The sequence below is a fragment of the Chiloscyllium punctatum genome, chromosome 20, assembly GCF_047496795.1.
Source record: "Chiloscyllium punctatum isolate Juve2018m chromosome 20, sChiPun1.3, whole genome shotgun sequence".
Classification (NCBI taxonomy): Eukaryota; Metazoa; Chordata; class Chondrichthyes; order Orectolobiformes; family Hemiscylliidae; genus Chiloscyllium; species Chiloscyllium punctatum.
The window spans coordinates 36,158,955-36,231,043 of NC_092758.1; the positions used below are offsets into that span (position 1 = coordinate 36,158,955).

Consider the following 72,089-nt stretch of genomic DNA (forward strand, 5'->3'; position numbering starts at 1 on the left):
CACTCTACTCCAATCAGAATGGATGTCAAAGGTGATGAGTTACAGTTAATTCAGTCTGAGTTGCTATGGCAACATGTACATTACAATCTGGACCTATGGATAATGATGGCTGAAGCTCTAATATTCATTCCATCACATGGCTGACTCGGAACCACGATCATCCACCATTGGTTTATGTTGGAAGGTTTTGCAGATTGACACTTCACCTGTTTGGCTACATTCTTGGCCAACAAGTCCTACAGTGAAACTTTGTCAGTTAAGGAGTGGGTGTAATTGCAAGAGAAAATTTGAACTGAGAGGTAAAGAGGAGGGAAGATATGAAGGCATGGATTGAGTCAGTGTGCATTAATAATATAGTCAATGCGCTGACCCACAAAATACTGTGGAGATTTATTGGTGGAAATGTTGCTTAAAGGGAAAATCCAGAAAGTATGAGAGAGTGATGTACTACTCCTGCCTGCCTTCAATGAATTTTCACATCTTTCTGTCTTAAATCAATCCCAGATGTGAGGGTATCAGTATCTAGAGTAGAGTGGTGCTGAAAAAGCACAGCAGGTCAGGTAGCATCCGAGGAGCAGGAAAATTGACGTTTCGGGCAAAAGCCCTTCATCAGGAATGGAGGGTATCAGTGCCTGCTCTCTGCAGGTAATGTTACTAACAACACTGTCCAGTTCTGAGAAGGATTCTATGATAGCCCATGGATATGTTCTTAAAAAGCTGGTTGCATTTCTTCCATTTGCTGCCCCGAGCGTTGTGCCCAGAGGACCTGCTGGCACCAAGGAGCTCCTGATGGTACCACTCTGTTGCTGCAGGCAAGAGACGTGGCTAAATAATTTTATGCAAATTACTTACTTCGCCTTTTCGACATGGTGGTGAGGAGGGTCCTTGTTAGTACTGCATGATTCTGCACTCAAATTATTCAAAAAGGATTAAATTATTTTGCCCCAGGAAACTTATATTGGGAAAAAAGGACCTTCACACCATTACAGCATAACTTCAGTCCATCACATGCCAAGTGGCAAAATTATTTTTTCAAGTTTGCAAAAAGAGAGATATGAACTTCCAATATGTTGCATGATAGGTACTCCTGTGACAATCCACACAGTTCTCTTACTGTCTAATTTTAAATATAACTCATTGAAAACAAAACACCACAACAAATAGGTAAAAGACAGATGTGCCACCACAGTCCAACAATTTAATAAACAAGTGACATACTCCATTTTATCATAACTTTTGACAACCATTTTGTGGTGATTAGCTGTAATGTAAACAAAATACAGTTTTGTAGCACCATGTGTTTTCATTGAGTTACTCGGTGCACATCAATGTACCACAACAGAGTTACAAAATGTACCTCCCATCTCTCTCAGTTGAGATTTAAAAATGTCCAAACTGGCAATGTTGGACTCCGAGCAATACTTTTTTGTACTTTTTCTGATGCAAATTAAAACCTACAAAATATATACTAAATTACAATGAATTCTAGTCACTTTCTGATAACAGTGCATAATCCGTTTTCAAGCCAAATGTCAGTGCCATTGTAAAATTAAGAAACAAATGCTAAGTAAAAGATTCCTTTGAATTGCTCGCCCTTTGCCATTTTAATAACTTTACTAAAAAAAGTGGGGTGCATCACAACGTCAAGGAATTCTTCATGTGGAGTTGACATCTTTAGTTAGCCTCCAGCTTTGCCATCTCCTGGACATAAATCCCTATACTTTCACTATCAAAAAGAACAAAGTAGACAGTTTTGATTGAGGATGACATTGTAGAAACAAAGTAGCTGGAAATGGCTTTCAGGATCAGCTGTGCTGCACTCTGCTTGGGAAACCCATTTCTGTAAAAGAAATGAAAAACTGGTTAGCACTGTACTATTTGTATAAATATGTGTACATGGAATGTCATTGGGCATTCGACACACTGAGCCCCTTCCTTGTGCAAGACACAATTTGCCTCATTCACAAAACCCACAGGAATGAATCAACTATGATAAAGCTCTATTTTAAAACTCTCGACATTTTTCTGAGCAATCAGACAAATTTCAAAGGTCTTAATTCAACATCATAGTCCATACTGGTCATCTCACAATTGCTATATGCAGATGTAAGTAAATCATTGTGAGATGAAAATTACTTGATACAAATATGGGCATACAGTCAGACGAACAATTACACCAAAGTTTTCTGAAGATATAAAATTTGAAGAGAAGTTTAAAGCAAGGTTGAGGACAGAGGAGGTCACAGACAGTTTAGTGGAGTGGTCAGTAAACAGCATATGTAGCACGATTCAACACAGGGACAGTGATCTTTGGGGAAAAGACAAATATGGAAGCACTCTAAAAAAGCAAAGGAGAGAGCTGGGGACATGAAACTGATCTACACCAAGAGTACAAATTGACTATGTAGTGTTATAAAGATGTATTATTCAAAATATTGATTTATCATATCATCGGCTGAAGATACACCTGCACTTTTTGAAAGGACAATTTTCAAAGCAAAGGACACTACCCTAGAGCAGTTAAAATGTTGCATTTCTGAAGGACATAAACCACTGAATAGATATAGAGAGCAGGTAGTACGAGAAAGAGGTCACATGACTCAGTTCTTGGGTATTAAAAAAATGCTAGATTTTTAATTAAGCCAGAGAGACTACCACAGGACAGTGGGGTGACATTAAAACTGAGCTGCTTTGTGCTTTGAAATCCATCTATCATTAACACAAATTGAGAGTTTACAAAGGACAATCTTGAATGAATACCATCGTCTCCAAGAGAATAACTACTTCAAAATGGCTACTCCCTTAAGAAACTCCAGTCCAAGCAGCTACTGTGGAAAGGAGGCTCCCAGCTGTAAACAAGCCTCTGGAATATCTGCAAATAGATTTCTTTCTGACTTGACTTGATGTTTGGTCAAGTTATGAGATCTGATACTTTGCAGTTTGTACGGTTGTGGGGGGAGGTGTGGTGGGGTTTGTATGCATGTTGTTTTGTATGAGTGGACAGTCGGACATTTTTGCACATATTGAAACTTCTGTTATTATTTTCTGCATCATTGCCTGAGTGGCTTTTTGAAATAAAACTGACACTTTACTTGTTAGCTTAATGAACCTGGCTGGCTTATTTCTTACATCAAGTAGTACACATCCAGAAATATTTATTTACTGGATTGTCAATATTCACTTCTCTTTTAAATTCAAACTATGTTGCTTTGAATTCAACAGCAATGTTGCCTGTAACTTCTTTTCCACTCCACGGACCGAACAGGCCAGCAGCTTCTATGAGCAGAAACCAATGTAATTGGTATGCACTGTATGCAGAACTTCCCAGAGCTATGTGGTCAAGTAGTTTCGAGGAAGTATTGCTCAGCACAGGGAGAGAAAAACAGGAATTTGTTTGCATTTCCAAATTTGGTCATAAAAGTAATGAAATGGCAGCCAATTTTTCACCATCTCCTTTTACAAGATTTCAAATGGAAAATAAAAACTGTAGCAATAAACAATAGGCCGCTGAATCGTTACAGACCAGTTTATGCTGCTGGCATGGGTTGAATTTCACCTTCAAGGTATGGAGCTGAGTGCAGAAAATGAGAGATTTAAGGGTATAGATATGTAAATATTTCAAAAAGATGGAGACAAGAAGCAGAGAAAGCCATAAAAAATATGCAAGTGGAACTCTAGGCTTTATACGTAGTGCTGCCAAATAGAAAATAAGGAAGTGATGTTTAATTTGTACAATACACTTGTCTGAGTAGTTTCAAAGTATTGTGTAGATTTCTGACCAAACCACAACACCAAGGTATTAGGAACAAGGAGATGTAAACGTTTGAAAAATTGGGCCCGATTTATTAGAGTAGAAATAGGTAAGGGAGATGTGATGGTCTGAAGACTATTAAAGTGTCATGAAAAATATCTTTGTGAAAGAGGTGTCATGACGGAACTCATCCACGTTTCTAATAATCGTTAAAGAACAAATGGACAACTAGAAGAATTATTTAAACCCAGTGGGGCATTTTATCAAGAGTGGCCTTCTGATACAGAGTCTCATGTGGTGGTGGTGAATATGGACAGTAGAGAATCAGCTGCCCACTTTGCATACCCACCCAATCAATAGAAAAGAAAAAGACTGTATGAAATGTTTACCTGGGATACAATATTAATTAATATCATATGTTAATGGCTTATTCTGTTGAGAGTGTTTACTCAGTCCAAGAAATTTGCATTAACCATTCAGTCAAGAGATATTTGACTCAAATAAATGAGTCTATTGTTGATTCAGAAACAACTAGACACATGCAGATTTGCATTTCCTATTATATTAATAACAAATAAATATGCATCTCAACAGTATTTGAATTCTCATGATAAACACCAACATTAACAAAGCATTTTTGTACAGTAAATCAACAGCATTTCAGCAACTTGAAGTAATGCCTCTTTTTAAACAGTATCCCTTTGTAGGATGAAGCAATATTTCATACCTGCCACTACCAATTGAAGGGAAGGCAATGGATTTCAGCTTCTTCTCATCTGCCAATGCCAGACAGTTCTTCACTGTTTTCTCCAGAAGCTCCTCACACTTGTCTGATCCCCAACCAGGGCTGTTGCAATGGATAACAAACTTGGCTGGCAGTCCATGACCTGAGCTTAGCACAGCTAGCAAACAAGACAATGGAATGTATTTAATCAGAGGTAGCATACTTTGAATCAAATCAGCACATCCTCTTTCTCAGTCTGACCTGCCCTGGTAGAAGAGCATAAGATCAAGGAAAGAAAGGTTGTAGGGACCAATCCAAGTGTATAGAATCAGATTGGTGATCTTCAAGTACCAGAAGATCTCTGATACTATCCCTACATGCTTGGAGTTAACTGATTTCTGTCAGGCAGCAGTGAGGATATACCAAATAGCTTCAGTGCCTTCAAAGGAAGCATAACAATTTGGAGAAGCTTGAAATCCCTTACTACTATCATACATCCATGTCAGAAAACAGGATGAGGATGAGTAAGGGTAGGACTTGGCTCAGCCAGTGGTCAAAATATTTGCCAACTTCACCATCTTGACTTGCACATGACAAAAAGTCACTTAGACGGTTTCTCTTTACAAAGTGGCATTGGTGTACTCCTGCCTGAATTAGTAACATGAAGAAAGTTGAAATGAGGGACCCCTCCCACCAAAACAAAGTACATAAATGCAAACTAAATCAAAATAATGTATGTGAATATTGAACTTTTATACTAAAGGAGAAAAAGTGCAAAATGATGTGAATTATTTATCACCAATCCATTAAATCATCATAAACTCTGAATGATTGAAAAAAAAATTATTGTTTTCGGAACAAAAGAGTAAAAATCAATGTGTGATATCCTAGGAAAGTTGACTATGTATGCATCACTGTGATCCCCACAACACTGAGAACTCAATCCCAACATCTCCTTGCAGTATCAATGGCTAGGAAGAACAGAGAATTGGAGATGCTATCATGGGCTGCTCTTGCATATTCTCAGCAGTTAGCTCAGACATGCATGGCCCCATACAAGCCCAGAAACATTCAGCTTTGTTTCTTGACACTGTAAAATCCTATTCAGCTTTCATTGCCCTCAAAAAAATATTGCCATCAGTCATAGATAAATCAAGGTTATACTTTGCCTTGACAATCTCAGTGGTCTCAATAGCTCACGTGTAATTCAGAATAATACCAAAAGTATGGATTTGATTCCTGCTTCAGCTAAGGACCTGCCCTTTGCCCTGTCCCTGAGAGTGCAAGACAATAGCAAACCACAACTCCCAAAAAGTGCCAAGTGGTCAGCTTGAGACAATCAGTAGATAATGAGCCAAGGACCTGCATTTGAGCAAAGCAAACAAACTACACCATAGTGGTGCATTTCTTATACATAATGAAACTTGATTCTATGCACTCTTTTAAATTATAAAGAAGTGTACTTGCTCTGTAAAGAGTATCAATTGATTATACCTCCCGCTGTATCCAAGGGACCATTCTTCTTACGCAGCTCATTTACAGCCTCTGTAAACTCCTTGCCACCCTTCTTCTCCAAAGCACTTCCTAAAAGTGAAAATTAAAATTTATAATTATGGTATTAGAGTAGAAACAGAACAGAATAGACTGTGGTTGTGCACTGTAAGCATTTTAATGTTTTGGAATCAAAGCATGCACTAGAATTTGTCAGTCCAGTTAAGGGTATGTCACAGAGATTTAATTTAAACAGATTTATCCATAAACATATTCTATCAGGCATTGAGGGACATCAAGTTCCTACGTAGAGCCGGTAGCAGTTAATGCAAAATAAATATTAAAATTAATGCAACACATCACATCATTGCACGTCTGTAGAAAATAAAATGCCAGTATACCATTTTTAAAAACCTGAACAAAGTTAAAAGGCTCACTCTTTGGTGATTAACCATCTGATCAGCATTAATTCATTCATTTGGAATCCTCACTTCTGAGCACCTCTTGAATTGAGAGATTAATTCTCAAGATTTGCCCATAATAGGATCTTGTACATTTTCATTCCTTTACATAGGACTTTTATTCACATTAAGTTGCAACTTATCAGTCACTACCTATTTGTGTAGATAACTATCCCCAAGTAGTTAGTTTTGTCAGAGTTCAAACAAAACTGAAAATAACTTCAAATTTCAGGTGGATACTGAAATATTTGAAGTAAAAATTCCTTTAAAATCATGCAGCAAAGGATAGTTGCAATGTGCAGATTTTAAAAAAAATAAGCAACTTTATTTTTTTGTAAAAGCTGTTTCCACCGAGTGGAACTGCAGAGGATACTCTACACCATACCAAAGCTGTGCTACTCCTTTAAAAGGCTCAATTTCAAAGGTCCACATTGAGAAATGCTGTATGAGCTGGCAAGTCAAATCCACACTGCTGTCCACAATGTTGTCTGTAAATCAGGTCATTACGTTGTGTGAGCTGCTTCTCATGAAGAAGGTCACAGCCACCATCTGCATTAAGTGTAGGAAGTTTTAGGGCCGACTTGGTCTTGTGTTTTCGAGGAAAACCACTTTCACACGTATCTAGAAGATTCTTCTACTTAACAATAAATAGTTAATTGTGTCTTCACAACTTTCACAGATCAATGTCACAGGTATTGTTATAAAGAAATTGAGGAGGACCAGATGTTAGGTCTTACTCCTTTGGGATTCTGAGCTGTTCTACCTACAAGCCCACATGACACCATCATAGTGGACAGTGTTTTTGGCACTGCTCAGTATTAATCCTTTAGTCCTACATATAACTTACATGCAACACCTACCTCCAACCATGTTTTCACTATTAATATCATGTAATTGCATATATAATTACATTTACCACATTTTTATTCTCTCCGACCCAAGCCTCTGCCTTTACAGATTCAGGTGATCTGAAGGTTTCTCTATTGTCTGGGAAAGTATTCACTTCAACTTGGAAGTCAAATAGATTGCTGGATGGAAGACCATTGCCTTTGATTCCATTCCTGGTAGCCTAAGGTACATAAATCCCTTTAAACTGAAGAGCCTTTAATCTCTTGGATTTCCTATGCAGAGGATATCTTTCCTGTTGAAACAGGCAAATTCTTTTCTCTGATATGTTGAAAGATTGGACATCCATTGACACTTTTCAGTCGTGGTTCTCCAGATGAAATTAGAAGAGTTTATTGTCATGAAGTAGAAATAGCTTTTTACATGTCAGCAATGAGTTATATCCATATGATAGACAGTGTGGCAGCGACAAGATGTCAGGTCTCACTCCTTGAAAATTGTCAGTTGTTTAGCCCAGAAGTCCATATGACATTGTCATAGTACTTTTCGTACTCTTCATATTAACCCTTGCAAATCTATATAAAAGAAGTAATGTTTAAACTTATTACTGGGAGGATAAAACAGTCACTCTGGATTAGGTGGCCATTTAGAAAATTGAACTGTTTCCATTTTCATTAAGAGGAAATGGAATTACATCTGTAACATGCACCGACCTTCAAAAGCATTTTTGTTTTCTCCAGCCCAGGTTGGAAATTACCTCCCAAACCTCTTACAGCACCAACTTTGTCACCTTTTCTATAATTCAGTTCAAAGAAGGCAAGTCCATATTAGGAAATGTTCTGGACTGCAATGTAAATGCATGCATTGTAAATATAAAAAAAAGTAGAGTGAAGCCAAAGTGAACACATGCTCCGAAGGAAATCATGTTGGGAAATAGTGGGGATCCAGAGGAGTTGAACTAGTACTTTACATTTGTCTTCAAAGTAATAACATTCTAAAATTAGGAAATAACCAAAGGACAAAAGGAGCAGATGAACTAAATACAATAACTATGACGAGAGAAAAAGTGTTAGGGAAATTAAATGGCACTAAAGCCAGATAGGTCCTCCGGACCCGATGGGGTGCACCCTACGATATTAATGAAAATAGCTACAATTATTATGCTGGATGCAATGGTAGTACTCTGTCAGGAATTCTTAGACACTGGAAAGGTCTCACAGGATTGGAAAACTGTCAATATAATACTTGTATTTAAAAATGGGAGATAAAAAGCACAGGTAATCATGGACCAGTTAGTTTCATATCTGTTTACAGGAAAATGTTAGATCTAATGTAAAGAATTTATAGGAGACCTTTCAGAAATACATAATACGATCAAAGAAAGTGAGCATGGCCTCACAAAGGGAAGGAGTGAATGTAATATACTTGTATTTTCAGAAGGTTTTCTCATAAGGTACCTCACATCTGCCAACTCAATAAGAGACCATGGCAAAGCAAGTAGTTGATAACATGGATAGGGGGTTGGCTAACTAACAGAAGACAGAGAGTTGGGATAAGGAGGACATTTTCTGGATGGAAACCAGTCTGCCACAAGGATTAGTGTTGAGATCACGGTTCTTTACAAAGCAAATTAATGACTTGGATTTGGGAAATTAATGGACAAAAGTTTGCAGATGACATAAACATAGATGGGAAAGCAAGTCGTGAGAGTGTCACAAAGTATCGGAAGAGGGACACAGACTATGCAATTCAGCAAAAACTTGGCAGATGGAATACAACATGAGAAATGTGAAGTCATCGACTTTGGCAGGAAAAATGAAAATTACTTAAATGAAGAAAGACTGCAGACCAAGCAGATTTTGGAGACCTTGTGCATGAATCACAAAAACCTACCATCCAAGTTCAGCAGCTACTAGGAAAGGCAAATGGAATGTTGGCGATTACTTCAAAGGGAATGCAATACACAAGTAGGGAGGTATTTGCTTTTAGAAATGACAGGTCGGGACAACATTAAGATTCAAATTGATAAATGTGGATGAAGAAAGTATCAAGGTACTGTTCAGGGAAAATCACATTTAACTAACTTCGTTGAGGTTTATGATAAGTTAACAAAGAGGAATAATAAGAGTTTTTAAAATTCTTTAATGGGATGTGAGCAAGCTTGGAAAACAAGCACTTATTTATCCTAATTGTCCCTGAAGGTGGTGAACCACCTTCTTGACTGTTGTGGCCCTTCTGGCGGAGGAACACCAAGTGTTATCGGAAATAGATGTCCGGAATTTTGACCTGATGAATGTCAAAAAACAATGATATGGTTCCAACTCAGGATAGCACATGGCATGGTGGCCAACTTCCAAATGGTGGTGTTCCTATGCATCTGCTGCCCTTGTCCTAATAGGTATTGAGCCCACTGTAGAAGAGACTTTGTTGAGTTACTGCAGTCTGTCTTGCATATTGTACAGTGTGTGTCAATGGTGGAGGGAATTAATGTTCAAGGCAATGGATGGGATGTTGATCAAGCAAGTTGCTTTATCTTTGATGGTGTTTATATTCTTGAGTGTTATTTGAGATGCAGTCATTCAAGCAGGTTGAGTGTATTCCATTACACACTTGGCTTGTATCTTGTCAGTGGTGGACAGGCTTTTGGAAGCCTGGAGGAGAGTTTCTTTTCCCAGAGCTCATATCCTCTGATCTTCTCTTGTAGTCAGAGTATTGACACGGCTAGACCAGTTAAGTTTTTGTTCAAACTCCTAGGATGTTGCTCATGGACTGAACGTACAGTACAGCCATGGTAATTCAAACCTCCGTTGTTTAGCAGTAAGGTAAGCAAAGAGAAATCCTCTCTCTGGGACATCAAACTATGAAAACTGTGTGGAACATAAGGGGCTAAGAAAACATCAGAATCATATTAATCAACTTTAACATTCTAAGGCAATTGAGGCCAATTTAGCACAACATAAAAATATAACTACTGTTTAAATTCTAACTCTTTCATTATAATACATCTCAATATTAGATGTACGTTTCATAAGTAGCAGCCAGAACAAATTTAAAGTTGCTGCTTTCTAACCTGCTGGTACAAAATTTTTAAACTTAGACAAAGAAAAAGAAAATTCATCAAATTTGAAAACAAGGATTTGTTTTCACATTTTCAACTATGACCCCTCTCCAGTAAATGGATAATCTTACTGATGATTACACAGACTGATTCTTATTTGTCACACACATTCAGTTTCAATATGATCAGTGAAGAGGTTGCTATCTTCAGGATGATGCAACATCAATAGTTTCAGAACTTTTCAGTGATTTTTTTAACAAGGAACCCACTTGTTACTGTAAGTTACATGTGTAGCCATAAGCTGATGGCTACCCCTGAGCACCTCTAATTGTTGTCAAGAAGCATTATCTCCCATTAAGATGAAATACGTTAAATTCAGAGTAGTTTAAAATGATGAAAAAGCTTCAAGTTTCAACATCAAAAATGAACCTGAACGTAACTTCCCAGGGAAAGAATTCAATAGCTTCCAAAGATGTATTATCATGAGCCCCCAGCAAATTTTAGAACAAGTTTGAAGTGCTCAGAGGTTCTGTGTTACTTGCTTTTCTAATAGAAGCAGAGAAAGCAAATTAAAAAACACAGCTTTGCAGTGTGACCATATTTAATGAGTATATTTGTCAGATGAAATAGGAACTTAATTTTAATAAGTTTAATCATGAAGTGACATGTTGCATCCATGATCAGGACTGTTTTGTTTTTTAAATTGTGCTTTTGCAATGCTAACAAGGGTATTAGCATCAATCCCTGAACATTTTTTCCCTGCAGAGTCCTTTAAAGCTTTGTTCTTCAAAACTATCTTCTAAAAATAATAATTGAATCCGCAGTTCTTTGCGGAATAAAAAATGAAATGGTGATTTTGCAATGATGTTAGGAATATTTCCAGTGCCACCTTCACAATGCAAACCTTTAAAAATGTGGCTCAGATACTTAAGTCCCACCTTGCTCTTGGAAGGATTAGTTGCATTCTTAATGATACCCAAAATGCTTTATAAGCTAAACCTTCAATCTTTTTCTTTGAAGATTTGGTGAAATTCCAACTGGACATCAGATAGGGGCTCATCCGTAGAAGGGAGGTAAATAGTTCATTCGAGAATGCTCTTGCACCAACTTCAAGGAAAGACTAAAAGTAAGTCACCAGAGTATTTGCCCTCTCTCTGTAAATTTCAAACAAGAGTATCAAAGGAGAAAATCTCTCTAAGGTGGAAGGTCATTATCCAAAAAGGCAACTTTCAACAGTTTTCATCATGGTGTGGTGAAAAATAGAAGAAATAAACTGAAGTTATGTCTATTTTTACATGGGCAGATGTGCTATCTATTTCTGGAAAAATTCCAAGACACTAATAATTACTGGTCCTTTGATGGTTGCATGAACCATCTCCAATTCATTCGCCACAGTCTCCTTCTTTATTGGTCTTCTCATCAAAAGTTAGCAATCCCCTGTGATGGGGTTAATTCAGAAGTGAAAAATCAATATTTGCTTTAGATTCAGAGACAGCTCACAAACTCTATCTCAACCTTGCAGTTTCTCTCTCAGTATGGAGTTTGGGTGGCAGCTGATAGAGGTGGTGATAGGTTGTTTGATCAATCGGCTGTCCTATCTTCCTCTCACACTTACCATTCTCTCTCAGTAGCTGCTCTTGTTGATTGGAAAGTCTGCACACCATTTTCAACAATGAAAGGTGATTTTGGTTGCGACTGGACATCTGTTTCCTATTTGTCGATGTTAGTAGAGCGAACCATAATGGAGGCTTTAAGATTGCCTTTGAAATGTTTCCTTTGGCTGCTGCGTGAACAGGCTCTTATTGTGTGTAAATGTGTCAATGTGACCCAACTTAAAGTAGTGTGAGATTATCATGGCCTCTATACTTGGCATGTGTTTCTTTGAGAACAATCATACTAGTTACTTTGTTCTTCCACTTGATTAACAAGATCTTTTTAAGAAAGCATTAATGTTGTTGCTTTGGGATTTTGACGTGGTGTCCAAATATTTTTGGAGCTTCAGCACTGCAGCAAAATATAGGAGCACCACTGCCCAATATACCTTGAGTTTAGCATTGGGTATGATACCACGATTCTTGAAAATTTGAGTATAGTTTACCCTACTCTTATTCAGTGGAATAACTTTACATCAGTGTCAACTTTTTTGGATAGATGATTTCCAAAATATGGGAACTGAGGAACATTTTGCAACATTCACATTACAGTTAAAGGCACTGGATTAGATTTCTTTAGATGTGGATTGGTATCTCCATGCACACAAGTAGTCCATTGCTGTTGTAGTTTTTCAGAGTAAGCACTGACTGATGTATACTAAGTTCTGTCAGAGAATCAGTTGTCATCTCTGTTTTTGACTTCAGCCAATTGAAGTTGAAGAGTTTACCATCAGTGCAATGTTATTACTACACCTGCTGGTGCCTGTCAGTATAAAGTTTCAGTGTTGCTGTAGAGATATTGAGAACAATACTGATGCATTGGTGTAAGCCTACTTGATGCCTGCTTTAAGACAAGATTCTGTAGGGTAGCCATTTTATCATTCAACACCAGCAAGCCAAAATCCTGAAAATCTCTCCCCAAGACCATTGTAGGAATGTTACCAAAAATATTGCGATGATTCATGAAAGCCCAGTACCACCTTTTCATAACGCTCATCTTGCTGGGATCAGCCATTTCTTGTTTTTCAAAGTTCTCATAGTCCATACAGCACAAGACTATTATTCCAAAGCTTGCGGTTTTTCACTTTCACTCAGGGATGTCATCTGTGTATAAGATGGAAAAGCCACACTGTTGTAGAAAACATACTCCTCTGAGTTTTTGGTGGAAGTACATTGCTTGAGAAGTGTGCCTATTTCACCCGTGTTACATCTGATCGAGGAGCATTGATGCCGGAATGTGTGCAAGAAATGGAACTGTTCCTTTTCCAGAACTGACAAACATAAAACTTAAATACATATATCCAGCAGGAGTAAATTTCAAATGAGACTAGAATTTGTTGCTATGGTCACTATGCACCACCATTAGCTATACTGCCCATGAAAAACCACAGCCACTCAGTGCAATGAGAGTAAAGATGCTATTTGGGCTTCTTCTGAGGCCTAAACCCTCAGTGGAAACAATATCAAATAGTGTCTTTATCAGTGCATTATTTAAGAATTAAATTAAAGTTAGTTTGTGATTCAGTTGATATCTCACTTCATCCTTCCAGCTACAACGTGGACTAAGAAACTCAAGGTCTGCTCCAATAAGATTAGTCTGACTTAAATGAGACATTCCAATATCAAAATAAAGGAAACCAATTAAATACTCACTAGTGTAAAAAAAAAATTAGCCTGAAATTGTAGAGTACATTCAGGCTAAGACTCAATAGGTTTGGAAATGCACAAACTTATTCCATGTTGGCTTTTAGAGTCAGTAGAAAGGACAAACTCTCATTCCATCTTCTTAAGCTATATAGAAACCTCTGAGCTGCAAACATTTCCCACCATCTATTAACACTCTGATCACCAAAAAAGAAATTTGCTCTTTAAAAAAAAAATTGCAAATGCATCAGATGTTTCAATTAGTTAAACTCAACATGTTGCTGGAAGAATGAAGCACTAATCTAAGTAGCCGAGCAGAATTTGCCATTGATTGACATGCACTCACGGCATAGAATTTTTCATTACCTACTTCCCCACCAGTGTAGAGGTCGGAGTTCGTAGGGTGAACGATAACATCACTGTCAATTGTTGCAATGTCAGCCTGTACAACTTGTAACTATAACAGGCAAACAAACATACAGAACATCAACCACGATGGAAAGAAAACGATCAGATCGGAACATTGGCATATCTTTTAGAGGGGACCCCTGCAAAGAACAACTACAATTTAAATTCAGATGGAGCAGGCAAGTCAAAGGTCTTTCACACCAAAAACTTATATTGACCATCAGCTGAAATGACCTTGAAATTGAGTCAGATCCAACACAGTCTCAATGTCTGAATCTGCTTTCCTTACTCCAAATCATCAACATATCATTAATTTTATTTTAAATTTGGAAAACCATGTTTCAAAAGATCCTTACATCCCAGGTCAAGCAAAAGTTATTAATACCTTTGTTTTAATCTATTATTCCAATTAAACAAGAGAGGCAAACATGTAGAGCTTGATGTAAAGGGCAATGATCAAACCTAAAATTGGTTTGCAAAATTGTCATTGAAACTGGTGTGGCTTATTGTGTTTTTTTTTATCTGATCTGTGTTCACTTTGAAATTTATTTTAAGTGAACAGATCATCCTGAAAAAGTGCTTTCGATTTATTTCTTCATGGAAAAAAAAGGGATTGAGAACATTCAAATTCATATTGGAACTCATTGTTAGGGCAATAACAGTGATGGACAGCATAATGATAGAGAAGGCTAGGGCTATTCGGGGTTGCCAAAGCAAAACAATTAGCTGAACATATTTCGGTGAAACATTTTAATGTTTTAAGGCAGCAATCTTTATAGGAAACATTTTTATTGATCGCATGGTTTAAAAATACTTAGAATATTTTTAAATCCTTTGCTCGCACAATGAGAAGGATCTTTTTAAGCATGGCGGAGTCCACCCACAATAACAGGTAACGGTGAACTGTGGCGAATTATGGAAAAATACTCACTGTCAACTTCCAGAAATCCCCAGTGAGGAGAGAAAACAATAATTATTGTCACATTTAGCCCAGAATCAGTTATTCATTTCAAATTCCATAATGCTCTCAGCCAACGTTACCTGCAATGTCACATTTTATTTACCTAGGTCATCTTTAAGCTCAATGTCAGCACTGGTAGGATTGATAATGGCCTCCACCTCGAAGCTCGCTATGTTACTGAGTTCACTGTGAATGAGGTGCAACTGCAAGGAAAAGCATTGATACAGAAGTAACAGGGTAGAAGGAAAAAAACAAAGGGGAGAAACAAATCACAGCAACAGAGGATAAAGGACAGCAAGCTCTGTGGAAACATTTGCTCTGAAACAAAGAGTCTTTTTATCTTTCGCCAATTTTCTCCCCTGTCCTCCATTACAAAGGACATTCATTCCTACACTGTGGTATAATTCAACATATGGTAGTGGCTTTCCTTAGTTGGTTTTGAACTTGGGGTCTCTAGCCTAAGTGAAACTGGGGAAATTTATATGCTAATTCAGAGATTTCATTCGGTACTTCTTAGTCATATGCAGCCTTTAACAGTTAGTTTCTTCCTAAATTATGGGTAGTTTTAGTTAAATTCTATTATACTGTTAAAATATAAAATTTATGTCTTTTTTTAAAGTAGCATACGTGGTTTCAATTCGGTAGTCCTTGGGAAAAGGAACTTTTTCTGACTATATAACTAGATAGCACAGTATGTTACATGTGCAACTCTTGGCTGTTATAGAGAGGCAGAAGGCAACTTCAATACTCCTGCTCTGAATTCCTGATCTCTGCGGCAATGCTGTGCTGAAACACTCAAGGATACATCATTACTGAGTGTTGGACTCAATGTTTGATGGAACAATTACCCTATTCTGACCATTAATTGTGGCCTCTCCCATGATTGTCCACCTCAATCTGTCCTGGTGCTAGCTTTCACTGCTATGCTTGCTCTCGCGAGATTTGTTTCCAAGATTACCCACTGGTCCTGTTCTCGTTAGGAGGGCAAGGACAAGCCAACAAGAGAGGAAAATACAGGATTTCATTGCCCGACAAAAACTATTGCAAGCAAGGTTAAAATTTGTTTAAGCAGACAGGACAGGGTGACAGACAAGTGGCAAGCAGTCAAAACTGTTATAAACTGGTTACTTAAGAGGCAAAGAGAGTGAATTGACACGACACATAAAATCAATTGTGGGGAGCCAACTGTGCGAGAAGGAAACTGCAGAACAGGGAGAAGTGGACAAACAATAGCAACAGGGAGTTAAGTACTAGTTAGGGAGAATCAGCTGGAGACAGGACTAAATAATAAATATATGTTGTGTGAACGTGACCTAAATTGTAAACTTTCCAGAAATAATTGTCTTGTAATATTTACATTAAGTTGGTGCAGTCATGTTCACATAAATAAGGGAAAAGGCAAACGTAAAAGCTGGGTGAGAAATGGAATCTACAGAACAGAACATCAGAGCAGTTCTGGTACTAATATATTGATGGAGGACGCTTCAACACTTCTTGCTTAGTGCTCAAGGTAAATTTAACTTCTGAATACAGAAGGAAGAAATGAAAGAAAAATGATGCTTTCTAGCTCTGGTGTAGAGCAACAATTGTAAGGGACACAACTGGAGTTTCAATCATTTGAAATACAAGGCCTGGAAAAAGAGAAGGGCTATTCAAAAAGAAATTGAAAAGAAAACAGAATGCTACTTCCTAATTACATACAAGGTTCTAAATCTAGAGTTTTCCACTCATAGCACAATTGACGTATCAAACTGAACCAAACAACTTATTAGCTGTATGATTGAAAACCTATGGAAAAACCTATACGGCTAATGTGCAGTAGCTATTCAAACATCAAATCTCAGTAATTTATTGAAGTCCTGGGTTCAAGCCTCACCTGCCCTAGAAGTGAACAGGTCAATTAAAAAAAAACAACTAAAAATTTTTTAAAAGTCTGAGAGTTATCTTTACATAAGTAAACCTTTCACTCCAGATTTGGAATCATTATTACAATCAAAATACATTAATCATCCTGTTCAGTGAAAAACATTAAAATATACTTTGCTTTTGTTGTTAAGAGATAATCCACCCAAAGTTTCTTTTATTTTCAGTTAAACTACATGGAAGGGTTCTTTTTAAAATGATAAATGCAGCCACCTCAGGAAAACTTGAAGAGTCCAACAAAATTGAATTCATTACTTGACCTTTGACTTAGAAATAATTCAGGAAGGAGAATTAGTAATTTCTTTAAAATGTCAAGTGAATCTGTAATGTTAGTTCAAAATATTAGAAAAGGACTTCTAATTATTTTCATCAATTGCAAAAGGATTAGCAGTAATTTTCTTGGATGAAAAGAAATACTGGTCCATGGGATCTGACAGCCCTTCATTTGGAGACAGTACTAACGAGATGTATGTTAAGATCTATATAGTGTAGGGCAGTGTAAACCAGCTGCAACAGGGGCAGAAAAAGGAAAAGCATATTTACAAGGTACTTCATGGATAAAAAAAGTTTACAATGCTCAATACATGGATAAAGTCCAGATTGTGAATTGGACAATGCTATGCTTGTTTTGCTAGAACTGACACAAAAATTGAATAAGGTTTATTAAAAGGAGTCAGCTAAAGAAGCATTTGAGGAATCTATGCCATCAATACTGTCATGAACCTCACTAAGAGAGGTATGCTGAGATGTGGTTTAGTACCGATAGTCTCTGGGAGACTCAGGAGACATGCAGTCATTGCTGTAGATCATAGTTTAGTCCCAAAGGTCCACAAAAAGAAAAAGGTTCTCTGGTCCATCAAATCTGTGCCAGTCAAAAACAACCACCTACTCTAATCCCATTTTCCAGCATTTGGCCAATAGACTTGTTTGCCTTGGCAATTTAAATCTACATCCAAGCACTTCTTAAGTATTAAGAGTGTTTATGCCTCTAATGCCTTGCAGACAGTGGGTTTCAAATTCCCATCATCCTGCGAGTTAAAAAAAAAAGCTCACCACATTCTCTCTAAGCCTTCTGCCTCAAATCTAAGCCCCTAGTAATTGATTGCACAACCGAGGGGAAAAGTTTCATCCTGTCTACCCTATCTATGCTCCTCAAATTTATACGTCTCAAATCATGTCTCTCCTTATTCTACCCTGTTCCAAGGAAAACAACCTCAGTCTGTCAAATCTCTGTTCATAATTTAAACTCTCCAGCCCAAACACTTTCTTGGTAAACCTCCTCTGTACCCTTTCCAGCGCAATCACATCCTCCTATAATGCAAATTCAAGAACTGTATAAAATATTCTAGCTGTGGTCATAGACAACTTTTTATATTGTATAACTGCTTTGCTCTTAAACTCTATGCCTTGACTCAAAGACACTATTCCACATGCCTTCTTTACCACTTTATCCACCTGTCCTATTACCTTAAGTGGCTGGTGAATATTTATATCAAGGTTTCTCTGAACCTTACTGCTTCTCAGGATCTTACCATTCATCATGTATTGTTTCTCCTTCCCAAATACATCACCACAAATTTACCCAGACTGAATTCCATTTGCTACTGATCAGCCCAAGTACATCCTCCCGTAATCTAAGGCTATCTTCCTCACTATTTACCACACCACCAATTTCTGTATAATCCATAAACTTATTGATCAACCCTCCTACATTCAGGTTTAAATCATTATATATATTGTTTCACCACAAATAGCAAGGGTCCTAAAATGGATCACTGCAGAATCCCACTCGACAGGTGTCCAGTCACAAAACACCTCTCGACCATCACTCTCTGCTTCCTGTCACCCAGCCAATTCGCCAAATTTCTTTGGATTCCATGGACTCTTACCTTTGCTATCAGATTCCCATGAAGGATCTTATCAAAATCCTTGCTGAATTCCAAGTGGACCAAGTTGAATGCTGTCTCACAGCACCAGAGACCCGGGTTCAATTCCTGCCTCAGGCGACTGACTGTGTGGAGTTTGCACATTCGCCCCATGTCTGCGTGGGTTTCCTCCCACAGTCTAAAAATGTGCAGGTTAGGTAAACTGGCCATGCAAAATTGCCTGTAGTGTTAGGTGAAGGTATAAATGTAGGGGAATGGGTCTGGGTGGGTTGCGCTTCGGCGGGTCGGTGTGGACTTGTTGGGCCGAAGGGCCTGTTTCCACACTATAAGTAATCTAATCTAATCAACTTCATACCTTGACACATCTTTAAAAAATCCAATCAAGTTGACTGAACATAACCTCCCCAAAACAAAAACATGCTTGACAATTCTTAATTCTGTCTCTCAGAATTCCTTCCAATAGCTCCCCCACCACCAAGGTTAGATTGATTGGCCTATAGTTTCCAGGCTTATCCCTTGTCCCCTTCTGAATAATAATGTTACATTGGCTGTCCCACAGTCCTCTGGCACCTCTCCTGTGGCCAGGGAGGAATTGAAAATTATTGCCAGCACACTTAATATTTCCTCTCTTGCCTCAAGGTGACTCAACCACATCACCAACTGGGTGAGAAAAATAAGATATCTCACCTACCAGAGTTGGAAATACTGAAATTGCACATCATGCAACATTTGAGAGAGTATAAATCTGAATGCCTGTAATCTCATGAATAGTCTTTGTTGTATTTGCTATCCCATGTGCAAGTTAAAGCTCATATCTACCACAATTGGCAAGTTAATGCAAATTGTTTCTGAGATTCATGTTAAAGTAAAAGTTATCACATGGTAAAATCTTGTTTCTAATTTCTTTAATTGGGGGCTATTTACTAATTTTGGATTATAGCTCCCCTACTGGGATCATAACAATTACTCAATGCAATGTGCTTAAAAATATTAAATCCTCAAATTCAATGGACAGCAACTTTATTCCTAGCTTAAACAAGAACCGTTAGTCATACCTCCAATCAATGAATACTTTTTAATAGGTTCCTGCATGAGTAGCTCACTAGGATGCCAGCAGTGATGGAAAACTATCTTGCTGAGGGAAGATCTGATACTACTGAAATTATGGGGACATGAACAGCTTGTCTATCCTGGATGAAAAATCGGTAACCAACCAATGGACTCAGAACAAGTCTGCTCCACAGCCATAATATGATGCTTTACTGAAGAGTTGGATTTCCACCCCTTAGGTGCTGCAAAGATGCAATAAATCTCAGCTTGATGGCCCCATGGTTCTCTCTATCAGGTAAGTAAGTTGCAATAGGCAAGGAAGCTTTGGAAAATTTAGGAGAAGTGCAAGTGGATTGGGTTTTAAAGTCCATTGTGGAGTGATTACCCTGAAGCTATACATGACCAATCATTGTTAAATGTGGGGAGGTGGTGTGTCAATGAAATACAACAGCTGGGATGTATAGGAATTGAACTAGTGCTGTTGTCTTTATGCTCCATCACACTCCAGCCATTCAGCCAAATGAACTAACCAAACTCTGAATGCTGTTATGTTGAAAAACTGAAAGCTAAATTACAGATTACGAAGTCAGGCAAACTGCAGTGGGATACATGACCAGATATTCTTTTTAAAATGTTTGTTGAGGAACAGTACTAGATTTTAGAAAAGAGACAGGAAATTTCGTGGTGCCCAAAGTTAAACTTTTTTTTTAAAAAGATCTGTGCAATCCTTCACAACTGTTCACAGACAGACCCTCTGTTTAACTGCTCAGACTGTGCAGCACATTGGCAAGAGCTCATCTGGAGTGGGACTTGAACGCAAAGACTTTCTCAATCACAGGTAAAATGGTTAGTATATAAAGAAATTGATTTGTGCAATTATGCCACAGGTTGTTGGAGTATAGAAAATGTTGCCAAGTAGAAAAAAGAAAAATCAAAAGATATATGGCCATAGAAACAATGCAAAGCAGTGGAACCAATTTCAGACTGGTCTGGCAAAGCGATAGCATAGGCACAACATATTTCTTTTTTTTTCTGAACCAAATGGTTCTATAAGATTCTACATACAACATGTACACATCAGGAAAGGTGGAGGACGCAATATAGGAGTATCAGAATAGCTGAGCCATCATCAATAGGAACAATGCTTTAGGTTTTGAGAAGAATTGCTCTGGTTGCTACACATATAAAAAAGGCATGATTTTATGGAGCACCTTTCAGGACTTTAAGATATTCCAAAGTACTCTACAGTCAATCAAGTACTTTTGAAGTTTATTCATTGATGTATTGTAGGAAATAGGCTAGCAAATTTACACACAGCAAGCTCCCACAAACAGCATTGTGATATTTACCAATTTACACATTGCAGCTATGTTACTGAAGGATAAATATTGATCAGTACACTACTCCTTTTCGAACGTTGCCATGGGTCCTTGCCATTGAGCTGAGCAAGCAGACTCGGCAATGTTAGTAAATGGCTTAAGATGTCATTTGAAAGACAGCATTCTCTCATTACTGCATTAGGAATGTCAGTGTGGATGCTCTACGCTCAAGTGACAGTAACAAAGAGTGTACATAGAATGCTGCTAAATAGAGCAACCAGTGCAATTCACTTCCCCAAGTGTAATAAAACAAACATTCTTCCAGAAATCTATTAACTTTTTTAATCAATGCAATCAATCAAAACACAGATTGCTGTCATTTGTTCACAGTTAAACACTTCAATTTGACTGAAGACTTAACATCTCCAACCACCTATATATGCACAAGGTTTTTATTTTTAGGGCATAGAATGTTGTGATTCTACCTGTATGTTTGTATATCAATCCTATCATAGACAAAAAAAAGCAATAAATGCTCAGAGGGTGGAAGGAAAGTGGCAAATAGCCTTAATTCTTGTCCAAAATGTGCTAAACTGATCAGAGGAAAGTACTATTGTTGGTGGTATCATTGGGATTAATATTAATTGACACCAATATTCTGCCGATTTAGTATCAGGTAAGGGCGGTGGAAACAAATGCAATCGTAACTTCCAGAGATGAATTGTTAAGTATTTCACAGGAGACAATTTAGGGGATTTTGGGCAAAGAGCACAGGAATAGGTCCACTTGGATAGCTCGAACAGATCTGACACAGACACAATGAGCCAAACAGCCCAATTTTGTGCTGTATCAATCTAGGACACTCTGCAGCGGCTTTAGATTAAGTAATAGACACAGTATTGCGTATTGGAGCATGCTTATTTAAGACAATTAAAGTTTAAGGCCACAATTTTTAAAAATTTAATGGTGGAGAAAGTATTCCTCCTACAAGATATTTTTCTCACAAATTCATATTCTTACATCAAGATATCTTATTTGAAGTGCCATATACAAAATGTACAGCCAGGAAAAGGATTGAAAATTAGCTAACCAGTGCAACTGCCACTTCCCTCCAGCTAGAAGTCTTTTGGTTTAAACGGTTCTTAACAAGAATACTTTGTTTTTGCCAGATCATGGGAGCACTAGGCTTTGACAACAAATATTTTGTTGTACGTATATGACATTGTAAGTGTGTCAAAAAGGGGAGCAATATTGTTAACTTCCCTTTTAAGTGACTTCTATGTACCAGAGATTTCGCAATATATTGGCATGACATTCATAACTGCATCAGGTTATGGAAAGCAGTATTCATGCATTTAATCTAATCTGTAACATAACATTTTCATGCCAAATATCTATTAAATATGTGAATATGAAGACAGGAATATTAAAGTTCACTAAGAACCTTGCCATTTCATGTCACAGAGTATCAGTACCTTTTGTCCAAGAAACAGGCTTTTAGTGGAAAGAATGGTAAACGTGTCTCCAGGATTTCCCTCAGTAGTGCTATCCGCAGATGCTGCTTTGCTGACTTCTGTTTGCTTCTTCTGCAGTAAGAAATTTGTTTTTATTTTAAACATTATAGTTGTGTGTTTTATATGTTTCCAGAACATCTCTTTATCCTCAGATTCTCAGTCTAGCCACTTAACTTCAGAGAATTGATCATGAGAGAGTCAGGTTTTCTGCTAATTTTGTTGGTTCTTGTAAGAATGGCTACACAAATATATTACTAACAATCTGTGATAAGAGATCTGTGATAAATTTCCAGGGATTAAACATTCTCCAATAATATACACTTTCATTTAGCTCTGATCTCCATTTCCAATATACGGGATGCAAAAGTTCTGTTTTATTTCAATATATGCTATTCCTCCTCCAATGTCTACTACTAAGACATGGAAGCATTTGGTTATTACATCCAACTTCCACAGACAGTATTTGCTATTCCCTTGAAATGCAAATTGGGAAAGGGATCTCAACTCCTATTCAAACCAATTTTGTTATTTCATTCCAAAATATGGGGATCATATAAACAGAGGTATGATATTTTCCAACATGCATGATAATTTGTTTCAGTACACTGTCAGGTGGATTGTCCCTGCACTCAATCTATGCAAGAGGTTTTGTAATTTCCCCCCCACTATATTCAAGAGCCTACCATGCAGAAAAGCGTAGTAACTCACATGACACAGTTTAAGAATACTTGGAGGGTGAGTGGAAAGAGGGAATCATCAATTAATGTTAATAAAGTCAGGAACAAAATGACACAACAGTTCAAATTTCCCCGAAATACTTCAACTGTATAATAAAAAGATAACGCATGCTAATGACGTGTTTCTAGGAGAAAGCCTATCTTGGAGTTATTCTAAAACTTGTAAATAATGAACATCATTTCGCTCTGCAAAAAAATTCTCTCTCAAGTTCACAGTTCTTGCAAAATATTACCCTATCTCTAGCCACTCTAACTTCTCTTAGGACCTTTAGGACGTTGTTGTTTTGCAGCTTCATTCTCATCTATTGTCATGACCTGTTATCTGTCTGAAATTTACAATTAAATGGTGATCCCAGGCAGAATGTTTAATTGTTCTAAAGGCCCAATGACATGTCCTATGAGAACAACACTTGTTTCTGTCCTCTTCAGCCTTTGATACAGCTGACATTTCCATCCTCCTCCCATTCTAGGCCAGTTAAGTGGAACTGCCTCTGCTTGATTCTACTTTTGCCTGTTCAACTAAAGGTCAAGCATTTCCTTTCTGTTACCACTGAGGGTCCACGAGGTCTTTTCCTGACACTCTCCTCTTTGTCATCTACATGCTGCTCTGACCTAGATTATCTGAGGACGAAAGGGCAGATTGCACATGCATGTTGATGATATCCCAGTCCAATCTTTCTGGCACCACTCTTGATTGTTCAATGTTGCCATCCACATTTTTAAACATCCAATCCAGGATGAGTCACAATTTCCTTCAGTGACATTACCATGAAGGCCAAGCCTTTGTCTACAGTTCCTGTCTCAAGTATCAATTATTTCACGTTCTCTCCACAACCAATGTCTCAAACTGAATTATGTTATTATAAGCATAGTGTTATTTCTGACCTGCAACGAGTTTCCTTCATCACAAAGAAAATCTAATTGTACCTCTAACAATTGCCTGCTTCCATCCCACCCTCTGCTTATCCAGCAAAACTCACTCATTTTGTTGGCACATTCAGACTCAAATTATCCAAATGCTCTTTCTGGTCCATTAGCATAGACTCTAAATTTTAGCACATCTAAATCTCTTGTTGTATGGATTCACACAACTTTATCCTCACCTGTGTTTTGGTGCTTATCAATTTCGACTCCTAGTACCCCAATACCTCAAATTCTAATTCTTCTCTTTGCGTATAAAGCCCTTCAAGGTCTTGTCTCTCCATATCTCTGTTGCTTCCACCAGCCATTCAGCCCACCTGAATTCTTCTTAGTCTCAGCGTATTTACCCTTTTCTTAATCCCAGCAATGGCAGCCACAGCTTCAGCTGCCTTGGCCCAATTTCCTGTATTTTCCCACTAATCGTTGTTTCTTCACTTCCCTCTGACCAAGAAATATATGAAGAAACAGCGTAAAACATAAAATATGAGTTCCTATATTAATCTAACCAGTAAACACTCAGAGCCAAAACTGGTCTTTGGTATCAAAATCCCTCACCTACAAAAACTGTAGAGGTTGTTCAGAAACGAAAAGTTCTGAAGTATTGAGAGCTGATGAAGTACCATGACAGGTATAATATTATCACAGCAACATAAGTTGTACCTTAGCCCCTCCTTTTCCTGCTCCCTTTTTGCCTTTCTTTCCTCCAGTTTTCTTGGTAGATTGTGAGGACTTTGCTTTTTTTGCTGGTGGAGGTGTGATGATGGCTTCAAGCTTCCCTTTAGATCCTCGTTTCTTAGACAATAATTCTGGATGAATATTAGGTAGGACACCACCACTTGCAATAGTGACACCCTTCAGCAGCTACAAGGAGAGATAAAGCATTACAGCTATGATTCTACTTTTACAATAACTTGTAAACAGATGTATAATAATATGCTAAAATAAAGTTAAACATAGGTCCATGGACTGGATTTTCAAGGATTCAGGGAGACTTTGTCAATGGGTGGAAATGGTAGCTGGGACCCCATTTCTGAGGTTTCGTTTTGCAGTGGGACGTTTAAAGGTTTGGACTGGTTTAAATCCTAAGCTGAATTTCTGACCTGGCCGACTCCATTGTGAGGACATGCATGTCCCAGTCCTCTTTAACTTCCAAGGAGTTGGGCCAACACGTAAAGGTCGTATAGCTCAGGGCACCTTATGAATTCAATGGATGAGCATGGTGGCTAAACAGAATAGACTGTTAGGATTACAAAAAAAATTGAAGTAAAGCAAAAATATTGAAATTATTGGGGAGCAAAATTAAAACAAAGTGCTGGAAAAACTCAGCAAGTTTCACATTATCTGGAGACAAAGACGACATCTTGGCATGTAAACCACAACAAATAAGTCATGAAACCAAAGCATATAAACGGTTGTCAAGACAAGGTCACCATCATGACAGACAGCTTTTAATCTCAATCTACCGACCCACATAGGAATACTGGAATTTAGAGATGGATATCTGAATGAATTCTTGCATATGATAAAGCATAAAACATAACAAACATCATAATGACTCTCACAGCAAGCAGTTTTTCAGCCTTTTAAACAAGCTCAGATTCATAATATAATTATGATCACATGATCAACACTTCAAGGTGCTTTCAAGACTTTTTTTAATACATGAAAGCAACAGTTGCCAAGCTGGAGTAGAAGAGTAATCAGTGATGATTGGAAGTGTGATTAATGCACTGAATTTTAAAACCATCTTAAAACTCAAAAAGCAAAGTAGTAGAGACTAGATACCTCTAAGGAGAACTATCCCAGCTTGTGGGGGGGGTGGTATCTGATTGAGGTGTGCAAAATTTTGAGGGACATATGTAAAAGGTAGACAGAGAGAAACATTTCCTCTGCAGAGGAGTCAGTGACTGTGGGCACAGTTTCAAAGCAAGGGACAGGATGTTTAGAGAGGATTTGAAACAGAAAAATCCCCAGAGGGTTGTGGATATGTGGAACTCACTGCTGAAAAGGCTGATAGAAGTTGGAACCCTCAAGGCATTTCAGAACTATTTGGATGAATATTTGAAGTGCCTCAGCATACAAGGCTATGGGCCAAATGCTGAAAAATTGAATTAGAATAGATGGATGTTTGATGACCAGCACGGATACAACAAGGCAAAGGGCCAGTTTCCAAGCCGCAAAAACTCTCTGAATATATGACAGCCAGCTGCAGATGTGCTTCCCATGACAAATAGAAAATAAAAGTTGAAGTTCCTATCCAACAATTAGCACAACTATTTCAAGTTTTTGCGGTACATTCAAGTCAATGATTTAGGTTTTTTTTCCTCCTCCTGCAGACCACTGAAGATTTATGTTCCCTGTTCACATTACTTCTTTGCTTCATCTTCTGAGCTAACATAGTGACTACATCAAAACAGACCAATCTTAAACATATTTTTTTTCCCCACTTGATGAAGAAATCACAGAAAACCTCAACAAGTCTACAGGGTACAACATACCTGGTTCAGTTCTTCATCATTTGCAATAGCCAGCAGGATGTGCCTGGGGGTAACTCTTCCCTTCTTGTTATCTCTAGCAGCATTACCAGCCAATTCCAAAATTTCAGCTGGAAGATAATCAGTTTGTTAAAAGTTATTTTACTCTGAATGTAGAATTAAACCAAAAGGAAAGTTAACATATGTGTCAGCAAGTAGAAGACTCAACATGTAATACACGCATCTCACTCAGTGAAAAGTAATTAACTGAATTGTTCAGAGAAGATTCAATTCCCTTCATGTTAATACTGGGGGAGTTTGTATCTATAGAAGACATTTTTATTTAGGCAACAAATAAACTGTGGCTTTGATTAAAGGAAATAAAATGGGAATAAAAATATCCTAACTTCTGTTTATCAAGTGTTATACATAAAATGAATCCCGTGTCAATGCACAGTACTTCCAACTAAAGATCTGTTGTACTCAGTCCCAGCTCGGTGCCTGCAATTTCAAACTCTTCTTAATAAGTTTACAACTGATGCAATAGCACAAAATTAAACAATGAACCTATTTTATAAATAAAACTTCATGAATTAATAATGTAATGGGATATTGCTGAGTCAAGAAATAAAACAGTAACTTTCAGCGGTTGGGCTGGGAGGGAAGGGGATTAATATCTCACATTTCTTTTACATCCACCAGTGCTTCACTTAAAATTTCAAAGCAGGTGCAGAACAAACAAGGTTGGTAATCTCTAATTAAGAATGGACTGTAAAAGGTCTCCCACATTTTAGTAACAGGTGAGGAATTCTCATTTCTCGGCTCAAATGTCTTCACTGACAGTTGTTGCTTTCTTTAACAGTGAGTGGAAAGTGAGCTAGTAGTAGCATTATAGCTCAATTAAACACAACTTAAAATCCTTTGTATTGTGACAGTGGATCAAAGTAGTGCATAGAGGAATGCAGTGAGCAAAGTTTATTCAGCTCTTGAGGAGCTGGGAGATTATTGAATATCTCCAACTTTGAGATGAAAATGTTGGATATCTCTGTAGTACTCAACTTAATAATTACCTGGGAAATCTTGAGGTAGGTTCAAACTGAGTCTAGCATCTGGGTAGCTTAATTACTGATTGTCCAACCAGTTTCCCCGTAATCCAACTACATACTGTGAACACCTGCCCACCAACAGAGGTCTAATTCCACAAGCCCCAACCCAGTACCACTCCAAAATCAAGTCTCCCCAACTGCCTCCACACAACCTGTCATCCCCCCTCCATTCCAACCTGACTATCCCCATGGTCCGACTTGACTATACGCCCAACTACCCTCCTAAACTGACTTGGCAACCCAGTTATCCATTCAATACCATTCAAAGACTGGGCCTTTAAATTTATCTTGCAGAAACTTGGACTGTAAAAGGGGAATGGTCTTCTTCATTGATCCTCTTTGCAAGTCTCTGTGTAGGTTTTGCTCAGAGGAAGTTCTTCAGGATGCCATATTAATTGTCAGAACTTTTATTACGTAACCAGCTTTGCACATAGTTTTCTGATGCATTGGTTCCAATACTCATTGGGAGGTATGGACTGACCTGTTTGGGTGGCCTTATTATTGAGCTGAAAACTTCCTCATGAAGTGGCAGCACTGCTTCACTATCAGCCAAATGCATGAATCGGGACCTCAATTACTTAATTGATTATGATCCAAATCCTGGCCTACCTCAAGGTTGCAGAACCACCCCTGCATGGCATTCCATTATATGCCTGGTCTCGCCAGCCTTCCCAAGTATTGCCACGTTACCCCAGCTCCTACCTTTGATTCCAGCAACTGAAGGCGCAGAGAAAGGTGTTCCAAGACTTTGAGAATGTTACAACAAAATCTACTTATCAAACCATAAAAAGAAAACATGCCAAAAATATTTCAGTGCTATATCTCATTTCTTGGCACCAGCAATCATTCCACATAGATTCTACACTCAAAACACACTCCCAACATCGAAACTCACCGAGATATCGAATGTTATTTTACATTATGTTTGATCTCTATGGAATACTTGGCTAAAACTCTAGTTTCACTCTTAGAGTCATAGAGATGCACATAATGGAAACAGACCCTTTGGTCCAACCTGTCCATGCCGACCAGATATCCCAACCCAATCTAGTCCAACCTGCCAGCACCCGGCCCATATCCCACCAAACCCTTCCTATTCATATACCCATCCAAATGCCTATTAAGTGTTGCAATTGTACCAGCCTCCACCACTTCCTCTGGCAGCTCATTCCATACACGTACCACCCTCTGCATGAAAAGGTTGCCCCTTAGGTCTCTTTTATATCTTTCCCTTCTCACCCTAAACCAATGCCCTCTAGTTCTGGACCCCCGAACCCCAGGGAAAAGACTTTGTCTATTTATCCTATCCATGCTCCTCATGATTTTGTAAAACTCTATAAGGTCACCCCTCAGCCTCCGATGGTCCAGGGAAAACAGCCCCAGCCTGTTCAGCCTCTCCCTATAGCTCAAATCCTCCAACCCCGGCAACATCCTTGTAAATCTTTTCTGAACCCTTTCAAGTTTCACAACATCTTTCTGATAGGAAGGAGACCAGAATTGCACGCAGTATTCCAACAGTGGCCTAACCAATGTCCTGTACAGCTGCATCATGACTTCCCAACTCCTGTACTCAATACTTTGACCAATAAAGGAAAGCATACCAATCGCCTTCTTCACTATCCTATCTACCTGCGACTCCACTTTCAAGGAGCTATGAACCTGCATTCCAAGGTCTCTTTGTTCAGCAACACTCCCTAGGACCTTGCCATTAAGTGTATAAGTCCTCCTAAAATTTGCTTTCCCAAAATGCAGCACCTCACATTTATCTGAATTAAACTCCATCTGCCACTTCTCAGCCCATTGGCCCATCTGATCCAGATCCCGTTGTAATCTGAGTTAACCCTCTTCGCTGTCCACTACACCTCCAATTTTGGTGTCATATGCAAACTTACTAACTGTACCTCGTCTGCTCGCATCCAAATCATTTATGTAAATGACAAAAAGTAGAGGACCTAGCACCGATCCTTGTGGCACTCCACTGGTCACAGGCCTCCAGTCTGAAAAACAACCCTCCACCACCACCCTCTGTCTTCTACCTTTGAGCCAGTTCTCCCTGTATTCCATGAGATCTAACCTTGCTAATCAGTCTCCCATGGGGAACCTTGTCGAACGCCTTACTGAAGTGCAGATAGATCACATCTACTGCTCTGCCCTCATCAATCCTCTCTTTTTTACTTCTTCAAAAAAACTCAATCAAGTTTGTGAGACATGATTTCCCACGCACAAAGCCATGTTGACTATCCCTAATCAGTTCTTGCCTTTCCAAATACATGTACATCCTGTCCCTGAGGATTCCCTCCAACAACTTGGCCGCCACCGAGGTCAGGCTCACCGGTCTATAGTTCCCTGGCTTGTCTTTACCGCCCTTCTTAAACAGTCTTCCAGCACCTCACCTGTGACTAATCGATGATACAAATATCTCAGCAAGAGGCCCAGCAATCTCTTCTCTGGCTTCCCACAGAGTTCTCGGGTACACCTGATCAGATCCTGGGGATTTATCCACCTTTACCCATTTCAAGACATCCAGCACTTCCTCCTCTGTAATCCGGGCATTTTGCAAGATATCACCATCTATTTCCCTACAGTCTATATCTTCCATATCCTTTTCCACAGTAAATACTGATACAAAATATTAATTTCGTACCTACCCCATTTTCTGTGGCTCCACACAAAGGCCGCCTTGCTGATCTTTGAGGGGCCCTATTCTCTCTCTAGTTACCCTTTTGTCCTTAATACATTTATAAAAACCCTTTGGATTCTCCTTAATTCTATTTGTCAAAGCTATCTCATGTCCCCTTTTTGCCCTCCTGATTTCCTTCTTAAGTATACTCCTACTTCCTTTATACTCTTCTAAAGATTCACTCGATCTATCCCTGTCTTTACCTGACACACGTTTCTTTTTTCTTAACCAAACCCTCAATTTCTTCAGTCATCCAGCATTCCCTATACTTACTAGCCTTTCCCTTCACCCTGACAGGAATATACTTTCTCTGGATTCTTGTTATCTCATTTCTGAAGGCTTCCCATTTTCCAGCAGTGCCTTTACTGTGAACATCTGCCTCCAATCAGCTTTCGAAAGTTCTTGCCTAATACTGTCAAAATTGGCCTTTCTCCAATGTAGAACTTCAACTTTTAGATCTGGTCTATCCTTTTCCATCACTATTTTAAATCTAATAGAATTATGGTCGCTGGCCGCAAAGTGCTCCCACGGACACCTCAGTCACCTGCCCTGCCTTATTTCCCAAGAGTCGGTCAAGCTTTGCACCTTCTCTAGTAGGTACATCCACACACTGAATCAGAAAATTATCTTGTACGCACTTAAGAAATCCCTCTCCATCTAAACCTTTAACACTATGGCAGTCCCAGTCTATGTTTGGAAAGTTAAAATCCCCTACCATAACTACCCTATTATTCTTACAGATAGCTGAGATCTCCTTACAAGTTTGTTTCTCAATTTCCCTCTGACTATTATGGGGTCTATAATACAATCCCAATAAGGTGATCATCCCTTTCTTATTTCTCAAGTTCAACCCAAATAACTTCCCTGGATGTATTTCCGGGAATATCCTCCCTCAGCACAGCTGTAATGCTATCCCTTATCAAAAATGCCACTCCCCCTCCTCTCTTGTCTCCCTTTCTATCCTTCCTGTAGCATTTGTATCCTGGAACATTAAGCTGCCAGTCCTGCCCATCCCTGAGCCATGTTTCTGTAATTGCTAAGATATCCCAGTCCCATGTGCCTAACCATGCCCAGAGTTCATCTGCCTTCCCTGTTAGGGCCCTTGCATTGAAATATCAACAATGGTGGTAGGGATAAACCAGGAAACTGTAGAGATGTATGTCTAACACCTTTGGTAGGGAATCTATTGGAAAAATAAATCTGAAATACAGAATTAATCTTCACTTGGAGAGGCTAGGATTAATCAAAGATGATCAAAACAGCTCTGTATGGGGGAGATTATATCTAACAAATTTGATTGCTCTTTTTTCATGGAGGTGACTAAGATACAAATGAGGACAGTTCAACTGAAGTAGCCTACAGAGACTTCAGTAAAGCTTTTGACAAGATCTCATCCTACTGATTCAGTTAAAAGCCCTTGGACTCAGAAGAATTTGGCAAATTGGATCCAAAACTGGCTAAGATGGTAATGGTCGAGGGGTGTTTTTGTGACGAGAAAGACTGCGTCCTGTGGCGAACCACAGATTCAGTGCTGGGCCTCTTGCTGTGTACAATAATGATCTAGACATTAATGTGGCAGTTATAATCAGTACGTTTGCAGATAACAAAAAATGGTGGTGTAGTAAATAACAAAGAGGAAAGTCTTGGATTAGATGACGATATAGATGGGCTGAACATTGACAAATGGAATTGAATGCTGAAGAGTGACAGGTGATGTATTTTGGGAGGACTAACTCGGCAAGGAGTACACATTACATGGTAGGACCTTGGAAAATACAGAGGATCACAGAGTTCATGGTGCACATGTCCATAAATTCTTGCAGGACGTGTAAATAAGATGATTAAGATGACATTTGGTATACTTGCCATTATTAGTGAAGGTACTGAATACAAGATCAAGGAGGTTATGATACAGTGTAAATAACATTAGTTTGGAGACAGATGGAGTATTGTGTACAGTTCTGGTCAACACACTACAGGAAGGATGTGTTTACACTCAAGAAGGTGCAGAAGAAATTGATGAAGGATGTTGCGTATTATTCAGGTTGACAAAAGACCAAGTAGGCTGGGAGTTTTCTCCTTCGAGCAGAGAAGGCTGAGTGCAAATCTAATTGAGTTCTGAGGTAGATAAAGAGGTAGACATTTTCCTGTAATGGGGGCAATAACCAGGGGTCACTATTGAAAGGTAAGGAGCAGAAGGTTTAAAATGGAGTTGAGAATTTTTTATTGGCTGGAAAATGGGATTAGAATAGATGAATGTTTGATGATTGGCATGGACACAATGGGCTGTAGGGCCTCCTTCTGTGGCATTAAAACTATGACTCACCGGTCAGATATTCCAGAACTGCAGCCATGTACACTGGAGCACCAACGCCAATTCTGTATTTAGGGTGTCCTTTCTTTATGTAACGTAACATTCTTCCAACTGGGAAAATAACCCCAGCTTTTGCAGACCGGGAAATCTTGGTCGTTTTCTTCTTTCCACCTCTGCTGGACATGATGATCACAAAAGCCTACACTCTGATCAAAAGCAGTTGCGTCAAAATTTGTTTCAAGCCATAACGGAATAAAACATGAACAAGGTACACTCAAAACTACACAATATTGACTGTCAGATGCTAAATATATAAAGCAAAACTAAAACTTTAATTAAAATATCCAAAAACTTAAAACTAAATCCTGTCACCAAAGTCTAGTTTTCAATTAATACTTAAAAATGTGTTGCTGGAAAAGCGCAGCAGGTCAGGCAGCATCAAAGAAGAAGGAGAATCGACATTTTGGGATTAAGCCCTTCTTGAGGAATGAGGAGGCCGTGCCAAGCAGGGTAAGATAAAAGGTAACGAGGAGGGACTTGGGGGAGGGGCATTGAGAACGCGATAGGTGGAAGGAGGTTAAGGTGAGGATGATAGGCCGGAGAGAGGGTGGGGGCGGAGAGGTTGGGAAGAAGATTGCAGGTGAAGAAGGCAGCGCTGAGTCTGAGGGTTGGGACTGAGAAAAGGTGGGGGGAGGAGAAATGAGGAAGCTGGAGAAATCTGCATTCATCCCTTGTGGTTGGAGGGCTCCTGGGCGGAAGATGAGTAGCTCTTCCTCCAAGCGTCGTGTTGCCATGGTCTGGCCATGGAGGAGGCCAAGGACCTGCATTTCCTTGGCGGAGTGGGAGGGGGAGTTAAAGTGTTCAGCCACGGGGCGGTTGGGTTGGTTGCTGCGGGTGTCCCAGAGGTGTTCTCTGAAAGGTTCCGCAAGTAGGCGGCCTGTCTCCCCAATGTATAGGAGGCCACATCGGGTGCAGTGGATGCAGTAAATGATGTGTGTGGAGGTGCAGGTGAATTTCTGATGGATATTGAAGGATCCCTTGGGGCCTTGGAGGGAAGTGAGGGGGGAGGTGTGGGCACAAGTTTTGCAGTTTTTGTGGTTTCAGGGGAAGGTGCCGGGAGTGGAGGTTGGGTTGGTGGGGCGGTGTGGATCAGACAAGGGAGTCACGGAGGGAGTGGTCTTTTTGGAAAGCTGGTAGGGGTGGGGACAGAAATATATCCTTGGTGGTAGGGTCCATTTGGAGGTGGCGGAAATGATGAAGGATGATCCGATGTATCTGGAGGTTGGTGGGGTGGTAGGTGAGGACTAGTGGGGTTCTGTCATGGTGGCGATTGGAGGGGCGGGGTTCAAGGGCGGAGGAGCGGGAAGTGGAGGGGATGCGGTGGAGAGCATTGTCAACCACATCTGAGGGGAAATTGCGGTCCTTGAAGAAGGAGGCCCTCTGGGTTGTTCGGTATTAGATTGGTCCTCCTGGGAGCAGATGCGGCGAAGGCGAAGGAATTGGGAATATGGGATGGCGTTTTTGCAGGGGGCAGGGTGGGAAGAGGTGTAATCTAGGTAGCTGTGGGAGTCAATGGGAGCACGAGGTAGGTTGAACAGTTCATCCACTTTACTAACACCTTCCACCCCAACCTCAAATTTACCTGGACCGTCTCAGACTCCTCCCTCTCCTTCCTAGACCTCTCCATCTCCATCTCGGACGACCGACTCAACACGGACATATACTATAAACCGACTGACTCCCACAGCTACCTGGATTACACCTCTTCCCACCCTGCCCCTTTAAAAACGCCATCCCATATTCCCAATTCCTTCGCCTTTGCCACATCTGCTCCCAGGAGGACCAATTCCAATACCGAACAACCCAGATGGCCTCCTTCTTCAAAGACTGCAATTTCCCCTCAGATGTGGTTGACAATGCCCTCCACCGCATCTCCTCCACTTCCTGCTCCTCCGCCCTTGAACCCAGCCCCTCCAATCGCCACCAGGACAGAACCCCACTAGTCCTCACCTACCACCCCACCAACCTCCAGATACATCGGATCATCCTTCATCATTTCCGCAACCTCCAAACGGACCCCACTACCAAGGATATATTTCCTTCCCCACCCCTATCAGCTTTCCGAAAAGGCCACTCCCTCCGCGACTCCCTTGTCAGATCCACACCGCCCCACCAACCCAACCTCCACTCCCGGCACCTTCCCCTGCAACCGCAAAAAATGCAAAACTTGTGCCCACACCTCCCCCCTCACTTCCCTCCAAGGCCCCAAGGGATCCTTCAATATCCATCAGAAATTCACCTGCACCTCCACACACATCATTTACTGCATCCGCTGCACCCGATGTGGCCTCCTATACATTGGGGAGACAGGCCGCCTACTTGCGGAACCTTTCAGGGAACACCTCTGGGACACCTGCAGCAAGCAACCCAACTGCCCCGTGGCTGAACACTCTAACTTCCCCTCCCACTCCGCCAAGGACATGCAGGTCCTTGGCCTCCTCCATGGCCAGACCATGGCAACACGATGCCTGGAGGAAAAGCGACTCATCTTCCGCCTAGGAACCCTCCAACCACAAGGGATGAATGCACATTTCTCCAGCTTCCTCATTTCTCCTCCCCCCACCTTTTCTCAGTTCCAACCCTCAGACTCAGCACCGCCTTCTTGGCCTGCAATCTTCTTCCTGACCTCTCCACCCCCACCCTCTCTCCGGCCTATCACCCTCACCTTAACCTCCTTCCACCTATCGCATTCCCAACGCCCCTCCCCCAAGTCCCTCCTCGTTACCTTTTATCTTAGCCTGCTTGGCACACCCTCCTCATTCCTGAAGAAGAGCTTATGCCTGAAACGTCGATTCTCCTTTTCCTTTGATGCTGCCTGACGTGCTGCGCTTTTCCAGCACATTTTTAAGCTCTGATCCCCAGCATCTGCAGTCCTCACTTTCTCCTTTCAATTAATACTTCCTGCTTAAATGAATAGTTCCCCAAGCCTGAACGATGACAAAAAAAAATCACAAGTCTTTCCTGTCTTAAATAGATACTCCAAAACTTGCTTTTAAAGAGGACTATCATTTAGATGCTTATAAACAATAGGAAATGTAGAAAATCTGCAGCTGCTTAACTTTTGCTCAATGTCCATCATTTTAAACAATTTGACTAGAAGTACTTGGAATTTGAAAACCTTCAAACAGGCCTTCTATTTTTGCTGGATTTAAACAATTGCAGAATTATAAATTTCAAATATTTGTAAGCTCAAAGTCACCTAGTCACATCACGCTCATTTTTTCCCCAGCCTATGGTTTCCCCAGGTTGTGTTTTTCTGCCCAAGCTGCTACCTCATTACTTTACAAATTAATGGTTCAGGTTGGTGAAATAACATCATAAGATTCATGCGTTAATGATGTGTAAATCAACCAGCAACTTGTGACAAAAAAAAAGATATATCACCCGTGAGGAATGTAACAGATTTCAGGTTGATTTTGCCACTCCACTGTTAACTTTGCAAAAATAACATTTTGCCTTTAAAGTCACATGATTATCATGAAGTTGTGCATTTTTGGATTGGTTGTCTATTCAACTAAATGCAAATTGTTCATAAGAGATCCAGTATCTTAAAAATGAGCTACCATAGGTCTCTTAGAGACATTAGCAGCAGTAGAATTGCATTCCGCCACAATCTATTCACAGCATCATGGCGTACTATATCCTTCAATTTAGCATACATCTGAGTAGATCAAGCAAGCTAAGTCTGACGATGATGTGGGACCTCTCTTCCTATATCAAGTCAGGGCATCTGAAATCTTGGACAAACTATGTTTCTTCTTAACTAACAAGACTGAAAGACTGAGAAATAAAAGGTTTTTTTTAAAAGTTAGCATACAGGTCACTTGTAAACATAACATTTGTTATCCATTTCTAATTGCCCTCAAACATATGATGCCAAACTGCCTTTGGAACCACTGCACTCCATATCCTGCAGTACCAGGATTTCAACAGAGATGATGAAGGAAAAGTAATATTGTTCAGTCAGAATGGCCCAAAACTTGGAAGGAGTCTTGTAGTGATGGTATTGCCTTGCTGCTCTTGTCTTTTCAGGTTCAGGACTATGGAGGCAACAAGGGGCGGAGTGGGGGGGGGGGGGGGGGGGGGGGTAATAATATTAGCTGAATTACGTTTGCAGAAACTTTAAGTTGAAGGGCCTCCTTCTTTGCTGTAGCAGTTCTACAATTCATCAGGTGTGCATGGAGCAAGGGAATTTCCTTAATATGCAAATATGCTTTTGTCAAGACTTGTTAGATAGACTTGTTTTTCAACAATGTAATTCTCTTGGGCTACTACTATTCCTGCATGTACATTATTATTATTGCAACACACTTCACAGTAGCCTCATTAAATTAAATTGATGAAGAGGGTGGTCAAAGTTGGGTTCAAGGAGATCTTTAAATGAGAGAGTAAGGAAGAAATGAGACATTAGAGCTAGAGGCAAAACTATAATGGTGGAGCAAGCTTGGGCTAAGTGCCATAATCTGGACCAGTTACAAAAGTATTGAGGGTTAAGAAGGGGCTGAAAAACAAGAATAAGAAATTTTAATTTCAAGAACCAACAACCCAACAAAAGTTAAAGAAATATTTGATTATTCTGAATTGGTATAATTTAGGATTTGGTATAAATTAAGGCTTATGAAAGGTGAAGAACAGAAATCTAGCAAGGGAATCAATGGAATATTTAGCCTGGAAGCTGATCAAGCTTTGAATATTGATTTCAGTAGCAGAACGTCAGTGTATTCATTAACTGCGATTAAAGCTGTTTATCAAAAGTGGGTTACGTAGTTATGCTGCCCTGTTTATTTGTATTATGTTGATTAGTAGAGAAAAAAATGAACTCAGCTGAGTTCTGGTTCATCTGTGAAGCCAGAAATAAATTGAATGATGTTAAGCACAAATTCTGTCAATTCATCTTGCAACTCAATTCTATGATTTGCACTACAATGTGAGCTCTGTATTTTGAACAGAACTCAAATAATACTATCCATCTTATAATAAAACTGGATTTGTTAAAGAAGATGCCAAGAGTAAACCTATTGTTTCTGCACAAATCTTGCAAAGCTGGAGACTAACAAAATATAAATTTGCTGGCATTACTAAAACAGCTGGGAACATCCATAAATGGCTTCCTTGCCATCTGCCTTAGGACAATTCTACAGGGCTGTCACAAGCTACATAAAACCAACACATTGTGAACTGCTGCACAAAAGGTGTAACAGTATGCATAGCCCTTTCAATGTGGTAAAATGTCCTAACTTTTCTTCACAGTATTAGTAAAAGCAAGTCAAACAAAGCCACACAGGGAATGGTATGATAGTAACCAAAAAGTTGGTTAAAAAGATGGTTTCTAATGGGCATCTTAAAGGAGGCATAAAAGCAGAAAGCTTTAAAGGAAGGAATTTCAAAGCTTGGTATCTATGCCGCTTACCAAGATGTTGTGAAACTTGAAAGGGTTCAGAAAAGATTTACAAGGATGATGCCAGGGTTGGAGGACTTGAGCTATAGGGAGAGGCTGAATAGACTGGGGCTGTTTTCCCTGGAGTGTCAGAGGCTGAGGGGTGACCTTATAAAATCATGAGGGGCATGGATAGGGTAAATAGACAAAGTCTCTTCCCTGGGGTGGGAGAGGGAGTCCAGAATTAGTGAGCATAGGTTTAGGGTGAGATGGGAAAGATATAAAAGAGACTGAAGGGGCAACTTTTTCATGCAGAGGGTGGTACATGTATGGAATGAGCTGCCAGAGGAAGTGGTGGAGGCTGGTACAATTGCACCATTTAAAAGGCATCTGGATGGGTATGTGAATAGGAAGGGTTTGGAGGGATACGGGCCAGGTGCTGGCAGGTGGGACTAGATTGGGTTGGGGTATCTGGTCAGCATGGACAGGTTGGACCGAAGGGTCTGTTTCCATGTTGTACATCTCTATGATTCTATGACTGTATGTTGGTGCTATAGTGAAGGCTGAAGGCATGTAAAATTCATGGAGGATTGTAAGTTTGGAAAATTGTATAGGGAAGAGGAATGCCATTGAGGGATTTGAAGACCATCACAAGAATTTAAATTTAATGTGCAGCTGGGCCGCAAGCCAATATTTCTCAGTGAGCACAAGAATGTTGAGCTAACAAGAACTTCTGAGTTAGGATGCATGCAGCAGAGTTTTGTATGAGCTGAAGGGAATGGAGTGTGGAGGAATAGGCGCCAGCCAGGAGATTGCAACAGTTCAACTCTAGAAATGCAAAAGCATAAACAAGGGTTCCAGCACCAGCTCAGCTGCAGCAGGTGCAGAGATAATGACATTAAGTAGTTAAAGGCAGTTTTAGCAATGAACAGGATATAGACATACTGAAGATGGTCGGCATGGACGGGTTGGACCGTAGGGTCTGTTTCCATGCTGTACATCTCTATGACTCTATATGGATATACAACTGCCATACAGAAGCAGTTAATGACTTAATTAAAACTACGTCTGTAGAATCCATTGATATGCGAACAACTTGTTCCTTCTGACAGTAATACCCACTAGATCGGCTAAATGGAAAGAAAGACTAGAGAAGTCAAACCAAGAACCGAGAGCGGTCAGTACAATTTCAGATAAATCTCGAGGTGCAAATGGCATGTAACCTAGGCTACTATGCAAAGCCATAATCATAATCCCAGCAATCTGCTCAGTACTTCTCACACATGCAACATTATTAATATTTTGACCAGCTTTGTAATTCGTAGGACACCACCATGTGCAAAATTGTTGTTGATTTCATGCACGCAACAGTAATAACTGCACAAAGTAATTCAACGTGTGAAGTGCTTTGTCATGCTGTGCAACTGAGAAAGTGAAATTCCATAACTGTTGTTCTAAGGTGCTGTATAAGTGGATGTTCTTTTTGAATTTGAATGGGTTTCAGTTTTTTTGGAACTCAACAATTTTGTTCAAGTTATGCTTTATGAAAGAGGTTTTTTTTTTAAATTGCAGTTGGTCAGATTCACAATTGTCTCCCTCGAACACTGCAAAATCATTAGCAGTATGCTATGGACATACAATATAGCCTGAAGGAGGCCCAGTTTACCTTCCAACCATGTCCTAACTTCCGTTTTCATAACATCCCACTTGTTTACAACACTGCACTGTTTTCCAAAATCACAGCAGGAATAACATCAATATCTAATGACGTAAGTATTTCTTTAAAAAAAGTTGGAAAATATCTTGTGCTTATTTATCATCATAATTAGCCGAAGTCCACTTCTCACAAGCACAGAAGGAATCTCAGCCCTGGTCCTGCAGCACAAGAATAAAACTACAACAGATTGTGCATTTTTAAAATAATTCCAGTTTAGCTTGAAGGGAAACCATGACATAACTCTAGTTTAAAATAATAATCTGTTAAAACATTATAGTTGCAACAAGCCATATACTCAAATGAACAGCATAAACATTAATCTCCTCACAATAAATGAAACCCGGAGGTCAATGAGCCAGTTGGTCAATTTTTTCTCCTTCATGAAGCAGATGCATTGAAATCAGATCACTGGTGTCTGCCAAATTTATTGACCTTTGCTAGGTTAACAGTTTAAACATCAAATGACCTCACTGGTTCAAAGGTATCGTGATATTGTCATTGAACTAATAATCCAGCTCTTTGAATCCAGGTTCAAAACCCATTATTTTGATTTAAAGAACAATCTGGAATTAAAAGTCTACTTGATGACCACAAAACTATTGATAATTGAAATAAAAGAAAATTTGATTTACTAGTGCCCTTCAAGGGAAGAAACTTGCCATCCTCACCTGGTACGCCCTACGTGCAAATCCAAACCCACAGCAACGTGTTTGACTCTTAACTATCCTCTGAAATATTCCAGCATGCCATTCAGTTGTACCAAACCAATAAAATGTCTCAAAGAAGGAATAAAAACACTGACCTAGACAGTGGAAATGACAATAGCAAACTTAGCCCTGTCGACCCTGCAAAGTCCTTCTTGGCAACATCTAGTGGCTTACTGCCAAAACTAAGAAAGCTATCTCAGACTAGTCAATTAACTGCCTGTCACTGTCATACTCATGGAATCATTCCTTAAGGACAATGTCCCAGACATCATCACCATCATCCCTGGGTATATCTTATTCCACTGAAAGCATAGTTTGACCAGAAGTGTAGCATAGCGGTATAGAGCTCGAAGGGAGTTGCCCGAGAGTTCTCAACATTTACTGTGAAGTTCATAAAGTCTCATGGCATAAGGTATCCTTAATGAACCATCATCACCACTACTAAACCCCCCATTCCACTCCACCCTCCACACACAACTGATGAATCAGTACTCCTCTACTTTAAGCACAACTTGGAGGAATTGCTGAGGGCAGCACGGTGGCACAGTGGTTAGCACTGCTGCCTCACAGCGCCAGAGACCTGGGTTCAATTCCCGACTCAGGCGACTGACTGTGTGGAGTTTGCACGTTCTCCCCGTGTCTGCGTGGGTTTCCTCCGGGTGCTCCGGTTTCCTCCCACAGTCCAAAGATGTGCAGGGTCAGGTGAATTGGCCACGCTAAATTGCCCGTAGTGTTAGGTAAAGGGTAAATGTAGGGGTATGGTTGGGTTGCGCTTCGGCGGGGTGGTGTGGACTTGTTGGGCCGAAGGGCCTGTTTCCACACTGTAAGTAATCTAATCTAATCTAATTGTACATCATCAAAAATGACTTGGCATCAGCACTACTGACGAAGGTGGCCAAGTCCTAATGAACATAACTACTGGATCGGGTCTGCAGCAAGAGGTGAAGGAATCACCAAAGGGAAAATAATTCTTGACCCCATCCTCAATAATCTATCTGATGTAGACATCTGTCCACAACAGTATTAAGGGTCACCAACACACAATCCTCGTGGAAATTAAGTTCCATCTTCACAATGAGATGGCCTTTCACTGTGTTGTGTGGCACAATCACTGTGCTAAATGAGATTACTGCAAACAGATCTAGCAACTTAAAACCAGGTATCCGTGAAACAGTGGGCCATCAGCAGGAAAACTGCACTCAACACAGTCTGCAACTTCATGATACTACATATCCTTCACTCTACAATTACCATCAAACCAGGGCAAACGACACTATTTCAATTAAAAGTGCAGGAGATATGCCTGGAACAGCACTAGATACACTTAAAAAGGCAGTTTCAACTTGGTGAAGCTGCAACATAGGACTAATTGTGGCAAATGGCACAGCAATGAGCGGGTGGTGGCAGACAATTAAGCAACTCATTGGGATATTTATAGAGCCTCCTTCTCCAATCTCTCATGTTGAAGATGCCCCATCAATGCAAAAGGCTGAAGCATTTGCAATACATGCAGTCATCTCATCTAAAAAAAAACAAGGAAGACCATATTTCTTTGGAAAAAAAAAGTCTAGAACACACTTATACCAGTGTTATAAATGTCACCAAACACCGGTGCTGTTGACAAAGGGATGGTGGCAGAAAACTCTGCCATTTTTTGTGTATTTTTGCACAAATGTTTTAGTTGCTGCTATATACAGTGTGGCAAAAATTCAAAATTCAGTTATGTACTCCCACAGCTTCCTGTTTGTTAATCATGACTGTTAAAACTGTGCGGAAAACAATTAAAACAACATGAGTATGTTCTTCTGGCTCTTATGGTATTCTGCTTTCTTGTATAAAGTTTTGGATAAACTTCCTTGTCTGAAGTTTCAAACCAGCAGTTTCAACAATATTAGAAGCACATAAAGCTGGAGTTATAAGGAGTTGAAATCACCCTTACTAAATATAGTGATTTTAGTTTTTAATAAGTGTTTAGATAAGTTAATTTTTCTGCATTTTAACTACACAGTCCAAACTAGCAGTTTTACGCACATCTGAGATAGTCTAAAAACTTAGACCTTCAATGGAGAAAATGTGACTTTTTTAAAAAAAAAGAGAAAACACATGTCAACCATATTCCCCACCCCCAGAGGATGCGGTTTATCTTCTCCTGTGCCTGTCAAAACGAAACATGAAACTTCCAAAAATAGTCCAGGAAATTAATCAACGGTAACAAGCGGGGGAGGGGGATTATTGTGAAGTATCCTATGGACAAATCACAAAGGAGGAATAATTAAATGAATTAGTGAACAACTCCAAAATACATTTTTACTGTCAATTCATGGGATGTTTTATTATTTGCAGGTGCAATATTCCTGAGTCTGCCCACGATTGACAATCGTTGATGTTGATGGTTTTGCTTGGGAGACAACGCCCAGGCAGGCACTTTGACTGGTTAATGATTCAAAAATCTCACCTCCCCACCCACCAAATTCGAAACAAAAAACAATCCTAAAGGTTTGGCATGTGAACAGGCAAGGATTAGGTTTATCTGTTAAAACCATTCCCTGGGTGTTACAGATTGGAACGGCACCACAACTTGAGAAGGACCTCAGAGGCCACATTTAGATCATTTTCCTCTTTTTAATTCAATGCCTTTCTTGAGAGAAGGGAACAAGTTTGATGCCTGTTGCTAAGTAACGGCCGCACAACAGCTTCTGGAATGTGATTTCACAGCCACTCCGGGAACAATTCTGTGATTAAAAACCGATATAGATTGTAGCAATTAAAGCAATTCGGAAAACAAAACGATGACATTCAATAACAGTCCTAAAATGTCAATTCATATCAAGTTCAATTTGGCCAGTAACAGCGGGCAATAGGAACTATGCGGATTAAACGTCGGTGATGGTATCGAAATGACAAGGTACACGGTAATGCATCTACCTTTCCAACAACACAAAACACACCATTCCTGTCTATTACAGGAAATGCGGCAATCGGCCTGTGCCTGCAGATAAAATGAAATATTTACAGCCGGATCCCACTCCACTGTTTAGAATGGGTTTATTATGGTGCAATGGGCTGTTCCGAGGGTCTCCACTCTTTTGCGTTTTACTGCCGAGTATCAGAAGCTGCACAATGTACGCACCGCGGGCTGCAACATTAAAACATCAATGGCTTGGCAATTTCCGGGTTCGCACGGGAGGTTGTTAAAAAAGCATCCGTGTTTTAAACAGTCGGTAAACTAAGCTGCATTTTCTTGCATAAGGGAGATACGGCGGACTGGCTCTGCTGCCATCTATAATCGGCAGAGATACACGGTTGCATTTGTTGAAAAAAATATAAACAACCACTGATAATAGGGTTCGATCCGCAACCTTAAAGATTACAGTCCAGGTTGCAACACACAACGTAAGGCCTTACATTCTAGATGTCTCTACAAATCGCAGTTTCTTTCCCTTGTTTCAACTCATTTGCAATCTAAAACTCGAAGTGCGCAGTGACGCAACATCAAGATAACATGCTGGCCCTCTGATTACAATGAAACGAAGTGTAGAAACAATGTCAATCACTTACAATGACACAGTAACAATATGTCTCCTTTGCAGAAACAGCAGCTCAGCTCCGAGTGGGCAGTGGTAGACTGGCCCACAATACTGCGCGCTTCCAGCCGAGCTGTCACTCAGCGCCTCTGGGTCATCCTCCCCAGTGCATGTGGTGAACGGAGAGTGCATTCATCCACACCCACATAACACAGAAAACCAAACCTTAAAAAAAAGCATACGTTGTCAGTATTGCAGTCGATCAGATCGAATACCGTCGCGCATGTTTTATTTCAAAATGATTGGCTATCATGCGTTTGACGGTTTAAACTCGCAGCAGAAAGAGTCCAATATTTTATATCGAAAAGTGATGCGTGTAATTCCGGTTATCGCCTGTGCCTCTCTGTATAAAACGATACAGATTTCTGTATTTAGAGCTTTTCACCCCTAAAACTGGGTAACATCTAAATGGTTCTAATCCCACTCGTTTATGCTAAAAAAAACTTAGTGCAACTTATATTGTACCATAAAATGAATACAAAATTACAGGCTATTATTTAAATGTGCACATGTCCTAATGGTTTGCTTAAAATGATAATGAATTCCAATTGTATTACTTACAATAAATCAGTACAAACAAGTTCTCTGCAGTTTTGTATCTTCTCTATCTCTCTCCCTTTTGCTACCTTCTCTTAATTTGCTTCTTCTTGTTTTCTATTGGGCTATGGGTCCCTCAACACATAGTCCTGGAACGTGCCAGATTTCAACCTTTTGGTCAAGTTTAACTCTTTACATTGAAAGACCAAAATGTTTCAGGCATACCAAAGGGCATTTTTCACTCAGTTGATGGTCCTTCAGGTGCAGACAATGTTGTCTCAATGTGCGTCCCAGGGGGCAGACTGGAGAGCACAGAGTCACAGAGCTGCTCGGGACGATAACAAAAACGACTATCTCTCTCCATATCTTCTTTGCAAAGGGATATTCCAGAGGGATTCCAGAGGGTCTCTTCACCATCACAGCCACATCAAAGGCATCGTGTGATGGCAGAGAAAGACTGGGCATCCATGAAGGATCTCACAAGTAGTGTCCTTTTCATCACCAGCCAAGCTATGTCTTGATGTTTGTTGAAAAATTCTGGCAGTGAGGTAGTCTGCCAAATGACTTGACAGTCTGCTTAGGGGGATCAACCCTCTCATTTTCCCTCAGGGTCTTGAGATGTTATGGGCTGACCACAACCTCATGGATTTGTGGTCAAACCTGTTTTCCTTTACTAGCTTCTCCACGAGGGACAGGTGATATGGAATGGTCCAACTACTTGGAGTGTTGCATGAACACGGACTATTTTACAGTTCATGATAGTCTGCTGCACTTAGCTCTCATCTCTCGGAAGTGGGTGTCAATGAGTGTTCATGAAGAAAGGTCACCAGAAACAAAATGTTAACTCTGCTTTCTTGTCACTGATGTTGTAAGGCTGTGCAAGGCTGTGTTTCTCCAGCTATTTCTGGTTTTGTTTCAGTGAGCTTCTGTCTGGCTTGTCACATCCAAAGCAGCTGACCTCTGTCATGGACAAGGCCAGCTCCCTCATCCCTCTGTACTTGTTCTCCTGTTCAGATGACTGCTGCTGTTGATCGTGTGCTTTCACCCATCAAACCCACCCATCTTGGGTGTTGTCCCCATAATTTTCCAACAGCACTGCACGTAAAGAACAGAGACTGATGACAGGGAACACAGAGCATGGAGGACTTTGTGAGTATATCAGGCCCCAACTGGGCACCAGATATATGCCACCTCCCCCCAGTGCCTCCATGTACTAGTAGCTTGTACTACCTTGGAAGTTCATTTCTACTCATCCCTTGCTCCCGTTGTGGAAGTCTAACCACATTGAACTTCACCTACAAATGTCCTTCCTGCCCCCAAACCTCAGCATTACACCTTAATGATGCCTACCCTATCCCTCTACACTCCCACCATAGAGACCACTGTGTTGGTCACTGCCAATATCGCTGCCCACTCCCTGAACCTTGCTGGGACAGATTCCTTGATTGTGAGTGTCCCAAGAGAACAACTGAAGGTGGCCAGAATACTGTACTGTCTGTGTGGACTGTGCCTATGACTGACAGTGGCATCCCCTTGACTGAACTGGGTCTAGCCTCACCAGTTTCCAACCTGGCCATTTTGTTGAAAAAATGTGAAGTATGTTTTCCATGTGGGTAGCTGGTATATGCTGTAGGTTTTCGACTGACTTCTCAGTGCATTGTACAGCGATATGTCTCCCGGCCTGGACAGATCTCTACTGAGAAGCAGCCTGTGTGTACGTCTATGCTAGAGAGCATCTAAATATGGAAGTACTGGTAGATTTAAGCTCTGGCTGAAGTGTCATTGCACTAACAGCATGAAATGACATGAGAACATGAGGCAATGCAGGGATGCTGCAAGCACTAAATGAACATGCACCAAGAGAGCAAGGGAGCAGCCTTGAAATACAACCTGGTTCAATCCGTGAGCCTGTTTATCTGTATAATGTCTCCATGCAGCAGCCTTTCAATGCTAGTTCCTGGTGTACCATGCAATAAGAATCTGTACTTCCAGAGCAGCTTGCAAGTGAATGAGTGAGGTGACCTGATGATTGTAAGGGGTTGGCAAATTGGAAACCAAAGTGGCTGCATTTTTTTTATTTTAGTGACCCACTCTGACTTCCATGCTGAGTTTTCTTGATTTCTAAGTCATTTGTGTTTTAGTAAGATTTAAAGCTGAAAATTACGAGGCTGAGTTGGACTATTAACAAGATGTTTAACATGTAAAACTCCTCCCTTAATTGTCAATTTGTGATTGCCAGGGTAGAAATAACACCTCACCACATGTCAAAAACATAGATGGATCAAAATGTTCCCACCGTTAAGACGGACTTGTCACACTTCTTGTCTGATTCTGCCGTGAGTTTCACCATGACCCACATCTCTTAGACCTCGAGAAGATTCTGCCCAGAGTCCTTTTTCCATCTTGGGAGATAATAAAATATCAGAATTACATCATTGTGAAGGTATTTCAATGATCTTTAATGCTTGGAATTTATTTCAGTCAATACAGTACAAAATTATTTTGAAACATTGAGACGTTTTGCCTTTAATAAACAGAAATTAAAGAAACTATCCAAAAGGAAAAGAAGATTGAAGGGAAAAATATCTTTATTAAAACAACAAAGCTTTTGAATGATAAAGTTTTATTAGGAATACTTCAACATTATCTAAGAATAAATGAAAATAATAATGCATTGTAGAAAATCTTGTTGAAGAAGACACTATTTAATACAATTTATGAACCTTTACAATTTACAACACTGGGCATCAAGTTAATTGCATCTCCAAATACTAAGAGATTTCTACTGCAGCTTTCAAGTAAATAATTTCCATAAGAGAAGCAGTAAAATAAAATGAGAATGGAGAAAGATATCATACTCCAAGCAGATTTAAAATCACAAATACTTCAGAGAGCCAATTAAACCAAACTACATGGAAATGACAAATTAAGTGATTTGGAATTGCTTCAAGATTACAGAAAATGAAAGAAGAACAGTGAACAGATTTCTTTATTCTGTAGGTTTAATAACAGATTACACTATAAATGTCAGTAGGAACAAAAACAGACAGATGACATTGACACTGTTGGTTTCTATATATTCAATACCAATTATTTTATGGAGACAATGAGATTTAATAGGAAAGTACAGCTTCCAAGAGAAGTTTGTTAATATACTTTGTATATTGTCAGAATTTTGTGATTATATTGAATTATGAGCAGAACTAACTGACATTTGATTTTCTAATCCATTTCTTTTTAGATATGTTGCAATCAAGGGAGAGCTGACAACAGAAAGATCTTTCTAGATTTTGGTACAAGCTGAAATTTAAAAACAGCACAAGAGAACAATGGGAAGTGGAATTGAACCTAAAAATATCTCAGGTATAAAAGCGCCACACAATGTACCAACATATATAATGTGTAAACTCTATGATGCCAGGATTATTGTTCCAGATGTGAAGTAAAAAAAACACACTAATAAGAACAATGTCCAGCTTCGTCATGCCAATGCAATCTTTATGAAGGGCAAGGTAAAGTCCCGACAGTCTCATCAGACAACTGGTATGCTCTCTCATTAGAGAGAGAGAGAGAGAGAGAGAGAGAGAGGGGGCTGACTGGGGGTGATGAACCTAAGGGTCAGCACACCTGAGACAAGGGGAGAGGTTGAGAAGGGGATCCTTCATGGCAACCTCAACAGGTGCTAAAGAAAGTGGGGCAATTCCAGAGAATGTGCACAAATCAAAAACAACTGTTGAACCACAGAATAAATAAAGTTTGCAAAAGAAGTTTGTAAGTGACCTTACAACAAGCATCTTTGAAAGAATACTGAGAATACCATGTGATACCTTCATTGGAACAAATATCCCAAAATGGTGATATGTGAGTCAATCTTTTCTGGAAGATGTGAGTCAATCTTTTCTGGAAGTTGTGCCTGACTTATTTGAACAATATATGAAAGGACTCAGAAAGGTTAATGGTCATCCAATTAATTTCAAGTTGATATTGGAGTGAGTGTTACTATGTTAGCTGAAAAAGTTATTCAGTTGAAGAGAATGAAACTATAATTTTTTGACAGAGAATTACATCACATCAACAGAAAACTAATCAAAATCAAAAGAATACTTAGAACAGTTATAAAATACATAGGCAAATGTGATGCTATCAGATTCTACCGTTTCTCACTTCTGAGCAGAAAATCATATTTTGCTTGAAACCTTCTAAAACATCTTAAAGATACTTAGCTTGGAAGTCAAACATAAGTTATCAATCTCACTTTAATTCCAAGGATCAGCCACAGACCTTCATGATATCACATACACCATTGCATCTCAGAGGCCACTGAAGCTCTTCTCTTATATCCTGTATATTATACTCAATTTCAGACAAATGAGGTCTCACAGTCTGCCACTGTGATCTGTTGCTGCATTCTTTCTGATGGAGCAAATAAGTTAATTAAATATTTTCCAGCAATGGATGCAATTCTTCCTCATTATGCATTTCCCGCTGCCAGTCTCAGCCACCTCTAAATAGGCTTGCCTGGTTTGATAAACTGCCACCCTCCAGAAGAAAGACCACCCTTCCTTCTCTCACTGCTTCAATCAAAGGCTTCAGGTCAATCCCTATGATATGAGGAGCCCTGTCACAGATTCCAGTTCTGACACAGTTCCAGCACTGGACAAAGATCTAACCCTAATCCTGGTTCCACCCCTGACCTGGATCCCACCTTGCTCTGGGACCCAATGCTGACTTGCATGCAGCCCTATGTTTTTCTCATTCCATAACTGCTGCTGCAATTAAATAGAGTACATCAGCTAACATGGTCTATTTTAATTGAGGTTGAACATACTGTTTCCCACCATCATTCCAAGTTAGCAGCCCTTAATTGGCTACCCAGCATGCTATTCAGCCAATTAACAATCCAACCCTGTGAAAATTGAGAACTCTAAACGCTTCCTCCAAGCATGGATCAATGGCACCCAAAATGTTTCTAAGGATGTTTCCCAACCGTGCATGGAAAAACAGACTTTTGTTTCAGATATGAAATCATCTTTAAATGCCATGTAATAAAAATAAAACATGCTGGAAATACTCTGTAGACCTTGCAACATCTTTGGAGAAAGAAAATGAATAATTTTCAATCAACAAGCGAGTTTTAAAATGGAAATCCTGATGATCAGTTCTAATGTCGCAACTTGAAAAATTAACTCTGCTTCTCTCTCCAGAAATGCTTGCTGAATATTCCCAACATTTTCTGTTTTTATTGCAGATTTCAGCATCTGCAGTATTTTGCTTTTGGTTAAAATGGACTTGGGGACTTTCTGCAACTGTACAAATATATCCCGTGACTTTGGTAAATATAAATTGGATAATGAGAGAGCAATTTTCAACTTCTCTGCCTGGATAATATTCTGGGTGAGCAGATCATCAAGCAATTATAGAATTTGGCCAACCTTCATCCCTTTTTATTGCCTGAGCAGTGAAGACTAAATTTGGCCAGACACAGTTTTAACAAGAACTAAAGTGTTACACTATATACCAGAATGCATCATTCCACTAATAATGTGAAACTCTCTTACATTACCCATCTTTCCCTCTTGTTTTATGATCTTATTCATCACTATTTTGCTCAGATTTCCTCAGACTAACCCCAAAACTGGATTTCAAGGATCAGATTGACGGTTGTTTCTTGTTGCTCTGGAATTAAAACATGACATTCCAAAGCTTCATAGAGGAAAAAACATTTATAAAGTCTGGTCGGCAGCCTACTGTTTACATAGCATTCCTACAATGTGGAACCAGGCTAGTCAGCACAGAATCCATACCAATCCTCTGAAGACGATCCCAGTCAGACCGACCCTATCCCTGCAACTCTGCATTTCCCATGGCTAATCACCCTAGCCACCACATCCCTGGACACTATGGGCAATTTAGTATGGCCAATCCACCTAACCTGAACATCTTTGGACTGTAGGAGGAAACCCACACAGACACAGGGAGAACGTGCAAACTCCACATAAACAATCACCTGAAGGTGGAATTGAACCCAGGTTCCTGGTGCTGCGAGGCTGCAGTGCTAACCACTGAGTGACCATGCCGTTTTACAAGATGATGGTTTGTGCTCTGGTGGTCAACGCAGTGTTAAACTTTGCATGATTTGGCTCAGAGGCTCCACTCTGGCATGAAGATTGCTGCAACCTGTTCTCCTGTCCATTCTATGCTATTCTACTGTAAAGGAGAGTACTATGGAAACGGATTCAAGAGACTCCCAGATTGTTCTTCTCAGACAGGCTGCTGTTGTTTCACACCCAGTTGCTCATTTTGAACATAGCATCTGCAGCTATTGTGACATAATTGTTGATTTTGGCATTAAGAGACAGATCAATGCTGACTGATTGTGTAGTTTATATTTATCAAACTACCAATAACATCCAACATCACACTGTCAGTGCTGATAGGTGACAGTATGGCCATTTTTGGACTGTGACATTTGTCTTCCTGATACTGATAACAAACTAAGCTCTTCACAAGCATGAGAAAGGTAGTTAATTTGTTCCCGCAGGTCATCCTTAGTGTGGAATACCAGAGCAACATCATCAGTGTCAAGCAGCTCTCCGACGAGAATTCGGTGCACCTTTGTCTTGAATCAAATACGATGACATTCTCATAGGTGATTTGAAGTCGAATGACAGCTAAAGGAGAACAATACACCAAAAAGTAAGAGGGACTGAACACAACCTTATTTGACCCCACTGAAGATCTCAAAGTATTTTGATGTTTCACTGCCAGAGCTGATCTTAGAGAATGATAAAAGGCTGACACACATCGAGGGCCAAAGGGCCTGTACTGTGCTGTACTATTCTATGTTCTATGTCCTGATCTTCCCCATCATTTTGTCAGAGAAAGATGAGATCACATTGAAAAGCTTTGCTGGGCAATCAATTTTCTCATCCTCTGCTCACATGGTCAAATTTCTTAGTGAAATAAATGAAGGCAACATACAGGGGTCTGTTTTGTTCACAACAATTCTCTTACAGCTGCCAGATTAGGACATGCACTTTGTAAAGCTTTCACGTTAGAAACTGCTGTTGAGTTTGGGTGTGTGAAGTAAGACCTACAGTCTGGTAAGGACAATGTTGGCAAATACTTTTTCCACAATAAGGAAATGCCTCAATATTATTACAATCACTATTGTCGTCTTTGTTCTGATGCAGTGCCACAATATTTGCAGCACTCATATTCTGAAGTTTTGCAACCTCCTATCACCAGAGACTGAGACCCTCATGCACAATGATGATGATGCATTGATGAGGGAGCCTAAAGATGAAGGGTTCCTTGGGATCAGATACCAAAATATGATAGAATTCACGCTGCAGTTTGAGAGGGAGAAGCTGGAATCAGATGTAATGATATTACAATTAAGTAAAGGTAACCACAAAGACATGAGGGAAGAGCAGGCAAAAGTTCATTGGAAGGGGAGCCTGGAAGAGAAGATAGTGCAACATTAATAGCAGAGTTTCTGGGGATAATTCAGGAGGCACAGCAGAAATTCATTCTAAGGAAAAATAAACATGCTAAGGGGAGGATGAGGCAGCCATGGCTATTCAGAGAATTCAGAGATAGAGTAAAATTAAAATGAAGGCATACAATGTAGTGAAGATTAGTGGGAAGCAAGGGGACTTTGAAGCCTTTAAAAACCACCAGAGGATAACTAAAAAAAAATAACAGGGGAGAAGATGAAATATGAAGATCAGCTAGATAGTAATATAAGTTAGGAAGAGATTTTTTAGATATATAAAAGGTAAAAGAGTGGCAAGAGTGGACATTGAACTGCTGGAGTACGAGGCTAAGATGTCGTGGGAAATGGAGAACAAAGGAATGGCAGAGGAACTGAATAGGTACTGTGCATTAGTCTTCAAGGTGGAAGTGTGATACCAGAAGTAGCATACCAGAACTTCAAGAGAGTCAGGGGGCAGAGATGAATGTAAAGTGCAAGTGTTGGGAAAGGTGAAAGGTCTAAAGGTCAATAAATCACCCAGATTCAAATGGACAACACCCCAGATTTCTGAAGGAAATAGCTGAAGAGATTGTAGAGGCATGGTTGGTGATCCTTCAAGAATCACTGGAGTCAAGGAGGATCCCAAAGGACGAGAAAATGGTTCATGTATCAGCCTTGTTTGAGAAGGGAGAGGAGCAGAAGACAGGAAACTCTAGCCCAGTTAATCTGAACTCAGTTATTGGTAAGACTTTGGAATCCATTATTAAGGATGCGATTGAGGAATACTTAGAACTACATGGTAAAATAGGGTTGAGTCTGCATGGCTTTGTCAAGGGGAAATCATGCCTGACAAATCTGTTAGAATTCTTTGAGGAGGTAATGAGTAATTTAGGCAAAGCAAAGCTAGTGGACTTGATCTATTTTAGATTTCTACATCACAGAAGAAGTCTTAAAACACTTTAAGGTAGATATATCCCCAGGACCTGGTGAAGTATATCTCAGAACTTTGTGGGAGGCTAGACAGGAAATCACGGGGTCCCTAGTCAAGATTTTTGTATTTTCGACAGTCACAGGTGAAGTGCTGAAGAATCAGGTGTGCCTAATGTTGCGCCATTATTTAAGAAAGGTTGCAAGGAAACCCCTGGGAACTACAGACTGGTGAACCTAACGTCTGTGGTGGGTAAGTTGTTAGAGGGGATTCTGAGAGACAGGGTCTACAGGATCTGAGCGGGTGACCTTGTAAAGGTCCATAAAATCATGAGAGGCCCAAATAAGGTATAATCTCCAGCTTCTCCCTATAGGAGGGGAATCTAAAACTAGATGGCATAGGTTTAATATGAGAGGGGAGAGATACAAGAGGTTCAGAGGGGCAATTTATTCACACAGAGGGTGGTGACTGTATGGAACAGGTTGCCAGAGATAGTGGTGGAGGTGAATACAATTTTGTCATTTAAAGAAACATTTGGACAAGTACATAGAGGGGATAGGTATGGAAGGATGTCGACCAAATGCAGGCAAATCGGAATAGATTAACTGTGAAAACTGGACAGCATGGACAGATTGGGCTGAAGGGTCTGTTTCCAGGTTGTAAGACTCAAAAAAGAACTTTTGACAAGGTGCCGCACAGGACACTACTAAATAAGGTAAGTGATGCTTGGGATAAGGTACTGGCAGGTATGGTGATTAATTGAATAGCAGAAATCAGAAAGTGAGGATAAAGAGATTTTCTTTCAGGATGACAGCGGGTAATTAGTGAAGTTCCACAGGGATCAAGTTGGGGTCAACAATTTCAGGTCTTGACTTGTATTCTAATTTCAAGTTCAGACTACAACTATTCACCTTTTACATTAAGCATCAGGATGAAAGAACTGAGGGCATTGTTGCTAAATTTGCAAAAAACACAAATATAGGTCCAGGGACAGATCATGTTGAGAGAGTTGGTTGTGGGGGTGGTGGGTTACAGAAGGACTGAGACAGGCTCAGAAAGTGGACAAAGAAGTGGCAGATGGAATACAATATGGGAAAATGGGAAATTTTGGGAGGAGGAATAGAGGCACAGACTATTTTCTAAAGGGGGAAATGATTTGGAAATCTGAGGCACAAAAGGACTTGGGAGTTCCAGGATTCTCTTAAGGTTAACATGCAGGTTCAGTTGGCAGTTCGGGAGGCCAACGATACTACTAGATCAGAAATGTACTGCTGAGGCTGGGTAAGGCTCTGGTCAGACTGTATTTGGAATATTGTGAGCAGGGTTGGGCCCCAAAATGAAGGAAATGGTGTGCTGGCAATAGAGCAGGCCCAGCGGAGATTCACAAGAATGATTCCAGAGATAAAGAAGTATGTTTGTTATATAAGGAGCAATTGAAGACTCTGGGTTAATGGTGTTGAGAAGGTTGGGGAGGCGGAGGTGTCTGATCTCATTGAAAATTACAGAATACTGAGAAGCCTGAATAGAGTGGACATGGAACAGACATATCTACAAGTAGGAGAGATTAGGACCCAGCATCACAGGCATGTCCTTTTAGAACTGCGATGAGGAAGAATTTCTTTAGCCAGAGGGTCAGTAATCTGTGCAGCATATTGTCACAGAAGGCCATGGGGAGCAGGTTATTCAATGTATTGAAGAAAGAGGTAAATAGGTTCTTGATTAGTAAGAAGGTCAATGGTTAAGGGCAGAATGGGGTTGAGAAACATATCAGCTATGATCAAATGCTGGAGCAGACTTGATGGGTTAAATGGGCTGTATCATATGTTCTTTTGCAAATGTTGCAGAAGCATTGGAATCCCATGCATATTGAGTTTGGTTGTATATCATCAGCACCTGGAGATTTTCCCATATGCAAAACAATAGATTTGTTGACTTCCTTCATTATGAGTTTGATATCCAGCTCTACCATGATAGACAGTCTTTCCCATGATAGACAGTCTTTCCCTTGTAACAGTGGTCTCCCTAGAATATAATTCAAGGAGTTAGTTCCACCTGTATTTCCAAATATTATTTGCAGTCAGTGATGACTTTCACTGTGTTATGACCAGATCTCAGGCTGCATTCTGAAATTTGTCACAATTCTAAACAGAATGCTCCAAATTGTTAAGCTCCAGGTAAGGAAGAGGAAGAACTGGTTCCCCTTCTTTATTCACCTTTGACAGGGGGTTGTAACAAGGTTAATTTAAAAACGGATCATTTCACTTCTGGATATCTTTTTGCCTGACCCAAATGAACATATGTTTTAAGAGATCCAATTTAACCAAGCTTTCTTGAATAAACAAAAAAAGTGTGAGAATTTATTAATTACTACATGCAAGAAGAAAACCAACACAACACGCATTCACACAGATTTGAATAAGTGGTGGGCCCTAAAAGAGAACAGCTTAACCAGATATGCACATCAATGCCTGCTATAGTGTCCTAATGAAGCTCAGTTAAATAGCACCACATTTTGAGATTAGGCATTTTACAGCCTCTAGAACTCAATATTAATTTCAAATCGTCACCACTGCCAGCACCAGCTCCCGCCATATTTTGTTTCTGTCATATTGGCTTTGCTCTTGGCTAAGTGGACATATTTTCTCCTTTTCACACATATCATTTACAATTTAGATCTCTATCTCTCCTTCATCACTATTAGCACTCCTTTGTCTTTTGATCTGGGCACCCTCACTATCTGTCCCACCCATTCTTGCTCCTCAGTCAACAGCATGAAAAACACAATTTTAACTTCTTTCAGTTTTACAGAAGGGCAATATCAACATGAAACATTAATTCTTGTTGTCTACCAAATGTTGCCAAACCTGTGCATTTCTACAGCATATTCTGTTTTATACAAATCAATTTCTAAATTATTCCTGAAGAGCAGATGGCTAATGTGCTGCCATTGCAGTGGAGATCTTCAGTAGCATTGAGATTGATGGTTCATACCCCTTGGTTTTGCATATTCATTGAGATTTTGTGGTTCTGATTTCTATTGACCCCAGTTGAGTTCCTGTTTTCAGAGTAAGAGACAATACTCTTCTTGTCCAGTTTTCTTTTGTCTGGCTGCTACCTAACTGACTTCTAGATTAGCAGGTCTTCACTTGCAACATAAGGGTGACTAGGGGATAGTTCTTTAACTGCGATCTTAACAGCATGCTAACCCTCGAATACAGGGTGGAAAAGATAAGAAAGATCAGTCCCACTAGCACACTCAAGTTGAGTTGAAACTGGCCTTTTAACCTTCGATATTCGTGCATTCTTCAAAAAAAATACAAAATGCACCTGCAGTTTCGGACATAATCCATCGGGGCTAGCTTGCTATTAAGTGGAGAATTGATGGCCTTGTATTAGCTTAAATTATTCTCTCTCATATTGAAGTTTTCTTGACACTTTTAGGTGTTACAATTGATTGGTTGCACTTAGAATTTACATCAGTCACTCACTGAGTTTATGCCTGCAGTTATTTTGTCTATGTAGGAGTTTCATTTTAAAAGCACATTTTGAAATTAAGAGGTAGAAATGCCCATGGGGTTTTGGGGTTCTGACCCATCACAGTAACAACTGCGACTCTTAATAGAACTTTGCTGCCAATGTTTTTGCTCCTATTCTCCCTCACTACCTTTATGACACTAGAATTACAGTGAATATGTGTCATTGTGCAAAACAAGGATCTACTTAACATACTGACTGCGGTTAAGTCACAATAATATTTATTAAGCATTCATTCAAATCTTACTATCATCTATAAATTTGTTTCAAACCTTTAGAGCAAAGCTTACACTTTAGTCATGCATTTCCTCTGAACTCTTCCCATGTAACATTCTTCTTTCATTCTTCCACTCTAAGTGAGCTTGATCTCTTGTAGAAAACCTGTGTCTATGTTCAGCTCATCAGGTTTCATAGCTGTTTTCTGCATGTTGGCAACCACGTTTAAGTCAACCCTCTATCCTGTGCATGCATTCTTGACCTTCTAGCTTGCCAGGCAAAGAAACTGGATTGTTTTTGTTTGCATAATTTATTTGCCTGATGTGATGCAATTCTGTCTACTCGTTGAGCAGAAACCCTTCGCTCAAAGCACCCTTTGAAATAGGCAGACTATGTCAGTTCAGCACCTTACTAGTTGATGATTGCTCCATTTAGACAGGCAGTGGTTGATCAGTGAGACATTATGGTCTGCCCATCCTAAATCACCCATGCTCTAGACCAATTGTTTTGGATTTTTTGCTCATAATTGCTGTCCCCTTGTACAGGTAAACAATCTTTTATCCGAAACCCTCCAGTCCAGCTGTCTTTTGGATTTTAGAATTTTTTGGATAAAGGATGAAATGACATTTTCATAGTAAAATAAAGTTACCAAACAGCAGACCCACCTGTGATTACTACAAGCACTGAGATAGAATTGACACCTGCCAGTGCTAGGCCACACCGCTACGTCACATCTGAGTGACATGGGCCGAATGGGTGTGGAGTTGTGTTAAATGTTTGCACACCAAACAACCTTGTAATAGAGAAGCATTTCCAGGAAAAAATTCGGATTTCAGACCTTTTCAGATTTCAGAATTTCGGATAAAGGTTTGTTTACCTGTATTAGTGCTATGACAAGGTAATTGGAATGCTCTCCGTAGGTATAAACCTGCGCAAAACCCAAGGAACATCCAAATAGGAGTAGAAATAGGCCATTTGGCCCGAGAAGCCTGCTCTGCCTTTCAGTAAAATCATGGCTGTCATGACTGTAACCTCAAATCCACATTCTTGCCTACCTTTGATAATCTCTCATCCCCTTGCTTATCAAGAATCTGTCTACTTCTGCAATTAGAAATGTACAAGAACTCTTACTTTTAACACCTTTTTGGATGAAATCTTCAAAGAGCTCAAGCCTCAGAAAAAAAAACTTCAATTCATTTGTTTTTAAATGGGAAAGTCCTTATTTTTATCAATGAACCCTAATACTTGATTCTCCCAGAAGAGGAAACATCCTCTTCACATCTATTCTGTCAAGACCACTCAGGAATATGTATATTGTATATTTCAATCTGATCACCTCTTTCTGTTCTAAACTTCAGTAGACACATAGAATGTCCAACCTTTCCTCAGAAGACAACCTGCCCATTTTATGCATTGTCTGGTGAAACTTCTCTCAACTGTTTCCAATGCATGTATATAATTCCTTAATAAGGTAACCAATACTCTGCACAGTTCTCCATATGTGGTCTCATCAGTATCCTGTACAACATGGACATTACTTTCATATTCAATTCCTCTTATAATTAATGATAACATTATCCCAGCTTTCCTAATTAATTGCTGTACCTGCATAATAGTCTTTGATGTGTTGTGCATTAGAACACCAAGTTCCTTTCAATCTCAGAGCTCTGCAATCTCTCACTATTTAGATAATCTGCTTTTTCTTTTGTTCCTCCTGCCAAAATAGACAATTCACATTTTCCCACATTGTGCACCATTCACCAGATCTTTGGTCATTCACTTGCCTTACTATACCTTTCTGTGACCTCTTCTTGCTCTCTTTAAGACTTATTTCTCTATCCAGTCTTACATCATAAACAAATTTGGCCACTATACGTTCTGTTCCTTCATCCAAGTCATCTGTGTAAATTGTAAAAATTTGAGCACTGTTCCTTGTTGCACACAAGTTGTTACACCTTTACAACCACTTAGAATTAGAATCCCTACAGTGTGGAAACAGGCTCTTCGGCCCAACAAGTCCACACCAACTCTCTGGAGAGTAACTTACCCAGACCCATTCCCCAATCCTATATTTATCTAATACACCTAATCTACACATCCCTGAACACGATGGGTAAATTAACATGGCCAATTCACCTAACCTACTCATCTTTGGATTATGGAAGGAAACCGGAGCATCTGGAGGAAACCCATGCAAACACGGGGAGAATGTGCAAACTCCACACATACAGTCACCCGAGGCTGGAATCCAACCCAGGTCCCTGGACCTGTGAGGTAGCAGTGCTAACCACTGAGCCACCGTGCCGCCCTATGTTGACCCTCTGCTTCTTGTGAGTCAGCCAATCTTCTATTAATGCTAAAATGCTACACTCTACACATGAGGTTTCAGTTTTACAATAAAATTTGATATTGCACTTTTGTAAATGCCTTCTGGCAATCTAAGTACACTACATCTGTTTCATGCAATCCATTTGTTGAATTACTCAGCAAAAAACATCTAGACATTTACAGAAATTACTGTTATAAACCTTTTGTATAGTTTCAATCTTTACTTACTGAACACTTTCCCTATGCAGAAGCCATCACTCCACTGGGGAAGAACACGGATTTTTTTAAAAAATCCACAACAAATTAAACTAAATATCATTGAGTGAAACCAGCCTTCCATTCATTGACTGCATCTATACTTGCTGCTGCTTCAGGAAGGCAACCAACATGATCGAAGATCCCTTTGGCACCTTTCCCTTTTTCTTCAGCAAATTGGAGCAGGGACACCAGAGACCAGCGGCCTAGCGCAGGATTGCAGCAGCAGCTAGTGGTCAGACCATGTGGAGGCCCCCCTCTGTTGTGGAGAGCCCTTGGAGAGAGACTGTGATATTTGTCTTTTTAATTTTGCTTCTTGTTTTTCTTTATACTGTGTATAACTGTAATGTAAGATTTTTTCTTTATTGCTGTCTTCTGGAACTAAGGTACTCTGTACCTAAGATGGCACTATATGTTGGTGACATTGTTACACTGTAATTAATTTTTTTTTAATTGCAAAAACATACTTTGTTCATAGAAGGAAATCTTTATGTACCTACACAGTTAATGAAGCCATTCAGATCTATACTTTCTTTACTTACAGAGAAGAAAATAAACATTGGGGTTTGGCTGTCTCTATATTTACAATTAAACTGTAGACATTTATCTGAGGCATCAGGGGAAGGGGTATGTATCTGATGACTGAATGGACCCTTGATATGCTTTGGCAGAAAAACTTTACACAGTGGTCCTTCCCCACTGTGCCTTAGTGGCAGTTGCACTAAGCTTTAGTGCATCCCTCAGCATGTAATCCTGGATCTTGGAATGTGCCAGTCTGCAACACTTGGTCGGGGTCAACTCTTTCACCTGGAACACCAGCAAGTTTTGGGCAGACCAAAGAATGTCTTTCACCGAGGTGATGTTCCTCCAGGTGAAATTTATTTTTTTGTTGTGGTGTCCGTCACTGGGAACAGATCGTAGAGCACAGAGTCCCGCATCACGGAGCTGCTCGGAACCAACCTCAACACTCTACATTTGCATAGGCACATTCCAGAAGGATGTGTGTGAAGACTCATCTCCTCCACAGAGAGTCTGGGCTTACATAAAGAATCTGACAGGTAATGGCCTTCTCAGCACCAGCCAAGCAATGTCCTGATGCTAGTTGGGAAGTACTGGTGATAAGGCATTCTGCCAAATGACTGCCAGTTTGTTCAGGAAACCACCCGACAAGATCAACCTTATCTTTTTTCCAAAAGAGTATTGAGGAAATTAGGTGCTGACCATTGCCTGATGGTCAAAGATTTCTTTACTCACAAATTCCTCCACAAGGGACAGGTGATTCTGGACAGTTCAACTACTTGGTGTGTTCCATGGCAATGAGGCCAGGCCCATTCCTTGCAACACCAGGACAGGCAGAACCTCAGTAAGGGTCTACCCACAGCTTGATGCAGCCCCACATGAAGGTGGTCATCAGGATGAGGGGAATATTGGGACTGTTTGTCCCTCCCTTTGTCCTTGTTTTATACATAATGTCCCTTTGGATCCGGTCCATCTTTAACTCCAACTGAAGTAAAAGATAGCTTGGATTACTGCAATGGTGAAGGTTGAAGGAATAGGCCAGACCTGTACCATGTACAACAGTACCTTACACCTGATGACCAGGTTTTTACCCACAATGGAGAGGGACACATGCTCCCATCTGCCCAGTTTCTGCCTCACCTTGGTGACACACTCCACACAAGTTTTGGCGCATATCCCAGCCCCTCTGAACCCAGACTTTCGGTTAATCTGTCCGGGCAGTGAAGGGTATAAGGGATCAGTTGGTCCAGTTCCCAAAGAACATAGCTTCACTATTGCCTTGATTTCTCTTGGCAACTGAGCCAGTTCGAACTGCACACTGACAGAGAATCTGAGCAGAAAAGGGGGATGTCATCCATGTCGAGGGAGGCTTTGACCCAAAGACCTCTGCTGTCCAGAATAGTCACCCCTCTTGAACATGCATCCTTCATGATGGACTTGACAAAAAGTGCTATACAACATACAAACAAGACAGGAGGGAATGAGCAGCCCAAACTGACTCACAGAGCCGGAGAGTCATAGAGATGTACAGCACGGAAACAAGGAGAAAATGAGGACTGCAGATGCTGGAGATCAGAGTTGAAAATGTGTTGCTGGAAAAGCGCAGCAGGTCAGGCAGCATCCAAGGAGCAGGAGAATCGACGTTTCGGGCATCAGCCCTTCTTCAGGAATGAGGAAAGTGTGTCTAGCAGGCGAAGATAAAAGGTAGGGAGGAGGGACTTGGGGGAGGGGCATTGGGAATGCGATAGGTGGAGGGAGGTCAAGGTGAGGGTGATAGGCCGGAGTGGGGTGGGGGCGGAGAGGTCAGGAAGAAGATTGCAGGTTAGGAAGGCGGTGCTGAGTTCAAGGGATTTGACTGGGACAAGGTGGGGGGAGGGGAAATGAGGAAACTGGATAAATCTGAGTTCATCCCTTGTGGTTGGAAGGTTCCCAGGCGGAAGATGAGGTGCTCTTCCTCCAACCATCGTGTTGCCATGGTCTGGCGATGGAGGAGTCCAAGGACCTGCATGTCCTTGGTGGAGTGGGAGGGGGAGTTGAAGTGTTGGGCTACGAGGTTGTTGGGTTGGTTGGTCCGGGTGTCCCAGAGGTGTTCTCTGAAACATTCCGCAAGTAGGCGGCCTGTCTCCCCAATATAGAGGCGGCCACATTGGGTGTGGCGGATGCAATAGATGATGTGTGTGGAGGTGCAGGTGAATTTGTGGTGGATATGGAAGTGTCCCTTGGGGCCTTGGAGGGAAGTAAGGGGGGAGGTGTGGATGCAAGTTTTGCATTTCTTGCGGTTGCAGGGGAAGGTGCCAGGAGTGGAGGTTGGGTTGGTGGGGGGTGTGGACCTGACGAGAGAGTCACGGTGGGAGTGGTCTTTTCGGAACACTGATAGGGGAGGGGAGGGAAATATATCCCTGGTGGTGGGGTCCATTTGGAGGTGGCGGAAATGACGGCGGATGATCCGCTGGACATGGAGGTTGGTGGGATGGTAGGTGAGGACCAGTGGGGTTCTGTCCTGGTGGCGGTTGGAGGGGCGGGGCTCAAGGGCGGAGGAGCGGGAAGTGGAAGAGATACGGTGGAGGGCATCGTCGACTACGTCTGGGGCGAAATTGCGGTCCTTGAAGAAGGAGGCCATCTGGGTGGTATGGTTTTGGAACTGGTCCTCCTGGGAGTAGATGCGGCAGAGACGAAGGAATTGGGAATATGGGATGGCGTTTTTACAGGCGGCAGGGTGGGAGGAGGTGTAATCTAGGTAGCTGTGGGAGTCGGTCGGTATATAGTAAATGTCCATGTCGATTCAGTCACCTGAGATGGAAATGGAGAGGTCTAGGAAGGGGAGGGAGGAGTCTGAGACGGTCCAGGTGAATTTGAGGTCGGGGTGGAAAGTGTTGGTAAAGTGGATGAACTGTTCAACCTCCTCGTGGGAGCATGAGGCAGCGCCGATACAGTAATCGATGTAGCGGAGGAAAAGGTGGGGGGTGGGGCCAGTGTAGCTGCGGAAGATGGACTGTTCCACATATCCTACTAAGAGGCAGGCATAGCTGGGCCCCATATCTTAGCCTGCTGGACACACTTTCCTCATTCCTGAAGAAGGGCTGATGCCCGAAACATCGATTCTCCTGTTCCTTGGATGCTGCCTGACCTGCTGCGCTTTTCCAGCAACACATTTTCAGCACAGAAACAAGCACCACTTCCTCTGACAGCTCATTTCAACCACCCTCTGCTCGAAAAACTTGCCCCTTAGTTCCCTTTCAAATCTTTCCCGTCTCACCTTAAAACGATGCCCTCTAGTTCTAGACTCACCCCCACCCCAGGGAAAAGCCTTTGTCTATTTATCCTATCTACGCCCCTCATAATTTTATAAACTTTATAAGGCCACCCCTCAGCCTTCAACGCTCTCGGGAAAACAGTCCCAGCCTATTCAACCTCTCCCTATAGCTCAAATCCCCCAACCCTGGTAACATCCTTGTAAATTTTTTCTGAACTCTTTCAAGTTTCACAACATCGTTCCTATAGGAGGGAGACCAGAATTGCACACAATATCCCAAAAGTGGCCTAACCAATGTCCTGTACAGCTGCAACATGACCTCCCAACTTCTATACTCAATGCTCCAGCCAATAAAGGCAAGCATACTAAATGCCTTCTTCAGTAACCTATCGAAATGTGACTCCATTTTCAAGGAACTATGAACTTGCGCTCCAAGGTCTCTTTGTTCAGCAACTCTCCCCAGGACCTTACCATTAAGTGTATAGGTCCTACCCCTTTCTAAAATGCAGCATCTTGCATTTATCTAAATTAAACTCCATCTGCCGTTCCTCAGCCCATTGGCCCTCTTATCAAAGTCCTGTTGCACTCTGAGGTAATCTGCTTCACGGTCCGCTACACCTCCAATTTTGGTGTCATCTACAAATTTACTAACTATACCTCCTATGTTCACATCCAAATCATTTATATAAATGTGAAAAGCAGTGGGCCCAGCACTGATCATTGTGGTACACCACTGGTCACAGGCCTCCAGTCTGAAAAGCAACCCTCTCTCTTCTACCCTTGAGCCAGTTCTGTATTCAAATAGCTAGTTCTCCCTCTATTCCATGTGGTCTAACCTTTCGAACCAGTCTACCATGAGGAACCTCTTCGAACGCCTTACTGAAGTTCATATTGATTATGTCCACCATACTTTCCTCATTTATCTTCTTTGTTACTTTTTCAAAAAACTCAATTAAGTTAGTGAGACATAATTTCCCATGCACAAAGCCATGTTGACTATCCCTATTCAGTCGTTGCCTTTCCAAATACATGTCCCTCATGATTCCCACCAATAACTTGCCCACCACCGATGTCAGGCTCACCAGCCTACAGTTCCCTGGCTTTTCCTCACTACTTTTCTTATATAGTGGCACCACATTAGTCAACCTCTAATCTTCCGGCACCTCACCTGTGACTATCGATGATATAAGTGTCTCAGCAAGGGCCCCAGCAATCAGTTCCCTAGCTTGTCATAGAGTTCGAGGGTACACCTGATCAGGTCCTGGGGATTGATCCACTTTTATGTGTTTCAGAACATCCAGCACTTCCTCCTCTGCAATATGGACATTTTTCAAGATGTCTCCATATAGTTCTCCACATTCTATATCTTCAATGTCCTTCTCCACAGTAAATGCTGATGCAAAATATTCGTTTAGCATCTCCTCCATCTCCAGTGGATCCACACATAGGCTGCCTTGTTGACTTTTGAGAGGCCTTATTCTCTCCCAGGTTACCTTTTTGTCCTTAATGTATTCATAAATTCCCTTTGGGTTCTCCTTAATCCTATTTGCCAGAGCTATCTCATGTTCCCTTTTTGGCCTCCTGATTTGCCTCTTAAGTATACTCCTACTGCCTTTATCCTTTTCTAAGGATACACTTGATCTCTCCTTGACATATGCTTCCTCCTTCGTCTTGACCAAAACCCCCATTTCTCTAGTCATATGGCATATTCTGCACCTACCAGCCTTGCCCTTCATCTTAACAGGAACATACCGGCTCTAGACTCTCGCTAACTATTTTTGAAGGCTTCCCATTTTATAGCTGTCCCTTTACTATGAACGAATGTCCACCACCAACCAACTTTTGAAAGTTCTTGCCCTATGTTGTCAAAATTGATTTCCTCCAATTTAGAGTTGGTCTATACTTTACCATCACTGTCTTAAAACTAAAACAATTATGGTTGCTGGCCCCAAAGTGCTCCCCCACTGACACCTCAGTGACCTGCTCTGCCTTATTTCCCAACAGCAGGTCAGGTTTTGCACCTTCTCTAGGAGGTACATCCACATACTGAGTCAGAAAATTGTCTTGTACACACTCAACAAATTCCTCTCCATCTAAACCCTTAACACTATAGCAGTCCCAGTCTATGTTTGGAAAGTTAAAATCCCCTATCATAACTATTCTATTATTCTACAGATAACGGAGATGTCCTTCCAAATTTGTTTCTCAATGTCCCACTGACTGTTAGGGAGTCTATAGTACAATCGCAGTAAGGTACTCACCCCTTTCTTATTTCTCAGTTCCACCCAAATAACATCCCTGTATGTATTTTTGGAACATCCTCCCCAAGTACAGCGGTAATGTTATCCCCTATTAAAAACGCCACTCCCCCTCCTCTCTTGCCTCCCTTTCTATCCTTCCTGTAGCATTTGTATACTGGAACATTAAGCTGCCAGTCCTGTCCATCCCTGAGCCATGTTTCTGTAATTGCTATAATATCCCAGTCCCATGTTCCTAACCATGCCCTGAGTTCCTCTGCCTTCCCTGTTAGGCCTCTTGCATTGAAGTAAATGCAGTTAAATTTATTAGTCCTACCTTGTTCTCTGCTTTGTTCCTACCTGCCCTGACTGTATGACTTGCTCCTTTTCCCAACTGTACCAGTCTCAGATTGATCTTTTTCCTCACTATCTCCCTGAGATCCGCCTCCCCCGCTTTACTAGTTTAACTCCTCCTGAGCTGTTCTAACAAATCTCCCTGCCCGTATATTAGTCCCCTTCCAAGTCAGGTGTAATCCGTCCTTCTTGTATAGGTCACGTTTACCCCAGAAGAGATTGCAATAATCCAATAATCCAAAAGTGTGAATCTTTCTCCTCAGCCATGCGTTCATCTGCTCTGTCCTCCTATTCCTACCCTCACTTGCTCATATTACTGGGAGTTATCCAGGTATTACTCCCCTCAAGGACCCCCTTTTAAAATTGATGCCTGGCTTTCTATATTCTCTCTTCAGAATTTCATTCTTTTCCCTTCCTATGTCATTATTTCCAATGAGTACAACGACCTTCTGCTCGTCCCTCTCCCCTCTGAGAAAACTTTGCACTCCCTCCGAGATATCTTGATCCTGGCACCGGGAGGCATTACATCATTCTAATTTCTTGCTGTTGGCTGCACAAACGTCTGTCTGTGCCTCTAAGCAGAGAGGTTCCTACCACAATTGATCACTTGGAACCTGATGGACCCCTCATTACATTTGAGCCAGTCTTGGTACCAGAAACTTGGCTGTTTGTGCTACATTCCCCTGAGAATCCATCACCCATTACATTTTCCAAAACAGCATGTTTGTTGAGATGGGGACAGCCACACGAAACTCCTGCACTACCTGCCTCTCTCTCCTACCTTGCCTGGATATAACCCATCTACCTGACTGTATCTGCAGTTTTTCTCCCTTCCTATAAATGCCATCCATCACACCCCCTAGATCTTTTGAATTCCTCATTCTCTCTAACTGCCGCTCCCATTAATCTGTGTGATCTGATAGATTCACAACCAAACACACTTACTGCAGACATAACCATCAGTAATATGGAAACTCTCCCTAATCTCCCACATCTGACTGGAAGAGCACATCACTGTACTGAAGGCCATCATTGCATCTTAACAATCTACCGGCCCAGAAAATAGCACCGTCTTACAGCTCTAAAAAAACCACTGCTCTAGACTATCTTAGTACCTTTGTTTTATATTTTTAAAATTTGTTAAAGAGACAGTTCTCAATAAGACAGATAATCAAAAAAGAACCCACTCTACTCATGATTGCAGAGTTACAAAAATCAGCAAGCTTACACTAAAAAACTGTGCACTTAGCTGCTCCCCCTGTGCTGTGAGCTCTCCCACACAGGTTCCTCCAAGGTCAGCTGTTAAATTTGCTGTTTGTTAATTTTTCTTTGATGCATTCTGATGTCCAGAGATACTTGAACTCAAACAGCAAAGGCAGTAGCTGTGCAGATTCACTGCTGTGTCAGACAGCGGTGTGGGTTTCTTTCCTGTTTGATTCACTGACCATGTGATCACTGCCTTTCTCTCTCCTCCTCCTTTTTAAAGTGCTTTTGTTTTGAGTTTGTTTGTCCCTCAACATTCCAAAATAATGCAACGGCTTATGAAACAGTAATTATTGCTTATTGAATTTGAGGAAATCGGTTCCAACATTGAAAATACCTCAAAAAAGGAGCAGCTCTTAGATCCATAACTTTTTCCTGTCCTCCATCTTTGTTTGGGAGAAAGTAAGGACTGCAGATGCTAGAGATCAGAGCTGAAAATGTGTTGCTGGAAAAGCGCAGCTGGTCAGGCAGCATCCAAGGAGCAGGAGAATCGACATTTCGGGCATGAGGCCTTCTTTTCCTGAAGAAGGGCTCATGCCCGAAACGTCGATTCTCCTGCTCCTTGGATGCTGCCTGACCTGCTGCGCTTTTCCAGCAACATAATTTCAGCTCCATCTTTGTTTACCCACAACTGATTGAGAAGCTTTCAGATTCCCACCCATTGATTGTGACTGCACTACTGATGTTGGTGTACAGCAGTCAGATCCAATTGCAGATACCCTCCCAAAAACCTATTTTGGAATGTACGTCTCATGATCATGTGTAAAATTCTGTCGAAGGCCTTCTCCTGGTTCAGGCTGATAAGGCAGGTGTCCACCCCCCTGTCCTGATGAAGGTGATAGTATTCCTGAGGAGTGCGAGGTTCTCAGAGAGTTTCTTGACCAGTACAGCACAGGTTTGGTTGGAGTGAATTACCGATCCCAGAGCAGACCTGACCCAGTTGGCACTGACCTTAGTCAGGATTTTGGAACGCACATTCAACAGTGAGATTGATCACTAATTTCTCATTTCCTCCCACTCCCTTTTTTGCTTGTAGATGAGAGTGAGGACACCTTTCCTTATGGATTGGCACATGGTTCTCGCCAGAAGCAGACTGTCATACACCTCTAGCAGGTCAATCAAGTCCCACAGAGCAGGATACAACTTGGCCTGTAAGCCATTACTTATGGGAGTTTTATTCTTTTCAAAGGACCTGACAACCCTGGTCAGTTCATCCAGAGATAGCGGCTGACCAGCCTCTCCCACATGCTGTTGTCTGAGGCCTCCGTGATAGAGGTCAGGAATGACAGGGAGGGCATGCTGTCATGGGCTTCATGTCATTCAATCTGGCATAAAAGGACATGTTGATCCTTAGGATATCAGACTGAGGTGGTGTTACTGAGTGATCTTTCTCCTCAGACTGCTGAGCACAGAGCTCTTTCCATGCACCTTCTGGAAGAAAAATTGCAAGTATGTCTCATCCTGCTCCCCCGAGTGGACTCTGAGCTGGAAGATTATCTTGGAGGCCTCTGAAGCAAAGAGTGAGGCTTGCTAGCTCTGGAGATCCGCTGTGTGATCGACCCCCATCGTCTGCAGAAAGAGCAGACTCTGCATACTTTTCTGGAATTTTGACAGTTTTCCCTATCTCTCTCTTGCTTCTGAACACCTTTGAGGATAAAGAACCTCTTGATGTTCCCTTTGACCAATTCTCACCAATCCGCTGGAGCCTCAAAGAGGGGCTTTATGGTTCTCCAATCTGGGTACTCCCTTTTGAGCTTCTCTATGCATTCTGAGGTCAACAGTTTCACATTCAAGCTTCCACATTCCCTTGCCAGCCCACTGACCATCCTGTAGATAACGGTTGGCCAGTAGGAGGCAGTGGTCAGAGAACACTGGCTTGACATCGGTGGATCTGACTGAGAACACTCAGGAAACAACCAGAAAATCTATCCTTGAGCAGATAGACTCATCTGCACTGCAGTCCATCTGCAGAAGATGTCGGGAAGCTTTAGCTATTTCCACGAGGACTGGCATTCAATTTGCTGTCAGATCCTCCAGCGCAGCGATTATGCAATTGAAGTCTCCAGCCAGAGTGACCGGTCTGGACATAGCCAACAGCAGTGGGAGCTGCTGCAAGACGGCCAGCTGCTCATACTGTAGCAGTGGAATGTATGCATCAATTAGTCTCAGGGGAACAATCCTATGCATGATGTCTGCTACAAGGAGATGCCTGCCCAACACCTCCTTAACTTCGGAGATGGTGTCGTTGCCTCTTCGCAGCAGAATACCTAGGCTGGAGGAGTGGCAATCGTTGCCCCCGTGACCAAACTGAAGACCCGTGGACCCACAGGTTTGACTATTTCCTGGAACTGCTGAGCTGCAGTATCCTCCAATCCTGCAGAAGCAGGAGGTCTGCTCTGACATTGGCCAAGTGAGCCAACGTGGAGACATGTTATGTCTTTCATTAAGCATGTTAATACTCGTGGTTTTTAAACCCATTTTAGATTTATACAATTGTTAGAACCCGAAATCCGTTTAGCTAAGGTATTACCACTGGGGCAATCCCTGCATCCCTGCCGTGTGGGCAAACTGGTGGACCTTCGCAGGGCTGAGGTGGCTGACCTGTTCCTCTCGGGGAGCATTGCCAAGTTTAGTGTCATCAGGGCGAGGACAAAGTCAGGAACATCTGGTTCAGAGTCTGACTGAGGGGCTGTCATTTCCTGCTCCTTATTCAAAGTCTCGCTGCTCCTGGATGCCCAATCGTTAAGGGTTGGATTTCGCCAGGGTCTTCTTGACATCCAACTTTTTGGTTGAGGGGTGCTCCTGTCCTTCTGTTCGATGGTCTTGGTTGCCGTTTTCTGCCGATGGCCCTCTCCCCGAAAGTCCTCTTTATCAGAGGCGCTGTGGTGTGACCATCATAGAGCTGCCTCTTCCTGTTTTGTTGTGGGCCTGTGGGGCCTGGTGTTGTTTTCTTTTTCCATTTTTAACACTGTTTTCCACTCCCTCATCTCCTTCATCACCTACTCCTCCATGGACTCCAGCTTCTCAAATGGAGGTTGAGTCTGTTGCTGTCCTGTTGCACTGGCTTCCTGTCTCTCCTCTCTGGCCTGTGTCTCCTCATTACTTTTTTGATTCTGTAACTAAGGATTGCACTTTGGTTCTCTGTACCTGAGATAATGCTGTAAGTGGAGACTTATAAACTTTTCACTGTATTCATTTGCGTACAGATGACAATAAAGCCAACTCAATTCAATTTAATTCAATTCAATTCCCACCCCGGTTATACTCTCTTCCACCCTCTTCTGTTGGGCAGAAGATGTAAAAGTTTGAATACATTGTACGATTAGATTCAAGAATAGCTTCTTCCTTACTATTATCAGACTTTTGAATGTATCTCTCAAATGTTAATTCTGATCTCTCTCTCTCTGCACCTTCTCTGTTGCTATGACACTATTCTGCACGCTGTTCTGCTACCCTGATGCACTTTGAATGGTAAGATCTGCCTGTATAGCACGCAAACAATACTTTTCACTGTATCTCGGTACGTGTGACAATAATAAATCAATCAATCAATCACTGAATACAACAACTGTGTTAGGGTTAGGGTTAGTATTAACAATATTACGATATGTTACCTATAACAAAAACGGCAGGAGGCAAGCAATCCAAGTGCTGTTAGTGCGGGTTACAATGCATTCTAGCACATGGTGCTCACCTGTCTTTTAAAATATTCAAGGCCACTGGTTGATAACTATGTGCGTAGACATTGCTGCAGAAAGAACTCAGATCTTTTTTTTAAACTTATAACAGTCACTGTGAAAGGATTTGAACAGTTGCCTACAGAGTGTTGGTCGAGGCCTCTGGATTACTAGTCCACAGATGATACCACTATATCACTGACTCCTCCCAAGAAACTCACCCCTTATTATTTTCATTATCCACCACCAAATCACCCATTTCGCAACTGAGGCTGTTCCCCCCCTCTTCCAGTCCAAACTGAGCGCCCAAAAATCAAGCGCAGGTGGCTGAATTTCAACAAAAATGACAGCAAAAGTTTAATTAACTAATTAAAATGGGGGTGTAGCCCACAGCCAATCTGCAAATAAGAAACAATTGATTTGCCCTGTGGTTTGAAGGGCAGTGCTTGTCACTGGCCACGCGGGTGTTTTTCATATCTTCCTGGTGGTGGAAATTGAATAAAGATTCGTACACTTTGTGTCTTTCACTGTGTCTCACACCTGCACACACACACCATGGGTGCTGGGGAAAAAATAAGCACTACCGCACTTAGGCGGTAGTGTGGGGGTTAAAAAAAAAAGATAAAAAAAAAAAAAAAAAAAAAAAAAAAAAAAAAAAAAAAAAAGAAGAAAAAAAGAGAAAAAAAAAAAAAAAAAAAAAAAAGAAACAATTGATTTCAAACGGAATTAACCACTGGTTCTGAGACGGCTATGCTCACCAGTCACCAGCAGATGGCAGTGTTTTCTCTGCTGTAGAGATTCAACCATGTTAATGTCGTCAGTTTCTCAAACTGATGGAGATTTATTTGGTCAAAATTTAAAGTCATTTAGTGTATAGTGAATTCATCAATTCCCTTTGTCTTTGGTTGGTGATATATTTTAAAGGATCACCCAATTGTGGAAGTTCCGATGGTTTGCTGTCCACCTCAATAACTTGGACCTTAAGGGCTGAGCTCCCCCAGATTCCGCATCTTGGATTAGAGCATCAAAGCACTTGGAAAGAAGGGGCAGCTGCACCCGAACAGTTCCCTTATGAATTCCTGCCACTGGAGAACTTAGGAACATAGGACCAGGAGTAGGCCATTCAACCAGTTGAGCGTGTTCTAT

At 40.8% G+C, this 72,089-nt stretch overlaps 1 protein-coding gene across 2 annotated transcripts; it reads right to left on the minus strand.

The window, feature by feature from the left end:
* Nucleotides 1-1,165: 1,165 nt before the first annotated feature.
* macroh2a1 (macroH2A.1 histone) lies at nucleotides 1,166-44,467 on the minus strand. 2 transcript variants are annotated; one of them, XM_072590690.1, is made up of 9 exons: nucleotides 44,340-44,467; nucleotides 32,933-33,126; nucleotides 26,845-26,951; nucleotides 25,007-25,207; nucleotides 22,650-22,760; nucleotides 13,994-14,084; nucleotides 5,970-6,059; nucleotides 4,479-4,653; nucleotides 1,166-1,840 (listed from the first exon to the last, which is right to left on the minus strand). In XM_072590690.1, exons 2-9 carry the CDS (start codon nucleotides 33,102-33,104, stop codon nucleotides 1,675-1,677), a joined length of 1,113 nt encoding a protein of 370 aa, XP_072446791.1. In that variant the 5' UTR covers nucleotides 33,105-33,126; nucleotides 44,340-44,467; the 3' UTR covers nucleotides 1,166-1,674. The 2 variants fall into 2 exon arrangements, with proteins under 2 accessions (XP_072446791.1, XP_072446790.1); XM_072590689.1 differs by lacking the exon at nucleotides 13,994-14,084 and adding an exon at nucleotides 15,100-15,199.
* Between the last annotated feature and the right edge of the window lie 27,622 nt (nucleotides 44,468-72,089).

Bases quoted from the DNA above. Each gene is read 5' to 3' on its own strand.
- macroh2a1 (XM_072590689.1), bottom strand. From the start codon at position 33,104: ATGTCCAGCAGAGGTGGAAAGAAGAAAACGACCAAGATTTCCCGGTCT. The intron at 25,208-26,844 runs GTATGTTGTACC...CTCTCCTTGTAG, and splicing joins ATGATGAAGAACTGAACCAG to CTGCTGAAGGGTGTCACTAT. The intron at 6,060-15,099 runs GTAAATAAAATG...TTTCACTTTTAG, and splicing joins TGAGCTTAAAGATGACCTAG to GAAGTGCTTTGGAGAAGAAG.